At 40.9% G+C, this 69303-nt stretch overlaps 6 protein-coding genes across 9 annotated transcripts; 3 read left to right on the forward strand and 3 right to left on the reverse strand.

Annotated features, from left to right (window-relative positions):
- Positions 1 to 1485: 1485 nt before the first annotated feature.
- Positions 1486 to 7210, reverse strand: dcun1d2a (DCN1, defective in cullin neddylation 1, domain containing 2a). Of its 2 annotated transcripts, XM_017410152.3 has the most exons (7): positions 7112 to 7210; positions 5016 to 5232; positions 4692 to 4860; positions 4289 to 4419; positions 4113 to 4195; positions 1821 to 1917; positions 1486 to 1704 (listed from the first exon to the last, which is right to left on the reverse strand). In XM_017410152.3, the coding sequence occupies exons 1-7, from the start codon at positions 7112 to 7114 to the stop codon at positions 1625 to 1627; spliced, it is 780 nt and encodes a 259-aa protein (XP_017265641.1). In that variant the 5' UTR covers positions 7115 to 7210; the 3' UTR covers positions 1486 to 1624. The 2 variants fall into 2 exon arrangements, with proteins under 2 accessions (XP_017265641.1, XP_017265640.1); XM_017410151.3 differs by lacking the exon at positions 7112 to 7210 and having other exon boundaries at positions 5016 to 5402.
- Positions 7211 to 12771: 5561 nt separating this feature from the next.
- Positions 12772 to 21386, forward strand: tfdp1a (transcription factor Dp-1, a). 2 transcript variants are annotated; one of them, XM_017410089.3, is made up of 12 exons: positions 12772 to 12925; positions 15138 to 15221; positions 15800 to 15866; positions 16051 to 16172; positions 17127 to 17248; positions 17391 to 17556; positions 17675 to 17821; positions 17929 to 17997; positions 18111 to 18262; positions 19436 to 19602; positions 20910 to 20988; positions 21078 to 21386. In XM_017410089.3, exons 2-12 carry the CDS (start codon positions 15210 to 15212, stop codon positions 21211 to 21213), a joined length of 1239 nt encoding a protein of 412 aa, XP_017265578.1. In that variant the 5' UTR covers positions 12772 to 12925; positions 15138 to 15209; the 3' UTR covers positions 21214 to 21386. The 2 variants fall into 2 exon arrangements, with proteins under 2 accessions (XP_017265578.1, XP_017265577.1); XM_017410088.3 differs by lacking the exon at positions 12772 to 12925 and adding an exon at positions 14258 to 14362.
- Positions 21387 to 24076: 2690 nt separating this feature from the next.
- LOC108232331 (rhodopsin kinase GRK1-like) lies at positions 24077 to 29406 on the forward strand. 2 transcript variants are annotated; one of them, XM_025004679.2, is made up of 9 exons: positions 24085 to 24139; positions 25165 to 25282; positions 25404 to 26170; positions 26760 to 26887; positions 27523 to 27680; positions 27760 to 27843; positions 27937 to 28061; positions 28143 to 28344; positions 28434 to 29406. In XM_025004679.2, the coding sequence occupies exons 3-9, from the start codon at positions 25472 to 25474 to the stop codon at positions 28721 to 28723; spliced, it is 1686 nt and encodes a 561-aa protein (XP_024860447.1). In that variant the 5' UTR covers positions 24085 to 24139; positions 25165 to 25282; positions 25404 to 25471; the 3' UTR covers positions 28724 to 29406. The 2 variants fall into 2 exon arrangements, with proteins under 2 accessions (XP_017265556.1, XP_024860447.1); XM_017410067.3 differs by lacking the exon at positions 25165 to 25282 and having other exon boundaries at positions 24077 to 24139.
- zgc:172067 (S-adenosylmethionine-dependent methyltransferase domain-containing protein) lies at positions 29295 to 33981 on the reverse strand. Its single transcript, XM_017410068.3, has 5 exons — positions 33922 to 33981; positions 33171 to 33296; positions 32900 to 33063; positions 32699 to 32816; positions 29295 to 31161 (listed from the first exon to the last, which is right to left on the reverse strand). Exons 2-5 carry the CDS (start codon positions 33289 to 33291, stop codon positions 30764 to 30766), a joined length of 801 nt encoding a protein of 266 aa, XP_017265557.1. The 5' UTR covers positions 33292 to 33296; positions 33922 to 33981; the 3' UTR covers positions 29295 to 30763.
- A 2538-nt stretch (positions 33982 to 36519) lies between these two features.
- On the reverse strand, positions 36520 to 42349 carry si:ch211-160b11.4 (FK506-binding protein 5). The gene is made up of 7 exons (XM_017410150.3): positions 42257 to 42349; positions 39801 to 40145; positions 38033 to 39004; positions 37596 to 37678; positions 37371 to 37511; positions 37145 to 37256; positions 36520 to 37014 (listed from the first exon to the last, which is right to left on the reverse strand). The coding sequence occupies exons 2-7, from the start codon at positions 39835 to 39837 to the stop codon at positions 36944 to 36946; spliced, it is 1416 nt and encodes a 471-aa protein (XP_017265639.1). The 5' UTR covers positions 39838 to 40145; positions 42257 to 42349; the 3' UTR covers positions 36520 to 36943.
- Positions 42350 to 43648: 1299 nt separating this feature from the next.
- jam2b (junctional adhesion molecule 2b) lies at positions 43649 to 52651 on the forward strand. Its single transcript, XM_017410175.3, has 10 exons — positions 43649 to 43825; positions 46541 to 46606; positions 47755 to 47865; positions 47970 to 48119; positions 49516 to 49697; positions 49799 to 49907; positions 50001 to 50108; positions 51720 to 51738; positions 51835 to 51892; positions 52028 to 52651. The coding sequence occupies exons 1-10, from the start codon at positions 43780 to 43782 to the stop codon at positions 52064 to 52066; spliced, it is 888 nt and encodes a 295-aa protein (XP_017265664.1). The 5' UTR covers positions 43649 to 43779; the 3' UTR covers positions 52067 to 52651.
- Positions 52652 to 69303: the final 16652 nt, after the last annotated feature.

Below are 69303 nucleotides of genomic sequence, written 5' to 3' on the forward strand. Positions count from 1 at the left end.
TGAGCAGTTTTTCCTGTAACATACAGAGCCTAATAAACATTTTATTAGAGAAGAAAATAAAGCATTCACCCAGTAACCTGACCGAAAACATAAAAGTTGTCTTTTCCATCATTTTGTTTCATTAAAACTCCACTTTCGTTTTAGCAGCGGGACTCTGGGACACCCGGCGTCGCCAACAAACAAGATAAATACATATGCGCTTATGGAAAAACTCATGCTTTATTCACCTTTCTTAGATGAGCAATATACTTATGCTACTTACATGATGTATGAACAGTAAAAGTCTGACGTTCACTTCCTTCAGTAACACTGAACAGACGGGGTGGAACAGGAGCGTGAATATCAAACAGACAGGTTTTTAATCTTAAGGCGTCCTCTGTCGTCCTGTTGTCCCCCTCCTCCCCTCACCCCAAACACCTTTAAGTGTCCCGACTGAGCTTCATCGACTCCTCGCCGCTGTAACATACACGTGTGCGCCATGCAATCCTAAAAGTTGGTCGTCTCTTAATTTCAAAGTGGACTTAAACGCTGTCACTTGTGCGTGAGGGTGTGAGGGGGAGCAAAGGGGGATAGGGGGGGAGAGTTACCTGATTTAAAAATAAAATTTTATTTTTTTTTCTCTGTGTGTGTGTATTTTTAAAGAAATGGTGGAAAAGACTCGACTATATTACACTTACAACCACTCCCAGCTGAGATTATTCCGACAAATGAATACGACAAATCAATATCGATTAGCTAAATCAAAGCACGGCCTGCACTTTAGTGAAAATTTATTTCTGAAATCAGTCCGAGGTGACGTAAAATGAGTTTTAACATGCTTTCGATGAGATGCTCACAATTCCACCAAACAATGAAACCAACAGCATATCATCCACAATATTGAGGCATCCCGTTAGAGAGCTTAGCATTTACTGTACATAAAACAATCATCTTTTGCATTTATAAACTGAACATATTTATATTATTCTTCTTATAGCTCTCTTTGTAAACTGTCCCCATTTAGATACAGTATGTACAGTTAAAAACTGCAACAGTTCTGTTGGTGCTGGTGTCGTGAGCACGCTGTCCCGAGGTTGGAGTAAGACATGGGATGTTTGCACAGTCACTCAGAGCTTCAAATGACCAAAGATGACTAGGAAGAATCTTAAAACACACAGCTTTCTCCTGTCCAGTCCATTCAGAGCGGACGCAGCAGGAGAACCTCCTCTCGAAGGCCGTGCCCGCACCCTCCTTTTTCGTTTGCCCCTCCTGGAGCGGAGCGCGAGAGGGAGAGGGGGCGAGGAGGGTGAGGGGTGGGCGTCCGGCAGGGGAGGGGGGGGTGTACCGAGAATCTGGCAATGTCCATACGATGCCTCAGACTTAGGAGGACAGAAAACGTGGCCAGCTGTTCTCGCAGTTTCCCCCCCACCACCAACACCCACCCCCCCTGCTCCCCAGCTCCCTGAACGACGGCCTCCTGACGGTTTCAAGTGCTTCCGTTTTCTCTTGTTTAAATTGTACAAGTCTTAAAAAAACAAAACAAAACAAAAAAAACAAAACAAACAACAACAAAAAGAAAAAGAAAAAAACTATGAAGTCGCTGTAAAAGAAACAATGTTCTGGTGTTCCAGAGGTGGGATTGGATTTAGAGAGTTTTGCGTTTTGATCCTGTAACAATCGGTCGAGCAAATTCCACAAAATCATCTATAAGGACGGGCCACGCACCTGAAGGGAGGGGTGGGGGGTGGGGTGGGGACACAAAACGTGCACCATTAGTGTCTCAGCGATGGACCACACACACGGTAAGAGGGGACACTTTATACGTCTTGTGACGGACTCACCTTCCTCATCATAGTTCGACATGTCGTCTGCAATCATGTTACCAAAGTCCAACAATAAGTTCCACGTATCCTTCGGGATGGATCGTTTATGATGTTCCTGCAAGGAAAGAGGACCGGTGAGCATACGGGGACTCATGTGGCTTCACAGCTCGGACGGATCGGCCCTCCCTGCTCCTAACACCCGAGTGTTCAAACAGAAGGCAGCTGGACTCCTCCTCGCGTTCAGCCGCCTTCTTTAACACCACTCTGTCGCGTCCCGGATGGCCGAGGGTCATCGCTCAGGTGAGTTTAAAGCAGCTGTACGGAGTCTGACGCATTGCTGCTCTCGAACTCCCCCTGCAGTCCTGGAACGTAACACCGCCAGTGCTAAATAAATCCTCCTCTGAGCCGGTGCAGACACTCGTCACGGTCAGGGTGTCATATCTAATATTTGGGCCTTTAATGATTGATTCGAACTGTTCTTCTTCCAGCGTGGAAGGATTACACAACATACAACATCGATGTGTTTTTTTTTAAAAACAAGAAGCAGGTTAACAAGTCTTCTCAGTTCATTTAATTTACCTAGAGAACCTTTAGCATTAGATGTCCACAAACCTGACCAAATAGTGTCAGAAAATGCTGATTTATTCGTTCACGTTTCATCTAAACCACAGCTGACACAGCTTGATGAACATTAGGGCTTCTGATTATGTTTCAGACACTCACAAATAACCTAAATAACTAATAACTAAAGTAGTTGTCTGTATTGTGCCAACATGTTCCGTTGAATTTGAATGCAAATGGTTTGCATAAACAAAAGTGCAGGAGTTTGGCTTTTGAAGCATTTCTTTCTTTTATTCAGAGGAAATTCCCACCGTTTCCAGCTCTTATGACAGAAAACCTGCTGCCAGGTTTGCTGACATGAATTGAAACAGCGTTCAACAAAGCTGTCAGCTTGATAGTAAACTTTTATTATTATTATTATTATTATTATTATAAACCCACACATGGATTACTTTATCGCCAGAATTAAGGAAAGCGAGCACGAGAAAACTCAAAACATGGGCTGAATCGTTAATATTTATTAGTTTAATAGCAACAAGATAAAATTTCATCTGTCTCTTTATTTCATTAACTTTCTCCAACGAAAGGTCAGACAGAGTTTTACGTATTTTCATCGTTTTGGAAGTTTATTTTACTTCCTTCTTTAGCATCGTTTTGGATCTATTCACCACATCCTCTATGATGTTTGTCCATTATGACAAAAGTGCCTTTCTCCCCTTCTTTGACGTTTATTTACACTTTTATCAGACGTATTAACAGCAATCAGCACACCTTGGAAGCATCGTGTTATCGACGTGTTTCTGTGTGATCTAGTACGGTAAAGCAAAAGTTATTTTGTCGACACGTTGCCATGCAAGAAACCAAAAAACTGGTCTAATCAATAACTGAGAACTGTGGTAGTGTTTATACCAATTTCAGCAACTCCACGCACACAAGCAGAGAGAAGAGTTTCTGTTTTATTTCTGTTTTTTTTTCTTGCTGCAGATGGCTTATTTCCCTGAAGTATGCAACAAGTCCCTTGCTTTGATAAAGGCAGTCCCATATAATAACAATTAAATCAATCAAATCCAAGATGCCATTTAATAAAAACCAAATATTTTGTCAAAGCTAGTTAGTAAAGGAGCTCTACGTAAAGTTTGTTGCTCGTCTTTCATTGAGGAAATCATCTTGGGTATTTGTAGTAATGGCAGCATTTATACCAATATTGATAGTTTTAACACCAATAACCCACTAGAGCTGCCATGAGGTGACGCTCGACACAAATTTGAGCTTGGAGGGGTCGATTCCCTCCTGAGAAACGATCTGAACCTCAACCGATCCAGCTGCCAGATGAGGAACCTTAACTTGATTTCTTTGGCTATAAGAACAACGCTGTCTGTTAGTTGGTCACCCTTCACATCTGTCTGAGGTTTTATGGATGAGCCTCCAACAAAAAGCATCAAAAAGAGCTTGTGACAGAAACTTTCCATGCCATTTGTATCAAGCGAGATGGTATAAAATGGCTGTATTCCTTCTTAAACTTGAGGCAGGTTTGAGTAAGTACAGCTTTTCTTTACACAAAAACATTTACATTTAGAAAAGATGATGGCCTTTACTGACAAATTCTGATCACAGAGTTTAACTCAAACAAAGCTGTTTTTTCTGTTTCATCTCCTGAGAAGTGATGTTTTCACAGATTGAAGGTTTCTGCCCGACAACAACAACGACAAAACTTCTTATTAAATTTAAAAATCAGCGTTTTTGACTCACCAAAAGAAATCTATTCCAAAGATCCAGGAATTTAAATCGTCCTGACAGAACCAGGTTCCAGTAGGCTACAGCCATCTCTAAATCTGCAACACAGAGAGGAACATTTCTGTTGACGTGCCCATAAATCAAACCCCCCCTAGTCACCAAATCAATGTTATTGATTTCTCTCCACCTACCAAGTCCCTTCTGTCCAGGATTTTTGGCAAAGTTAAAAGTGAATTGGTAGAAGTCTTTGAACTTCCCGCTGTCTTTAAGCTCCTGCTCTAATCTTGGCAAAATGGCTTTCAGTTTTTCCGGACTGTCGCACCTGAAACAAAACAAGCAGAGCAGACAAAACGAGTGAACACAATCGCAGCTGTAACACGCCCGGGACCGGCCGGCTGAAACTGACATGAACACATGAACCTCAAGAGCCAAAACACTGCAAACTTTTCATTGAGTCGTCGCACGAAGATACAGAATACCCTGGCTGTGGGGCAGTCTATATTTAGCCAGCCATCCCTTCCTGGAGCTACATTAAGAGAAGCGCTGTGTGGAAATACTTTGTGTTTGTCGCAGGTTGCCGATTTCAACACTCACCCCAGCTCCGTCATTCCATCCATAAACTCCTTCTTGGTGAACTCGCACTGAGTGGCGGCGTGAAACTTCCACGCAACGACCAGCACAGTGATGCTGGCCGGATCCAGCGAGAGGTCGTCACAAAACTGCTGGATCCCATCTATACCGATCTTATTCTCATCCTGGGGATCTGTCGAGAAAAAAATAAAAATAAAAAGGAATCAGTTACACGCCAGTGTGTGCAAACAAGGCGCTATCTGTAACTCCAGGTAAACATTTTGGGATCAGCTGGAAAGTATCGTAACATATATGGTTACGGTGCAGATTTAAGCCTCTTCTGCTTACCTTTATAGCGATTGTAAAGTTGTTCCAGCTTTTTCCGGTCCACCGACGTTTTCATGGATTCCTTACAGTAAAGCTCTGGATTCTGAAAGTAGTTATCCGTCGCAACTTCTAGTTTCCAGTCATTCTGTGTGAGGCAGTACACGGCCGTCTTCTCCCCAGCCTGTGTAAAGGACATGAACTGCCGTACCTTGTCCCTCTGCGAAGACTTCAGCTTATGCTGCGCAAAGACAGGACAGGGGCCGTCAGACACCGGCGCGATCAGACCGGAAAACACGGATAGCAGCACACAAACGCAAAGCGACACGCAGACACAGAGACACAGCGAAACATAAACATCTACAGGCATCCAGACAACGGACAGAAAAAGACCGGGAGACGCTCAGAAACCCGTACTTCAAAAGGGCAGGCAGACACACCGACACCGACACACACACGCATTACACAAGATGAGCCAAAGCGAGACGAGGGTAATTATATCCCGTCCAAAAGCAACACGGGCTTTTCTGAAGAGGGGTGTTGTGGACACTCAAAAAGCACATGCTGTACCTCCGAGGGCCCCTCAGATAACTACAGTCATGGAGGAAACATGAGCAGAGACATGAGATGCCATCGCGAGACCCCAGAGGTGCAAAAAGTCTGGAGCGTAATGCAAGCGCTCCACCAAAATACCTACAAACATAAAAACTAAAAATAAACTAAAACGACACAGAGGTACATTCTGAAGGTGGTGATGTGTGCACATGGGTTCATTGGCTGTGTATATAACACAACATACAATCATTAAATTGTAATCTACACATTTAAGAGCAGCGACCTGGCTTTAAAGATACAATGAAAGGTGGGCGGAAGGTGTTGTTGTGTTTCTGTCTGGAAGCAAGAGTTTCACAAACCTCTTGGAAAGCTATATTTTGATGTGACGGAACTGATCAGCTTCTGGAGTCAATTCAAGATGGCCGACACAGCTAATCTATCTTGGCAAACACAAAAATGGCAATAACACAGCCAGTAAAAAGCAAACATTGAGCTATAGCTTTGTGTGTGGGGGTAGCCGGGAGTCATACCTGACACACAATCCGAGTGCAAGGAAGCGGGCATTAAGCATCCCTTGAAGGAATGATAGTTTTATCATGACTTAAAGCTACAGATAGTATCTGGTTTCCAAACACAACACTGACAAACTCATCCGCAACAATGTCACAGCCTTATTTAGTCCTTTTTTAAAGAAAGCATGGAAAAGATCCCAACTTGGCAGCTCAGATGGTCTCATTTCCTTTCTTTCTATGTTATAAAAAGTGATATTTTTGAGTTTGGGACTGCAAAGGTGGACATACCCATTTACCTGTGGACGTCACCTCAAGCTGTGACAATATTTATGACTTTTCATTACGATTTAAACGATTTAGTTGAGCTTCTGCACAAAAGAACGGACTGGTTTGTGTATAAAGATGAATCTCGACACAGTGTCTTGCAGCAGTTCCAGCTTTTGGACACTTCTTTACACAGCAGCATTTCCTGAAACCGGAGAATAAATAAAAAAAACAACAAAAAACTCTGGAGTTCAACGAGCTGCTAGCTGCTTCACCGACATCTAAACCGATTCACACCATTAAAGACACACTAAGTCAAGTACCTGTGCTGTTTACTTTCCAAACAACCCAATCGACTGTGCTACCATAGGTAGGTTAGCTTTGTCTACTCCTGGCTGGCTAACGTTAGCAGAGTTAGCTTGAAGGTGCTGACATTCTTTTTTCTTTTCAAGTGAAACCTCGGGACCCGACTGTCAGCGGTGTTTGCACACAAGCCGGGCTTTCACTCGAACAACCCCGCGTGTGTCTGTCTCTGAGGTGCAGCGGTAGACCTGCTTCACAGCCGAAGTTACCAGACTGCCAAAAAAAGGGGACGAGCGGCTAATGCTAGCTGCTCTCAAAATATCAACTGACCTTCCCTGTAAAGCAGCGGCTACAAATAACTCATCTCTGTAAGCCTGACAAAGCGCGTCACATCATGCACTTCAATAAGTCGACAATAGTCCTGAAGATAAAGCCGTCACGGCACTAACACCAATGTCAGGGTTTGTGTTTATTTTGGTTACCTACCATTTTTACACTCGCTGTTTGACCAGTTTAGTAGCCCGTCTGCTGCCTGATATGCGCATGCGCGGAGGAAGTAGCTAACTTGATGCCAGAGGTTTGCAGCATCTGTTCTGGTGTCATTTGCTTTCAGGTTATTTATTAATATAGCCAGCTGCTTTACACGGAGTTCTCCTATATTTTACATTTTAAAGCCCTAAATTTGCTCCTAACACCATTTAAAAAGAAATAAAGTGTGAACAAAAGATGGGTAAAAAGGGATGACACTTATGGTTAAAAAAAACGTGAAAAGGTGATATATCACATATCACATATGTGAGTTTTCACTCAAAACTAAAATGGAGTAGATGAACCAAAAGGTGACATCATTGTAATTATATGTAAAACCCTATTATCAGAGTGAGAAGCAGTAGCTTCATGCCAACTTGTACAGGATTAACAGGGTGTAGAAACTAGAAGGAAGGTCATACTTTCATTTATATTTTAAATACTCTATATCTGGAAACACAGATGTTTTCCATGCTTGATTTATTATTTTTATTTCCCCTTACTAATTCAGACCTAGAAAGTACTTTCCAATACTTTTCACGACCACAAAGGTACCCAGTTTATATAAATAGCTTGACATTAAATTCATAAAAGTAATCTAATCTTGAAACTTTCAGATTATTTGTAACAGACACGGGGTGCCTTTTAAAGTAAAGGTTCAATTTGTTCTGATTTTGAGATTTTGTTTGTAAAAATGTGCTTTTAAAACATAATTTTCTGTCAACGCGATGAATACTGAAACATCTGAAACTTTATGGGAACACGAGGACCTGTTCTGAAGTGGGTCTCCATATCCTTTCATTAGACCTGATGTCTTTATGTTAGCATATTGTGCACATTCCTAAAATATGAAACCGAATCCATGCTACACAAAACCCATGAAAGACAAGAGCTCATGAGCCCTGGAGACATGTCTTTGTTGTTCTCTGGCTAGTGTCAAAAATGCATTCAGTATAAAGGTGTAAAATATGTTTAAAGGGTGCCCCAGTTTAGATATGATACATTCTAGTGACAAATAAATGAGTATTTTTAGTGTTTAAATTAATCTAAATTGCACACACACATTATTAACCCATAAAAGATTCCTGGTTCACATGAATCATGTCAGCAAAGGGGAACTTAAATGTGTGGAAGATGCTTTGAAGTTTGGACAACAACAGTGAATGCAGAATACCATTTAACGTGAAAAACAAAACACTACGGACACAAGGGCTCATTTTACGAGAAAACTCAGAGGTCAGAGTAAACTGAGCTGGCAGAAGGCGCAGCTGAGTTTTATCTTCTGAAAAAATGAATCCACCCTTCGTGTTAATAACACAGCATGCAGCAGAGTCACTGATACAGTATCTGTGGTCATCAGCTTCCTCTTGTTGTCATCTGGCACGAAAAGACTCACTCCCGAATGCAGCATGCGAGTTATTGGCACAGTGCTACTCATACAAGCTATAAAACTTGTTTGGCATTTGCATTTTGCATTTGTTCTGAAATGCATGCACCTATACATAAGGTATTTATGAATTAAAGGCCTAGCATTCATCGGTGGAAAACAAATCAATGGCATATTTCATGCCCAAGCTTTAAACTTAAATCATCTTATGTTGAGAGAGGACAGAGGTGGAGCCGTTTCAGTCACACCTGGAAAATAATGTTCTGCGCAATCTTGTGATATTTGAAGGTGTCACGCTCAGAGTCTGTATTGCAAATGACTCTCAGCTATAATCACACCACATTTTAGCAGAATATCTGTAAAACCGATTGAGTTATAACCATTTTTGTGTTTGCATAGAACAGTTGGCTCTGGTGACCATCTTGAATTGGGTTGGCTCCAAACGTTATTCAGATGTAGACGTACAGCCAAGGATTGTTTCCTGAAAGAGTGGCTAAAATCTGTCCAGTGATAAATTAGATATTTTGCTAACAGTTATTCACTAACGTTGATAATCTGTCAGCGTTCAGAACAAGGGTTGGGGATCAGTCTCAGCTACTACCACACCAAACCTTAGGTCAATATCTCTAAAACTGATAAAGTTATAGAAATATTTGCTTTTCCTAACAACAAGCTGTGGCAGCCATCTTGAAACATGTTGACTCTAAATGTTAATCAGTTGTAGACGTACATCCAGTGGTTACTTTCTGAGAGTTTCATTAAAACCCATCCAATAGTTTGAGATATTTAGCTAACACTACGGGCAAAGAAACACATAGACATGGGCAAAAACATTATCGTCTTCGCCTTCAGTGGTGGGCGATAATAAGGATGTATATGTGTTTGATTCCTGGTGCTGAGGCTACACCTGGATAACTAATTAATAAGGGACACACTGTAGCGTAATTATATGAGATTACAGTGGAAAATGTTCTTCTTTTACCCTTTAAATTTAAATCTTCAGTTTATGAAACCTGAATTTGGTGGCAGAAATTATAAACAACATCTCCCCAGGGTCCTCGCACAAACCTCCACAGACGTGGTTCATTAAACATAAACTGAATTTGTGAGAAACAGATGAGCAAAACAAGACACCGAACACATGAGCTGGAACGTTGCTGTTCATCAGGACCAGAGTCACATCTTCCGTTGGCTTTTTAATCAACCACGTATTGATTCAGCTGCAGTTTTCATGTTTGGAGAACTGGCCGATTTCCTGTTTCTCAAAACAGAAAGAGGTGCTGGTAAATGTGATCTATCCAACTGTGATGGCAGACAACGATTTAAAAAAAAAAATCCATTTAGGTATTGTCCACTAAAAGGCAAAGCAAGGGTCATAAAAAGGACTGAACCACATCAGGAACCTTAACCCCGAATGAAAGTTGCAGTCCTTAAAGGAATGCATATCACCCACAGCCTTGCATGGAAACATTTAAACAAAAATCTTACAGAATCTGTTGCACTCAGAGTATCTGATGGGGATGACTCTCAGGATCCAGAAAACTGACTGAGTTACAGCTTTGATCAATAGTTGTCCAGGCAAGGTGAAGGTCTTTTTAATGTTTTCTTTCTGTTTTGGCTGCTTTTTCGCTCATTTTCTGTTCAGTCCCGATCAAAAGAACGAAAGTGTCAGATGCAAAAAATATTCTCAGCAAGTGAACACTATATGTGAAAGTCACTCCAGCAGCAACCTGACACAGGACCTGTGAGGTGGATCGTTCTTTAGGAATCACCTTGTTGGTGCTAAAAGTACCTCCTCTTCCTCTGTTGGTTTCATGTGTCAAACTTTGTTATCTTGATATTTTCATTGGGAAAGGCAGCTGGTAACAAAAGGGGTCTTTCCTCTTCAAGAACCCGTTTCATGAACTGGGGGTAGTTTTGTATTATTTTATTTTTTACCTCCATCTGTTTCCGCTGCAGGAACCGGGGCCAAAACAGATTACCATGGAAGAAAATTTACCCTGGAAAATGTCCCTGGTTGAGAGATTACCTGGGATGGTGGGGGAGCACTAAACATTTCTGGGGTTTTTTGGGGGGAAGGGTTAAATAACTCCAGGATTCCCAGCAACAATTCATTAGAAATGTGCATATGAAAGGACCGAGGCTGTAGCTGCTGTCTGGCCAGGTGCAGCACTTCACTTCAGTTAATTTGCCTAATCTACCCTGTAGCCGATGGAAACACACAAAAAAACAGGGCTGAAAGAAATGTTGACGCTCAGGGTAAATAATTACCAACATAAAAAGGTTCTATGGTGGACTTAAGATTCAGTATAAATTGGTTCTTTGCTAGGCTGAATGTGGAAACAACATCCTCCCTTGAGTTTGGGGGAGCTTTCATTTCTGTATGTTTCATGAGTCAGAGTTAAGTGGCTTAATGGTCGTCTGGAAATGGTCAGTGACTGGACAGGAAAGGAGTGAAAATGCAGTCTAAGGCCCTGTTTACATGTGAACAATCCCCTGGAAACATTACAGATTCTTTGGATGCTGATGGTGAAAAAGTTACATGTTGATGCAAAACTCTGCTGTAGTTTCCACGCTAGGTCACCAGCTTGTTCCCTGGATGTCTGGTTTGGTTGCTGCTACACGTAGAAAAGGGTGAGCAGCACAAACTGCGCTCTGCTATCCCCCTTTGTTACTGCTGTTGATCTGCTCGTGCAAGTGCAGAAAAACTAAAAAACTATTGACTTCAGCCGTCCACACTGTTCATGTGTCATTTCACACCGATGCCGGGCGTTTCTAAAAACTTCCACTCTGAGGCCCTGTTTACACAATGCTGTTGTTAAATTTGACTGAAACATTTCGGTTGTGATCGGCTTTTCGGACACCAACACTTTTTAGAATCCAGGTCTCGGATCGGAAGTTTTTGGAAACGTCCAGGATTGATGTGAAATGTGCTCGCGCACGCAGATCAACAGCAGCGGTAATGGCGGACAGCAGAGTTCTGTTTGCTCTGCTCACCCTGTTTTTATGTGTAGCAGCAACCCAACTTCACTGTCGGTCCAAACAAACGTCCATACATTCGTATTCGTATTAACGTAAATTTTAACATGCTCCAGACTCCATGCGCTCCTTGTTGAAAACCTGGCATCAGTGTTGCAAGATATATGATTATTACAATTTTTTTAACAAGATAGTTTTATGGTCAAGTCCCCCTTTTTTCCTGTGCATGTTTGCCAATCACAACAACTAGTCTTACAACAACACTGACTTTTCCAGAAATCGTTCTTGTGTAAACAGGGCCAAAAGTGTCTGCACGTCTTTGAAATACAAAAATCACGACGCCAGCTACTGACCTGGCATGGAAACTACAGCGGACTCAAGGAGAACAGCATTACAGTGTCAACGTGTAACTATTTCACAATCATCCGTCCATACATTTTCTTTACCCGCTTTTTCATTCCGGGTCGCGGGGAGCTGGTGCCCAGCAGTCACCGTGCGAGAGGCAGGGGACACCCTGGACAGATCGCAAGTCCATCGCAGGGCCACATGGAGACAAACGAGACAAACAACCATTCACACTCTTAATCACACCTAGGGACAATTTAAGAGTTACCAATTAACCTAACATGCATGTTTTTGGTCAGTGGGAGGAAAACCAGAGTTATTGCACAATTAGCATTGGAAAATCTTCAATGATTTGAGGAGCTCGTTCTTGTGTAAACACGTCATTTTGGTGCCAGAGGAGCCGACTGTTGTTGTTGTTCACACGATTGGGTGAAATGCAACAGAAATGATCTGGTTTTATTTAAAAACAGCGTAGTGTAAGCAGGGTCTAAGTCCAAAGAAAAAGACTTTAAAATGCCTAATCATTGATCAAAACCACTTTAGGAGTTTATAGGTAGGTCTGGTTATAACAATAGAGTCCAATCCTGGTCCTGGAGAGTCGCCATCCTGCATAGTTTAGCTGTTTCTCTGCTTGTCAGCTGATCTTCAAGTTCTGCAGAAGCTTGTTATTCATGCCATGATCCAAGTCAGGTGTGTCAAAGCAGAGAAACATCTAAAACATGCAGGACAGTGGCCCCTCAGGAACCAGGTTTACAGGGAGGCTTGTGTTCTCCATTGCAGGAAACAGCCCAAAAAGGCACAACTCACACTCCTGTGCGACAGATGGCGCTATATGCGTCCGCAGCTGGCCCGCTTCCCTCCAATCCCACGAGAAGCAGGTTTGTGGGCACGACCTACTTTGCAGCTCTGCTTTCGTCTCCTCCGCGCCAACCAATCAGGAGCCTCCGCTGCGAGACACCGCCAAGATCAGATTGTGAGAGGCGCTGCTGAGAGCAACAAGGCTAACAGGGACTGAGCTGGGGACGCTAGCTGACGGGCTGCTAACTTGTGAAGCGCTGCTGGTAAGACGCCGACTCGTCGCCGGCTTGCCTGGCTGTCGCAGATGTTGGCTCATATTAATGTGTTTTAAGGGGTTTTGCGCTTCGAGTCGCAGGTGGAGCGGGGGAACAGGCTTGCTGTCCGGCGCGATGCTAACAGTGCTAAACTTTCTCGGTGACAGCTGCTGGTTAGCTCGTCAGCTAGCCACCGGGCTAACAAAGCAGGCTAACAGTTTCTCGATCGCGTCTAGTTAGCTCGTAGCTTTTGGTTACCAGCTGCTAACTAGCGAAGTGCTGCTCGTTAATATGTTTATGTTATTGTTTCGACTAGCAGGTCGCTAACTCATTGAGCAGCAGGGCTTGTTTACGATCTGGGGGCGAAAAAGACTGGATTTTGGTATATTTACACTCCCATCTTTACGTGTTTAGAGCTTTTAACCTTTTAGTACGAAAGTCATAAAACAGTTTGAGTTTATTTGGTTAGTTGGTTAGTTCTCTAAATCAATTTTAACTACTTTAAGCTTAAATATATGTTGTAGTTGAGTACGTACTGTTAATAAATCAAACTAGGGTCTTCATATCGCAGCACATTTTGCACTAAAAGCTCAATATAATCGATTACTCGTGTTTGTTTTTGTCTGCCTGAGAGGTGATTGCTCCTCAAAAGCAAAAATGAAACTCTTCAAAAAGTAAAAATAGTGACTTTTACACCTTCAATTACTTCTCCAGTTTGTATCAAACCTGCTGAATTATGTTTGCATTTTGAAATAAGCACTATATTTAATCCGGACTCAAGCCTCTGGCGAAATGAATCCTCTGTATGTACTTTTATTTTTCACTGTAGACTACTATGACTTAATTATTAATTTATAACCTTTTTATTAGAAGCAATGGGGCTCAAATTTGTGGCTTTTATCATACTTTAAAAGTTGCATTTTGATAAATGTGTTGAATCTTCTCGCAGGTCTCCCTGTATTTACTGTGTTTTACAGGAGGCTGGTCTGATTTCCTGCATTTCTAATGCAATATTCAGAATTTATTCTCATTTTTACTACTTTATGTGCAGCTTGTAATATATGTTTTGACTCTGCCTTTCTTGTATGGGTAACTATTGTATGCTGCTGCGACAAAACAACTTCCCTTGAGGCTTGAGAAGAGCGTTTAATCTCCATTATTTAATTTTTTTGTGGTTTGCTCTCAGTTTGAAACCAGACTCGACCAAGAGTTAAAACCTGGCACCAGTTTCTACTCAGCTATAAAAAAGAGTGGCTTTAGAGTGTGTGTGGGGTGGAAATAACCCCTCTAGTCAAGTGAAAATAACTCGGATTAAAGTGTAAAACAGTTTAAAAGTGGTTCGACTTTGGTTAGTTAGTTTCCTGTTTAGATGGGATTCAGACCTCCTCTTCCTCCGAGCTCTAATGCCAACAACAACAGCCGTCGAGGAGACAAGAGAGTGCACTCGTAAGTGCACATAATCCCCCATTTTAACCCCTTTAAGTGTGCAAAACTTGCATTTTATCCCCCCTCTTTCCAGCGTTAGACCACGCTTTAGGAAAGGGGGGCCTCGATCTGCAGCTCGGACCCGGGAATCGCTCACATTTTCAGGCGATCGTCTCAAAGCGTGCACGGGGTAACGACTAGCGGGCTAAGGACTCGCAGCTAGCCGCGGCGCTAGCCAGCTGCAGGCAACAAAAGAGCGTCTATTTCCCCGTCAGCACATGATGTGGAGGCTGCTGCCCGGTTGTCCGCGACCCCATCGAGCCGTCCGGGTGGGGGAAACTCGGTAGCTTTCGGGTGGTGGTGGTGGGGAAGTGTGCGTGTTTTTGGGAGAGCTGTAGCAGAAGTTGGACGCTGCCTCTCGGTACCCGGACTAGGCCCTGTGCGCACTTAGCCGAGGAAAAGTTGTGAGCATCCACTGATGCTGCGATGTGCTTTTCTTGTTTACATCTCGCACCCAGTCCCCCCGAGGACTCAATCGGGCTGAAAGTCGCCCATTTATCCACGTTTTGCGTCTTGGTTTTTGTTGTGTTGAAGGAGACAAGAGGAGCTAACGCTGGGGATGTGGTTAGCTCCCCACAGTGTGCTCTTAGCCACCATTTGAAATGGGCCTTACTTAAGAAATAAGTCCAGAAACAGACTAAAATTAATACTAAGGGTATAAATGGGGGAAATGCTCTAACTGTGCGAAACTGAAAACTTCCTAGTCAGTTCTCATAGTTTTCCTTTTCTTTTGCAGGGGTGTGACTATTGACTGGAAGAAGAAAATCATTTTATCCTGAAACTAAACTCCTTCAGGTCCTTTGGGATCATGGCTAAAGATGTAAGTAAACCCCACAAGTAGGAAATATTTTTGACATTTATGTGCTACTTTTCAGATAAAGTACCATCATTTCCTACCCATCATATCATGTGCCTTAAAAAGCTGTATTCATCCTGTTTAAGGAAAAACAAGTCCAAACATTGAGATGTTATTGCGTTTACGTAAGCTCACAAGCATTTATGTTTGATTTGAACAATATGTGGCTCATGAGACTAAAAGTATAAATTGAAAACATGTTAATCATATGTCATATGTCTTGTTAGGGCAATACACGCAGACTAAAATCTATTATTCTCTTCAAAATGTGTGTGCCTTACCATCTTATTAGGCCTTTACTGGGTGACAACTTCTAAATCGTAGATATTGTAGCAAAATACAAGATAAGCACTTTTGGTAACACCTGTCTAAAGCATAGGATTGCCTTGGTTAAACCTTATCTAATGGTATCCATATATTTACTGTTGCTTTAATCTGTTTAAAGACCTCTGCTTTTGCTTTGTGTTTCTTCTGAGGTTTTGCTTCAGTAAATTTGCAAACTCTTTAATATGTGCAGTTTAATGGTGTGATTTCTGACACAGGCTGGTCTGATTGAAACAAATGGAGAGCTGAAGGTTTTCATCGATCAGAATCTGAGCCCCAGCAAAGGTATACATTACCACTTTTTTTGTCTTTCCAGTCATACATAAAGCTCAATTTATTCCTTTTATTCACAAGATCTAATTGAACTGACTGGCAATCCCTTCAGGGAAAGCCTTTTTGTTTGAAAGTGAACGACAGGGGGCAATCCTGTTTCAGTCCTCGTCACTGTTCTTCTCGTGTCTTCTATTAGGTGTCCTCTCCTTGGTTACTGTCCAGCCTACAGCTGCCCCCGTGGCCAAACAGCTACTACCCAAAACCCTCGGGCCGTCCAACGTGAACATTACCACACACATGCAGCATGTGCCACACATGGTGAGCGGACGGCTTTTATACCGGAGCTACAGAACATCTCTCTGGCTTAAACAAAAACTATAATTTCTTACGTTTGTGACTGTTTTTGTCTACGCTGTTTTGCTGTTGTGTAAGCCCCTCCATTATCATTGTGAGGTGACCGGGCAGAGGGTAGGTGGAGGCAGTTGATCCTAAGCTTATCAACTCTCCAGTCAGCAGGATTACACCCATCATCTCATTATGTACAAGCAATGTATATACAACGGAAATCAGCTTACATATCACCTTAGTGAAGGAATAGATCACCTGTCTTCTGCGTGCCTCATTTTATTATAAGGAACTCATTATTTAGGCAAATTCAAGCTTTGCTCAGGCTAGTCATTTCTTGCCAATAAAAATGTCTAAAAGTACTAAAAAGTCAATGAAATTTAATGTAAAAGTAGTTAGACAGTTTTTCTGCTTTGGTTTTAATTAGTTAGGATTCAAATGTTTATGCAAACACACAAAAAACATTAATTTATGTGTTTGATACAGCTCAAACTATGATTAGGCTGAATTTGTGGCTACCACAACCTCAGCAAACACATAAATGGCTACACATCAATCAGTTTTACAGATACTGTAATTTGGTGTGGTGTTGGCAAAATAATAACATCAGTATCCATCTCTCCCAATGGCTTCACCGTGGGCTCTGTGTTGATCTGACGCCAAACTATACGGGGCTACCTGGAACGTCTTGTAATGACAGCAGAGCTCAGAAGATGTACTCAGGACTGCAAAATTCCATTTTTAGTCTTATCAATCCCTCTTCTGAAATATAAGGCATTCGTTTTTGTCATTGTAGAGAAAGATATGGAGCTCATTGGATAGTAAAAGTTAAAAATAAAATTCATTTGGAAAGGAGCTCATTTTATGGTGATTATCTCCTAATTATTGTCGATTATCGATGTCTTCAGCTTCTCTGCTCTCTTGTAGGTGATTGGAACGCCCCAGAGGCCAACAGTATCGAATACAATTTTATTAAACAGTCCGCACACACCGAGCTCGCAGTTCCTCACTCAGAGTCAGCCAGCTGACGCCTCTCCTTGGTCATCAGGGTAAGAACTCAAAATCTTGGCTTCATGACCTGTGTTTTAGTTTGTGTTGAGCCTCTAATGTAGGGGTTTTTATTCAGAGTGAGAGCTTTTGCCCACAGTGTGTTTGAAAATGTAGTGATCTGTGCAGTGTTTCTGTCCACAGAAAGCGGGGTAAGAAAGGGGAGAAGAATGGAAAAGGGTTGAGGCATTTCTCCATGAAAGTGTGCGAGAAGGTGCAGAAGAAAGGAGTGACCACCTACAACGAAGTGGCAGATGAACTGGTTGCAGAATTCAGCTCCTCAGACAACCACATGTCACCTAATGACTCAGTGAGTGCTGGGACGTTTTCTCTTTTAACAAAAACAAAAATGTGTAGTTATGTTTTGCACATCGTTTCTCATTTAAGATGGTCCTTTTAATGATTTGACCCATGTGTTGTTGTCACAGCATGTGTATGACCAGAAGAACATTCGGCGGCGTGTTTACGATGCGCTGAACGTGCTCATGGCCATGAACATCATCTCAAAAGAGAAAAAAGAAATCAAATGGATTGGCTTGCCCACCAACTCAGCGCAGGAGTGCCAAAATTTAGAGGTAGAGATGCACACCGAAGGCCATTTTCACAAGCATTTGTCATAATTCAGCTAAGATATGACCCATTTTGTACCCTTTTATTTCTAACTCTTTAATTTCTTCTTCAGGTGGAGAGACAAAGGAGGCTGGAGAGGATCAAGCAGAAACAATCACAGCTTCAGGAGCTCATACTGCAGGTGGGACTGAGTTTAGTTCCTGTACATCTCCTCTGGTATCAAAAACAAACCCTAAAGAATGAATTATCTGCACAGTTGTTTTACAGTTTATATTTCCTAATGTTGTCCTACAGCAAATAGCCTTTAAGAACCTTGTTCAGAGGAACAGACAGACAGAGCAGCAAGCAAACAGGCCTCCACCTTCCAACTCCATCATCCACCTTCCCTTCATAATCGTCAACACCAGCAAGAAGACTGTGATCGACTGCAGCATCTCCAATGACAAGTACGTGATCATTTAAGCCGTCTTGTTAACCTCTAATAACAGGGAAAACATTGCATTTAGTTGAGAAACTACAACAGTTTAAACTGAATTGGTTTTGGAAGACTGTCCATAATTTCCCTCTTTCTTGCTTGGTAACATAACATAACATTAAGGCAGAGGAGAAGTGAGTCAATCCATGATAAACTTAGCTGATAAAGAGCACCGTTATATCAATAAAGAGCATCGAGAAGTTCAGCAGTAAACATCCAATCCTGCTTTCAGTAAAGGCAGTCACTTGAACACATTACAGCGTTCCAGTTGGGGGAAAAAGCTGAGCAGTACATTAAAACACCAGGGCTCCCATCATCCCACTGTCAGGATTTAAATTTATGATACAGGCTGTTTGAGACAAAGTTTTTTGCTCATCTTGCCTCCCTTTTTACCTTTAACGAGGATACATCAGTTTAAAAAGACAAGCCTAACCTAACTAACTTGATTATTTGTGTTAGGATCAGTTAATGTAACGTTGTCAAATATAATAACTCCAAAGAATAATTCAACTTCTTGGTTTCAAACCTCTTTTTCTGTTCAAGCGGACAATAGATCTGAGTGTATTCTGAATTTAGAATGAGTTTTTAAGTCAAATTGTGTGTCAAAAGACACTTTTGAAGCCTTCACTAAAAGTTGAGACAAACGGGAGGAGAGTGACGAGGCTAGATGTGAATCAAACTAAAAGTGACATCCACCCATATGACCTACTTGCTAATGATCATCAGCCTGCTGTTGTTATCAGGTTTTGGTCTCAGGGTGAGTATGACAAAGACTCAAAGCTGCATTTTCTTGTTTTTAGAAACTTTCTTTGAAGACTCGTTCTAAATTAAATAAATGAATGTTCTGTACTGTCATCCTGGTTGACATAAAATTAAATTAAAGATTGCAAATTGATGGAAAGGGAAATTCTCAAAGCTTTTCTTAAAGAAAATGTAAATTTTTATAGTTTTTGCAACTTTTCCACTTCCTGTTTTTCTTAAAAAGTAGTTTGAAGTAAAGAAGACGTGCTAATTAGGTTAGATCATATTTAAGGTGGATCTTGGTTTTTTCAGTCTTTCTGCAGTCTGTAAGTCGCCTTAGAGTTAGAATAAGAACAAGTATTTGATGTTCTGCTGTGTCTCCTGTCCCGCTCTTTGTCTGCAGGTTCGAGTATTTGTTCAACTTTGACAGCATGTTTGAGATTCACGACGACATCGAGGTGCTGAAACGAATGGGCATGGCCTGTGGTTTGGAGGTGGGGAAATGCTCTGCAGAGGACCTGAAAGTTGCACGCAGCCTGGTGCCCAAAGCTTTGGAGCCTTACGTTATAGGTAGGTGCCCCGTGTTCTTGGCTGTGGTGTCGGCCATGACCAGAGGCATGTGCGTTAAAGTTCCGTTAGCTCATCCCAGCTATACGAGAGGAAATATTTACTGCAGGTCTTGAGGAGGTGATGTCACTAATGTTTATTTAAAATCTGGCATCAGGTAACTTGTAGGTTTACAATAAAAACAGTCTAGAACTCTAAATTGTATCTTAATTATGATTAAAATCTTGATCATTTATTGTAGTAAGATGAGAACTGACCTGCCGCCTCATGTCTGAAGTGTTTAACTTTGTTGAAATAAAGGTTGACGTTTACAAGCCTGTTCTGCAGTAATATGCTGTCATGAGGGAGCTGGGAAATAATTTTTGCCATATTTTGATCAGAGCGGTTTTATCCAGTGACCAAGAACCCATCAAAGATCCTAATCTAACTTACGTTGGTGTAGGTTCTCAGTCATTCACAACATGGTTAAATAAAGAATAAAGGGCAACTGGAGCTCTTCTCTCGTCTAACTTGGGCATTAAGGGAGATGATGAACAGGTTCCTACATGACAGATTATATTGAGAAGTGAATTGGTTGTTTCTGGAGAACCAACATGATCGAAACTCAGAAATGACAAAGAATTGTCTAAAAAGTTTTGTCTCTGGGTAATCAGAAAACGTTCACTTTGAGGATTATGGTAGCATTTCACTGGTCTGTTGGAAACTAGTTTACAACTCAGAATTGTGAGAAAATGGGCAGATTTTTGCTTGAAATCTCACTGAATCCTGAGTGTTTGCAGCCAAGTGACCAGCGAGCCGCGTGGCTATTTGTGTGCATGTCTTTCAAAACAATGGGCTAGCCCTTGTTTGTTATTTTGTTGCCCATCTCAGCCCACTTTGCCCCCACTGTGGCAGCTGCTCGTTTGTTTATGATTTAATCTTTTGGAGTACACTTTTAAAATGAAGATGAGCAGATTTAATCTTGCTTTTCTATAATTTATCATCAGCGGTTTTTAGACCTTTTTGGAGGAGAGCCCCCATGCTGGTGTCAAAATGGCGCTCTCGTCCTCTTGAGACGGGTTGAGACACTCCTTTAGTCTTTTACCAGCAGCAGAAATGGAGAAGAAGATCGTTGAAGTTTCATGGATGCCTCTCTTGCCCCCACATGATCCTTTGTTTGTAGTTGGAGATATTCAAAACACACCTAATTACCTGTTTCTACCATGCAAGTTTCAACATGTGATGGTCTTAGCTTGTTCTCAGTCAGTCCTGCTGAGGAGTGATGACTTTTAGGAATTGTGTTTTATAATAAATATGTTCCCATTTTCCAGAGATGGCAAAAGGCCCGATCAGTAATGTGTACATCACGGGAGGATCCTCAGCCAATGGAGCCCGTTACACTGCCAGCAGGTGAGAAACTTAAACTGTGGTGTAAACAGGAAGCCGATCTTTTTGCATCATTTTGTTTGTAACTTTGCTTCCCTGTTCCCGTGTTGCAGTGATGGCTGCACCGACGGCACCATGGCGTCGAGCTCAAACGACTCTCACTACAGCGGGTCTCGTGTGGAGACTCCAGTGTCTTACATGGGGGACGACGACGAGGACGAATACGAGGAGAACGACGATGAAGACTAACCCCGCTCCACCTCGCCACTTCAACAAGCACAGTCCTTCAAACAACAGTCACAGTGGGAAATTAGTCCCCGTTTTGTGTGTGCTTCTTGAGCCTTTTCCCTGGTTTCCTCATGCCTGTATCTCTGTCTGGCTTTCTCAGGGGTGTAGATGAATATTGAACGAACAGAGGTGGGTTATTTTTTTGTTTTGTTTTTTTGTCTTTACACCCATCTTTGTTCTGCTCCTGAATCACGTGCACCTGCACCACAACTCTGGGGGACGTTTGATCCAAGGGAACTGTAGTTTGTGGCCCTGCCAACCGAAATCTTTGTACGTCTAATCCTCTTTTGAATAAGCCATCCCACTCTTTAACACTCAGTAAAACATATTGCTGTTGGAGAATGTAAAATATATGTGTTTGAATAGTGGTTCTTTTATAGTTTGGCAGACAGACATTATGATCAAAATGTTCCAAAAATGTCTGCGTTGACGCGTTTAGCACAGCTCCGTGGATCCTGAATGGCTGAATACAGTTTCCGTGGTCTCCCAGGTTGGGACTCCAGCAGACTTGTCAGTACAGTTTTGTTTTGTGTTCTGGGCAATGATTTCAAATAGTTTCTTATTCCCATTGTGTTGGGTTGGCTTCCTTATGTTTTGTAGGCAGCTGCTTTCTGATCTTGTTAGTTATTTTTTTTGTTTTGTTTTCTTGTATTCTGGAGTTGAGGAATTGTCCATCACCACCCTGTTGATGCCTTGGTAGTGTTTACAAGATAATGGCAGCAGCAAGGTAAAGACTCATAACCCAGGCTCCTTATAGGTAATTAAGCTTTGTTTGTTAATTACGTATCTAAATCCTACCACGATTGTAGCTTATAGTATCCTTTAGAGGCCAGTGGAGAAGATAGACCTTCAAAAATTATTGATGTAACAAAATGTGTGCTTGTATAGGTCTTTGTGTACTCCCTTCAAAGATCACCCTTTTAAAACCAAGACACATGTACTGACTCTTCCAAATACCTTTTCTGTAATCTAATATAAGTTTGCAAATTAAAATATAGATTGTTTTAATAAGTTTGTATGTACTTTTTCTTTGAGTTTCTTTTTCCTTTGGCTGTTCCTTTTTCAGGGGTTGCCACAGCGAGTCCTCCTTCTAACTCTGTTTTCTCTTCTCAATGTCCTCTTTAACTGCATCCATATATCTCCTCTGTCTTTTTCCTGGCAGCTGCATCTCTAACATCCTTCTACCAATATCCCCACTGTCCCTCCTCTGCACATGTCCAAACCGTCTGTCTGGCCTCTCTAACTTTATCTCCCAGTCCTTCAACCTGTGCTGTATCTCTGATGACCTCATTCCTAATCCTGTCCATCCTTGTCCCTCCCAAGGAGAACCTCAACATCTTCAGCTCTGACACCTTCTGTTCTGTCTCCTGTCTTTTTGTCTGTCCCACTGTCTCCAAACCGTACAACATAGCTGCTCTCACCACTGTCTGTAAACCTTTCCTTTGACCCTTTTGTCCCAAATCACTGCTGAAACTTATCTCCATCCACTCCATCCTGCCTGGACTCTCTCTTTCACCTTTTTACCACACTCTCTGTTTTCCTGGACAGTCGACCCTCAGTACTTGAAGTCCTGCACCTCTGTGACCTCTGCTCCTTGTAGCCTCACTCTTCCACCTGCCTGCCAAAAAATGGAAGAACATTGGAGGTTCTTGTATTTATAAAAAGTACTGGTTTGAGGAGGTGTCTTTTTGCTGGAGGGCAACTGAGGAAACGGCTATAGAAAATCAATATGTGTGAGCACTATTGATTTACATTTTTACCTTTTTGTTTGTTTATTTTCCCATTTCACTTGTCAGGAGATAATTTGAAAATAGACATTGATTCGTATAGGGTGACTTTAAGAAAACAATCCCTGTCACATCCATAAAATATGACTCCAGTTGCAAGTCTGTCATTAAGAACCTGTCTGGTCCCAGGTGAAGTACAAACTGTGAAGGCTGTGTTGGAAATTTCCTCTTTTTCTATGGCAGCAAAACATGTTCAGGCCTGTCGTTTAAACATCTTAAAGACTGCTTCATGTACAGTTGGAGAACCTTCACACACTCATCTCAGGTTTTTTTTTTTTTAGGCTTTAGTAGGGGAATAAAATCATGTTTAAATCCTTCATAAGCAAGGCAGTGGGAGATATGCATTCGTGAAGGTTTCACATTATCTGAAAACATCTTTAACCATGAATGAGGCTGTTCTTGGTTGTTGCCAAACTAAAATCTTCCTGTTTTTGTAGAAATTGTGGTTATCAGGCCAACCTGCGGTTTAAACAGAAGCTTAGACCGTTCTAAAACAATCAAGGAAATCTACTGTGTTTTATTTATTTAGACTGTTTGACCAGGGACGTCTGAGGTAAATCTCTTTTTCCAGAGGGTTCTGGTCAAGATGGTGACTTAAATTAAAAATGCAGGCAAAAGTGCATTTGTAAATGTTAATCCAAAATGAAACAAATGTTAAGACCAGAAAGGATATATAAAGCCTTACCAGCTAACAGCACATTTCACTACCAGTAAACAACTATAACGGGTTCATGTTTCTCCTTAAAAGATCATTAAAAGAATATAAATGAAGGGAAGTGTTTGGATTCTGATGGCACCTTTAAATTTATTCCAAAGATATGTAAAATAAAAGAAAAGCTCTGAACACATCCAAAGGATATTTAACAGATGTTTTGCAGTAGATCTTGTATTATAACTGCATGTGATCCAACAAAAAAGTAGACATGCACTATATTGCTATGTTAAGTATTGCCTCACCCATCCAAATCATTGAATTCAGGTGTTCCAGTCACTTCCATGGCCACAGGTGTATAAAATCAAGCACCTAGGCATGCAGACTGCTTCTACAAACATTTGTGAAAGAATGGCTCGCTGTCAGGCGCTCAGGGAATTCCAGCATGGTACTGTGATAGGATGCAATCTGTGCAATAAGTCCAGTCATGAAATTTCCTCTCTACTAAATATTCCACAGTCAGCTGTTAGTGGTGTTATATGGAAGTGACTGGGAATGACAGCATGTAAAACCACAGAGCAGGCTCAGGGATGCTGAGGCTCATAGAGCACAGAGGTCAGCAACGTTCTGCAGAGTCAACAGCTACAGACCTCCAAACTTCATGTGGCCTTCAGATCAGCTCAGGAACAGAGAGCTTCATGGAGTGGGTTTCCACGACCGAGCAGCTGCATCCAAGCCTTCCATCACCAAGAGCAAAGCCTCAGATGCAGTGGAGTAAAGCACGCCGCCACTGGACTCTAGAGGAGTGGAGATGTTCTCTGGAGTGATGAATCACGCTTCTCTGTTTGGCAGTCAGATGAACGAATCCGGGTTTGGTGGTTCCCAGGAGAACAGTTCTTGTCTGACTGCATTGTGCCGAGTGTAAAGTTTGGTGGAGGGAGGATCATGGTGTGGGGTTGTTTTTCAGGATTTGGGCTCAGCTGCTTTGTTCCAGTGAAATGAACTCTTGATGCTTCAGCAGACCAAAACATTTTGGACAATTTCCTGCTTCCAGCTCTGTAGGAATAGTTTGGGGACGACCCCTTCCTGTTCCATCATGACTGAGCACCAGGGGGTTGTGCTTATTGACTGGTGTCTAGATTTTTGAGGTGACACTGAGATTTATTAGATAGTTTCTAAACCAGTTATGAACCATTTTACCAAATCTTATACGTATACTACATCTTTTCAATTTACGATCCACAGTTTTACAGTATATGCTCGAGACAAATCAACAAATAGAAGCTTTTAAAGGATTTGATACTAATTAAGTCCTCCCAACAGTCAAGTTTAAAATCAGTAGACAATCATACAAAACTTATCTCAGTGTTTTCTTTGAACTGTGGTGTTTATTATTTTAGTTTGTAGATTAGGAGCTTTTTCATGATATATATATATATATATATATATAAAAATTTGTACACTTTTGTTTAGTTAAACTGCTGGATGACTTGGTCGTAACCCTCCAGGATATGAAACTGGAGCTGCACTGCTCGCACACTTTGTCTGGGGCATCTGGGTGTTAATGGATTACTGAAAGGTGTTGACTCAGGTGTGTGTGAGGGTGTTACGATCCTCATAGTGTGCTGCAGTCTGGTTCCGACACCAGTTTTAAGTTCCAGTTTGTCCTCCATGCTCTCCTGATCTTTTTCACCCTGCCTGTCATTTCGCAGCATTCATCGTCCTCGGCTGTTCTTCCTTTGCGATGTCTTCCCTCTCCTAACACCAACCCGCCCTCAGCATGGACATCGGAGGACTGACCACCGTGGTAGCGAACTCTGCGTACATCAACGCCCGCGGAAGCATCGATGGCTCCAACGCGGCAGCAGCTCGGGATAAGAAGTACCACTCTCGCCTCAAGCTGCCCCACATCACCGTGTGTGAGGGCCTGAGGGACACTCTGGATTTGGCCTTCGACTCGGTTTGCGTGCAACAGCCAATTGGCAAACGACTATTTAGGGAATTTTTGGAAGCGAATCAAGATTATCATGGCGCTTGTCGTTTGTGGAAAGACATCGAGGACTACGACCTGGCAGAGGACTCTGAAAGGGCGAAGAAAGCCTCCAAGATTGTTCAGCGGTACATGGACCCATCTGCCAAACACTTCTGCCCGTACCTGCCTGAGGACATCATAGCCAAGGTGAAGGAAAGCCTGGAGTCTGTGGGGGACAGTTTGTTTGCTGCGGCATTAGATAAAACGCTGGAATACCTTCAAGAGGCCCCGTACGTTTTCTTCCTGGAGAGCATGTACCTGAAGAGGTTCCTGCAGTGGAAGTGGCTCGAGATGCAACCCATGGATGACGACTGGTTCCTGGACTTCCGTGTGCTGGGTAAAGGTGGGTTCGGGGAGGTGTCTGCCTGTCAGATGAGGGCCACTGGGAAACTTTACGCCTGTAAGAAACTCAACAAGAAGAGGCTGAAGAAGAGGAAAGGCTATGAGGTGAATGTCACTTTGTATAGGATGCTTTTTCAAGCTTCATGGCGGTTCTTGTAGAAGTGCTCTTAGTGCAACGGGATTAAAAACATCCAGATATCATCAAAATTGTGCTTTAAATACCACTTTAAACTTTGGATAATTTAGCTTCAGTAAGTGTATTGACCTACAACATTGGAGGATAATTAGTTTCAGTTCATTACAGGCTCCTTTTTATGTTTTTATTCCAAGATGAAGTGAATACTGAAGGTATTTTGTGGGTTTTAGGCATTAGAGAAAGTGTTCTGAGCTGTGCAAGCTGGACTGCTGCTAATCATCTTTGTCCCTGCCTTTGTCTTGTTTGGCTTTAGCCTGCAGACTTAAACACAGAGACAGGGATAGAGTGATTACTGGGAGCTTTGCTGAAAAGCTCCTCTGAAGGGAACTCCTTGGCACAGTTGTGTCTTGTCCTTGACTCGTCCGCAGTCACTCTTTCACCTCCTCTAAAATGGCACTGGACGTGACCCCTAACCCTTGTGGACAAGAATCCCTTTTAGCTTCTTTTTCAATTTGAAATGGGTCTTTCCTAAATAATTTTTTATTTTTTTCCTTGCAGGGAGCGATGGTGGAGAAGAGGATTCTTGAGAAGGTCCACAGTCGCTTCATTGTCTCATTGGCGTATGCCTTCCAGACAAAGGAAGAGCTTTGTCTGGTCATGACTATCATGAATGGAGGAGATCTGAAGTAATTTTACATTCAGAAAACACAAACATAAACCTTTTTTATTCTAGAATATGTTGTAACTTTATATGCATTCATTAAATCTTAGTAAACAGAACTTGTTCTAATGTAGTTGCTCTTTAATACCTTTATTTAAAAAAATAGCATTAACATAGAAATTTAATTTTGAGTGAATTGTGACTCCTGCTGTGAGTAAATTTACATATACTAAAAAGTCCTACATTCTTTAATAACGTTACGGTGTGTATTATTTGTTGTAAACAGGTAGTTCTTGCATACATGTGATGGGGAAAGCTTGTCCAGTTTATTCAGAAACATTCATGGGAGAAGGGTAAAGTTCAAAGTCAATTTATGCAAATTTGACTGCAAAGGAATTTGGGGCATTCTTTCATTTTCACTTAATGTCTGAGAGAACATTATAGTCAGGGGAAAAAAGTTTAAACTACACTTCAGCATTAAAAATTAAATGTAAATATATATTTTAAAATCAGAATGCACTGATAGCTTCTGTCGGGTTTTTAATATCCACGACTCCTGTAACATGTTAGGATATATAGCAGAGGATATGTGCAGACATTTAATCATCTCGACACATGATGGCGCCAGAAGCTCACCTGTTCTCCGTTCGTTTCTGCCAGGTATCACATCTACCTGGTGGATGAAAACAACCCGGGGTTCGACGAGCCCAGGGCCTGTTTTTACATCGCTCAGATCATCCAAGGCTTAGAGCATCTTCACCAGAAGAAAATCATCTATCGGGATCTCAAGCCGGAAAATGTGCTGCTTGACAACGATGGTAATTTGTTTTACCCGAACCTAATCGCCTATGAAGCTGCACGTGATGACCGACAGGATGTTTGTATTCCCTGAAACAGGCAACGTGCGGATATCTGACTTGGGTCTAGCTGTGGAGCTAAAAGAAGGCAAAACAATGACCAAAGGCTACGCTGGGACACCGGGTATGTCTTTTCTGAAAACAGATCAGTGAGAAGCTTGAAGGTTTGTTTCTCTGGTTAAGGTTTTTGGCAACTGATGGATTTGGTTTCTTGCAGGGTACATGGCTCCAGAGATGCTGAAAGGAGACAAATACAACACTTCAGTGGACTACTTCACCTTGGGGGTGACTTTGTACGAGTTTATCGCTGCCAAGAATCCCTTCAGAAACAGGGGGGAGAAGGTTAGTTCTGCAACAACTTACGCAGGAAAAAGGGCAGAGTTGGTTGAAATGAAAGCACTGACGGGAGGTTACTCTGCCCAGGTCGAACGTGAAGACATGAAGGAGCGCATGCTGACTCGCGTGGTGACCTACCCAGACAACTTCAGCGAGCACACCAAGTCACTGTGTGACGGTCTGCTGGCCAAAGACGTGGAGCAGAGGATGGGTTTTAAGAATGAATGCTGCGATGAAATCAGAGCACATCCGTTTTTCAAAAGTATTAACTGGAGGAAACTGAATGCAGGTACCATCTATTTTCTTGTTGTTCAGCATCACTGCCTAAATAGAGCAGAATATGAGTCTATTTTCACCTGACATTTCTCCCCTCTTCAGGTATTCTCCCCCCTCCTTTTGTCCCTGACCCTAAAGTGGTTTACGCTAAAAGTCTGGACGACGTCGGGGCTTTCTCCTCGGTGCGGGGCGTAGGCCTGGAGGATTCGGATAAAAGCTTTTTCGATGAGTTTGCCACTGGCAACATCTCGATCCCTTGGCAGGAGGAGATGATTGAAATGGGCATTTATGGCGAGCTCAACCTTTGGGGCCCTGAAGGCACCATCCCAAATGACCTTCGCAGGGAGTCCATCTTAGAGCAGCCCAAGTCTTCAACCTGCTGCGTATCGTAACGCCACAGAAATGCACCGAAAACACGTGAACCATAGACTTGTAATTCTTTAGAATATGCATTTAAGAAACTCAAGTCCTCAGGAAGGACATGAGTCTCCTCTGAACTGTCTGATTGCAGACTGAAACAATTTGAGATGTTTTTTAAAGAAGAAAAAAAAGTGTGGATTTCAGCACAATCTTAGATGGGAAAAATTGTCATTTTTACCACTTTTTTTGTTTTTTTCCCATTTTCTTCACTGTCAGTTTGCTCACCCACCTTTTCTTTGTTTGTGTGTATGTGCTAGATTAATGCAATTGTTTTGTTTTTTGATCTGTCTTTAAAAAAAAATCCCATTAATGAACAGAGCTTTCTGGTGCGGTCACTGCTGCTTACTGTATTTGTCTCTGCTGCATTATGCTGCTTTTAATGGATAGTTTTGTTTTGTTTTGTCAACAAGATAAAAAGTTATATTTCCCAACAAATCCAATGTTTCAAGCTTGTAGAGAAACATTTCTAAAGGGTTCATTTGATTGATGATTACTGACTCTTCTTTACTCTGTATGTATGAGGTAAGGCAAATTAAAACAGACTGGTTTTACAGCAATTTATTTCTGGAAAAAAAAAAGTTGAACAACAGGTGAATGTATAAAAGTAGCAAATATTTGGAAATGCCATGTCAAATAAAATAGCTTATTCTTATGACAGTTTGTGTCAGGAAGTTTTTCTGTGAAACAATGTTCAAAGTACCGTTGAGGAATGTCATGCAAACACTCATCACAGCTCAAAGTAAATTCTCTTTAAATGCCAGTAACCTACTTTACAAGATGGAAATGAAAAGTGTAATTTGTTCTTATACTGTCGCTTTATCAAGTTAAATTTTGTTTAACGTAAACTTACCGACAAAAGCAAAAAGAAACAGCAAATATACATTCATCGGAAAAAGAAAGACCACCTTCTTTCAGTTTTATGGTTTTACACTTCAGGACAATCTAAAAAGATCTTTACCAGGTTCTAAAATTATATAAATCCATCCTCAAATGTACAAAAATACAGATTCCACCATGTCACTATTTATGAAACACAAATTAAACCAAAATGGAAAAGAAGCTGTGTGAGACAAGATGAAATGCTCCCCGTGATTTAACAACACCTTTAGCTGCAGAGCTGACATGGTTGTGGAGGAATTTTGGCCCACTCTTCTTTACATCACTTCAGTTCATTGATGTTTGCAGACTTAAGGTCCCACCTCCACCGTTCAGTCGCTGTGAGGTCTGTACTTTGACTGGACCTTGTTTATTTTCTGTTGTAGATCAGCTGCTGTGTTCGGGATCGTTGTTCTGGTGCTTCATGACCCAATTTTGTCCAAGCTTCAGCTGTTGGACAGATGGTCTCAGATTGAACGTTAGAATACTTTGGTCTACAGAAGACTTCATGTTCGACTCAGTGACTGCGAGGTGCCCGGGTCCTGTGGCTGCAAAACCAACCCAAATCATCACCCCTCCACCACTGTGCTTCACAGCTGCTGTCAGGTGTTAAATATGCTTTCGTTAAATATGGAACTGTGCGTTATGGGTAAACATCTCCTCTCTGGTCTCATCTGTCAGAAGTCTTGTGGTTCATTCAGACAACTTTGCAAACCTTAGTGGTACTGTCATGTTCAGCTTTCTCTTACAACTCTTCCAAACAAGCCGTATTTAATTTCTCCTTGTACTGTCATAAACTTTAACCTTTAACCTGCTAACTGAAGGGTGAACTTAGTTTTTTTTACACACAATGCTTCTACTTTAGTTTTGCTTTTGTTTAATAAATATTATCATGGTGGAGCCTGCTGTGTGTTGCTGTTCGCTTAAGATTAGAAAAATTTAGAGCCTGGTAAAGATAATTTTTTATTTTATCCTGATACATAAAACCCTAGAATTAAAAGAAGGTGGACTTTCTTTTTCATATGACTGTACAAACACTGATTCAAATCAATAAAAAGAAACTAAAGTTTCTGTTCCACTCACAAGTTATTTACAAAACCTATTCTTAGGAATTTCACGGCCCTGGACGTACTTTGTCATTCCTTCGCTGTGGCCTTGTATATCCTCACCTCCTGCTGCGGCAGCTCAGTGAGCAGCATGGTGTTAAATTTGCTCCTAAAGCTCTCTATGAACCTCAGGTCCGACTGGAATCGGATTTTGTTGGCCAACAGTAAGGTGGTCCCACTTCCCGGTCTGCAGAAGTGAAGCATCGTTTTCAGCAGCTCCTCGAGGAAGTCGTGATGGTAGATCACGTCTGCTGCGAGCACGTAGTCGTAGTGGCAGGACGGGTAGGGGAAGTGACGCTCGAGGTCCTGACCCCAGGAGAGGGCTGCCACCTGGGGGGTGTAGCGGGAGCGGCCCTTAGTGTTCCTCCGAAGGTTGAAGGTCAGATTAGACAAAATCTCTGACTGATCAGTAGCTGTCACCCAAGCACCTGAATCAAACAATAGATAGGAGAGATAAAAACAAGATGGTGGCTGATTTTTACATTAGTTGATGAAATGAGAAGTTGAAAATGGCACTGAAATCACTGAGGCTGATCCAGCACAGTCCATGAAACAACAGTAACCAAACATCAAATATGGTGCATAAGCATATTTTTAATTAGTAATTCCTAAATATGACCTTTGTATATTAGTTAATTACTACTAATGCACTACTTGCTGCACACTAAGATGGTAGCTGAAGGACTTGTAGGAGTCTGTAGCTGCTTTTAATCTCTTGACCTTTTCACAAAACGGTTCTGCTTTCAAAATGAGTCCCTCTTTAAGCTGCTTCTGGCTGTTAAATGCACCAATCTGACAGCCCGAGCTTACACAAAGGAAGCTGGAATCATGAAACCATAGGAGGAGTTTAGAGAAACTCAGCAGTGTTGATGTGTGGCATTTGGCATAAAATGTGTGCAGGATATCTCTCAATCTAAATCCCTCAGACGGTTGGTCATACAGGTCATCACTACATCCCACCTTTGAGCCACAATGCCAGTTTACCTGTACACAAACCAACCAGCTCTGCCACTTCCTTTCTTGGCGGCTCAGAAGTGTGAAGGCAGTGGGTTGACTTCAACCTCCCATACAGCCTTACAGTGGTCACATTTAAATAAAACGGAATATCAGGCCCGACTTGAATGTGTTTTGTGAAAGGGGCCACTGCTATTACATTTATATTTGTTTTCTGGCCTGTAAAAGCACAAAAACCTCCTAAGGGGCCTTTCAGGCAGAGCTGAGGCACAGCAGAGAGGGACTGGGAGGGCTTGATTAAGTTTAGCTGTAAAACTAAGTCTTTTCCCAAAAATCTGCTTTAATGCTTGTCAGATTTGTTTGTGTTTCGTGAGGATTTGGGCTAACTTTGGTCGAGAATAGGGCAGTAGCTTGATTTGCTTAAGATACAAAACTGCCTCTAGTTTTCAACTGAGCTCAAGCTTTTGTACATAAAATAGGCTAAATCTGGAGCATAATTCACACTTTAACCTGGGCTGAATTATTTCTCTTGACCTATCGAATCTCGGTCTTTACTGGGGCAAACCATTTTGACAATAATCCCCTCTTCATGCTCAGAATGAAGCACAAAATACAGGTGAGGATTGAATAAAATCTGCTGGTGGAGTTGAGTCCCCAGTGTCCCAAATGCATGCAAGTAACAATGTAGCTTCATTGCAGCTTTTCCTGTATATAATGTGACATTTTTCACCTCAATGAGCCACAACCTTGTTGTACACAAGTGTGATAATTAACACAACACAATTTAATTAAGTTACTTATGAATACATCATTCTGTTTTTATAGTGAACCGTTTAAGAAGAGAGTGCCTCCAGTTTTTTAATTAAATTCTGTAATTAGTAGTTCCTGAGCTGAGGTTTTCAGGCATGAACGGCTATTAGATGTATAAAACATATTACTACTGTCAGTATTTGAATGTAATAGCAATAAGGTGTCATACAAACAGTACAAAAAAAATATAATGAAACTTACCAAGCAAACTTGCCACTATAGAGACGAGGCCAGTCCCAGCTCCCAGCTCCAGCACTGCTTTATCCATCAGATTCATTTGTTCCTGGTTGTTCTCTAAGAATTGGCTCAAAGCTATGGCCTTTACAAAGATGACATTCTCACTTTCACATTAAAAAAAACACTGAGTGTGCATTAGATCAGAGCAGTCATGGCAGGACATACCCCAGGCCAGATCAGAGCACCGTACGTGTCCATCGACTCCCGGATGCTGATGTCCTGACCCGCAAAATGAAAAGACTCCTTTCCCAGGGCGTAGTAAACGCTCGGCTCCCAGATGTTCCTCCTGCCCAGAGCCTCCTTTGTCATTAGATGTTGGTCCGTTAAAGCTGAGGAGTCACATACAGTTTATGAAGAAGTTCTGGAGATATGCTCATTCTGCCAAGACTTAAAAAAATTGTGTTTAAACAGTATTGTAGGCTGAAGTTGAGTTTACCCTCATCTGTGGTTCCTCCCTCGACCTGTGGTTTCTCATCAGGCTTCATGTCACCTTCCTCCTTTCTGTTTCCAAAATACTTTTGTTGGAAAGGTTGGCTGGCTGAGAACAATCCCTCCATGATCACTAAGTAGTGCAGAAACATACTACATTATTTTCACAGCAGGAACAGAAACACATAAAGTCTGACCACCTTATGAAGTGGTCGGGTTGTAATTTGTAAAAAGTACAATTTGTGCACCCTCAGAAAACAACAATTTTCTTTATCATTTTGATCATTTTGTTCACAGTAGTGATAAATTTATGACAAACCTGCCTTTATGAGGACAGATTTTCTATACAATTTACAATATGAGTGCAAAAATTCAATTAGTAAGATTATTATTGTTCTCCATTTAATTCTAGTTCACACACATTAGTACCAGGTATTTACTCAGTACCAGATGCTTACCAGGTGAGTACCACAAATAGGAAAAATCTGAATGTTTTGTATCAATTGATTAATATAATCTCAGTGCGTTTGTTTCAAATGAACCCCAATTCAAGATGCGTACATTTAGTCCTCTACTGGTTTAGGCTGTCCCTGGAGTCCACGGAGAAGGTAATTCATACATGAAAATCACATTAATCTGAAGCTCATTGCAAAAAATGCAAAGTACAGGGGAATACTTCTTGAAAATTGTTGTTGAATCCTTTCCCCCCAGTGCTCCAAGTCATAATGTCAAAAACATATAAAAATAAATAAACTTACCTGTAGGAATCTATATCTTCCTGTTGGTTTTGTCCTGTGTGCACAGCTGCTGTGTTTTTATGTTTATAGAGAAAGAACCTTCTGTGACACGCCCCCCATTAATGCAGAGCCCTGTCCAGACCCCTCCCAGCACTTTAACATCAGCTCATTTTTATGTTACAACTCCCACATTTTACATCTCATAAAATTTGTAATCAGGGTCCATAATTGGCTTCAAGTTATGCTTCATGAATGGTAAATGCAAACACATAAAAACCAAGGCCAAGATGGCCGATCTCTAATATCTTCATGAAACACTCTGTGCTTCATGCTTCATCCTGATGCTCCTTCCTTATTGATTCTGCCCCTTACTTTATGTTTATTGTAAGAAATTAGTCAATTTCATATCTTCTATCAAATGAACAAAGATGAAGAGGAATGCAGGAAAAAATATGAACATGTTAAATGTGAAATTCACTGTATTCTTTTTCTGTGACTGCAGGGAAGGTGGTTTGAAAAGTCCTAAAATCTGGGTTTAATAAGTGTCATTTTAACCCCCCTGAGGCCCATAAAGGAGAGAAAGAGACAGAGAGAGGTAAAGACGCCCTTGTAACTTTGGATCAATTTGACCTGAAGGCCACGGGAGGGTTAAGCAGAACAGTTGCAGCAATATTCTGCACGGCAAAGGATGCAGTACTCCCATAAAACCAACGGGTTAAATATAGTTTGAACCAGCAGCAGAGTTTATCCTGTCAGACAAAGACTCAGGGGTCCCATCAGGCTGGTCAGGTTTAGGTGGGACAATTCACAGCTATGGTGAATAAACAAACACACACAGACATACACACACAAAGGAGCCAGCAAACAGCTGGTTGTGCTGCATGATGTTGGAAAATGTCTTGAACTGACAGATGGAAACCATAAACAGTGAGTCACTCCCATCTAAAAGGCAACACTAATAATCAGTCAAGGTATTAGGGGGATTTCCATCCCAACAAAGCAGCATGATCCCGACAGGAGGAATCCACTCCCCTTGATTTTCTACATTAATCTCTGCTTATAAAATTCAGTGAGCATCCCTGCCTCATGATGATGAAAACCCATAACTATGACACTGATATGAAGCCACAAAAAGCGCAACAAAGCTATAAAAGACTCCGGATCTCTGTAGAAGTATTTTTTTTCTGGCAAGAAAACAGTGGGAAACCTGCATGACATTTTGAAGAATAGCTTATAAAAATGACTATCACCTGAAAATAATAACAGTGGAAGATCATGTTGGTTATGGATGTATCCATAGGCGGAGCAGTCAGCAAATATAACAGCAGGATAAAGAACTTAGTGATGGTAATCCTCATGCCTGTGTGCAAAGGTCAGGGAAAGATTGTGTGGAGGCCAGTGGAAAATGAGTCACACACATATACAGTATACACACACAGCAACACGTGAGTCGCTTATAGCTGCACCTTGTGCTGCAGAAGTGTGTGAATTTATCACTAATTGGGTGTTAAGCTTCTGTCATTTTAAAGTGCGGCTGTGGATTGGCATTCAGTGCCTTAATGAAAGAATCTCACGTGTAATTAGCCCGTGAGGTTGCAGATGGTTTAGTCATGAAAGCTGAGTTTCAACAGCTGTGCCAAAGATTTTGAGCCTTAAAGCGGACACACACCGCTCCCCCGAGTTAAACGGCTGTTTTCTGATTCTCTAAAATGACCCAGAATTCCTGGACTTTCAGGGTTTAGTGAGCAGCAGATACCAGGCTGTATATGGGTTGGGGATGAGCAAGGGGCTTATACCTGCTGTATCCTCACAGAGGGACGGCCGTGTTCCTATTTCCTGGTAAACAGTTCATCCAAAGCCCACCACCAGTGTCCCAGCCCAGAGTGAAACTACTAAAGTATATGTTCTGTTCGAAGGTTCTGCTATAAAACTGTAATTTATGAAGGTTTTTATTAATTGGTTTTCATTTGAAGAATCATAGAAGTATGTTAGATAAACTTTGTGATCACTGAATGTAGTTTGACTTGGTGCTGAGCTGTATTACAGTACATTAAACATGAATTACATTACTTTAAAGTGGGGAAATTGATACAAAGTACACTGAGGAGCAACATTACATTAGAAGAATTATATAAAACCCCAACTTTGGGTGTTGGGAACCTCACTGTGGGTTGCAAAACGCCCAGACGGGAGAAGATCTACAAAAATCACATTAACTTTAAAAATGACTGAATGTTTGTTTACCTCAAACAGCAAAACATAGAGTAAGGAGTCTTTGCAACTTTTATTTTGTGGGTCCAAAGCTGAAAGGTTTGGGAACCACTGATATACAAGATTATGAAAACAAAAAAAAACACAAATATGAACAATAATTTCAATGCGTAACTTTGCATTTTCTCAGTTCCTTCCTCCTTTTTTATTTCCTCAAGTTCCAGTTTAAAATGTTTTAAATAAAATTAGTGTCTGTTGAGTCTAGCCTAACAAAAATTCACTTTTAAAGATTTAATCTTACTTGTCTGACACCATGATTTCATTGCTTCAGCTGTGTTGTAATAATGTGCCTTTAAAAAGAGCAGTTAATTGTGTTGTACAGATTTAAAAAAATTAAAGAAAAATTAGTTTGTTTTATTTTGTTTATTTTACAGTTTTTACATAAGAAAAAAACCCCTTCAAACTACCGTTTAATAAAAATAGACAGATGACTGCTGCGGTGAAAAATAAATCAGATTATGCTGAGATCTTATTGGAGCATGGCAGCACTTTAAAATAACAAAACTCGACCCATTTAAACAGCAGAGAAAGAAGATGAACAATCAGCTCTAATCCGAAATCCCAACACTTGTTCTAATGAGTACAAATAAATAGTAATAAATGACATGGTTTTATTATTCACAGACTTTGACATTAAACAGTCTCAGTGCTTTGATTGCCTGTTTTTATTACTGTTCTGACAAATGATTCAAATAAGTAAAAAAGTACAAAACAACAAGCTCTAAACCTGAGATTAAATCAGACGTAGATGGTAAAATATGTCCCTGGGCGTTTACTGATAAGGGTAGGAGCAGATGAAAGGTTGAGGTGTCCAGCATGTGTAGTCATTAAACAACCCGTTTCCTGGATTTAAAAAAAGGTCAAAAATCAGGTTAAACGTTCAGGAAGTCATGGTGGGATAAACACATGTGAAAAAGCTCAAAGTTTTAAAAATGTGAAAGAAGGAAGGAAGGAAGTAAACCAACAGTTGTACCTAAAGCCAGCACCTCCACACAGTCCTCCACTCCTGCTGTGTCATTGGGCTCCCCTGGCAGCCAGTCATCATAAGTCCATTTGGATCCGTCCAACCAGAAAAAACGATTGCTCTGACAGGTAAGACATCCATGAGATAAATCCACATGTATCACTCCTCAGACACAGCAAATATGAGAGCCGGTTGAATGGGAAAAAGTAACTTTCCCCAGACTGAAACCACTCACATTCACATCACGTCGTCCGCCCACCCAGGTGCGCGTGTAGCCTCCGTTCTGCATCAGCATCAGGTTCATCACGTCTCTGTGGATGGAGCGGCTGGCGATGGAGGCCAAGTGACCCCCGGGAGATTGATTCTGACAAAAGAGCTTCAGGGAAACAAGGAAGAAGAACAAAATGAAACATGGGGGTCTTTTTACATCTCGCTGGTGAACACAAGAATACAACAGTACCTCAGCATCATCATACGTCTTTGATGCTTTGAAGAACTGGTAACACTTTCCTTCAATGAGCTTGCCAGAACAATAGCGCTCCCCTGTGGCAAAAAGACAAAGTTGCAGCCTCCTTTTAAACAATGTTGCTGCATTTTGAACAGGTTTACACTCGGTTGTTATGACAGATATAGGAAAGAGTACAATAAAATGCCACTCCAACATGACTTTATATAAGAAAACATCAGATTTTAAATCCTTACTCATCTAAAATTGCTCGCTGAGTGTTTAAAAAAGCATCAGGAGACTCTTTGTAAAATAATAAATGTTTAAAATCAGTGCAGGCTTTCAACATTGTTCATATTTCTTTGTGTTGAACTATTTTTTTCTCCCTCAACCTCGTTCTGAATTGTAACGTAAGTGGTCAAAATGTGTATCTCATTGCACAGATCACACACCTTGGCCGTTTGCTTCTCCCATCAGAGCTTGTTGTCTCGCATCCAGCTGAAGACCTTCATCTTCCTCTGCTGGCTCCTCGCCAAGCGGGTCTGGGAACTGTTCCTCCCCGACAAACATCTCCATCTGGGCCTCTTCGTCCAGGGGATTGTTTTCTGACAGTGGCATCATCTGCTGCTCCAGAGACGGCTCCTCGTCCAGCTCAGCTCCACCTGACATGACAGCCTGATTTGGGGCTGCTTCGTCTGTCATCTCAGGCTCCAGTTCCATGAATGGTTGCTCATCTAAAACACTGTTCCTCTTCCTCAGGACCTCCTCTTCCTCCTCGACCTTATCCTCCTCTTCTTCCTCGTCTTCCTCTGGCAACAGTTCAGCAACATAATCTTCTCTCCTCAAAGACATGTCTTCGTCTGACAGCTCCTTGTGGGTTTCCTCCTCTTCGTCGTCCTCCTCCAGTGGCTCTAACTCCATCACCGGCTCATTCATGGGTTCATGTCCTTCCTCGGCCTCAAGAAGCCTTTCTTCTGTCATCATATCTGCGGGAACATCAGGTAACTCTTCAGGTTCTTCTTCCGGCTCCACCTTCACCTCTGACTCCACCTTAAAGTCTGGCTCCAGTTCTTCAGCTTCAGCCTTCACCTCTTCTTCCACCATATTGGATTCCTCCTCCTTAACCTCTGATGCCACCTTAAATTCAGGCTGGGCTTGGAGTTCTTCCTCCACCTCTGGCTCCGTTTTCTCCACCTTAACCTCTGGCTCTAGTTTGGCCCCTGGTTCTGCTTTGACCTCGGGCTTCTCTTCATCCACGCTCTCCTTCAGCTTCATCTCCACAGGAGTCCCTTTTCTCCCCAGACCGATCTGTGGGGCAGGATTCTCCACCACCACATGACCCTGCACAGGCACCAAGTCTCCCAGCAGGGGGCTCTGGTTTTCAGCTCTCACACCGGGGGGCAACACAGGCACTCCCAGAGCCACTGCAACGAGAAAAGGTTTCATTACAGTACAGTATAAGTTTCGAGTTAGCCCTCATTTTCTTTATATTTTGCTCCTAGGAGCCAGACTTTCTTGTAATCTTTTAATAATGTTTTATTCTTCAGGTGTTCTGAAGATAGTTTAAAGATTTGTCTTCCATTTTTAGACTTTAGCTGCTTTTTCACTTACTTTCAGTCCAGTACCTACACATTTTCTGATTGCTTTGTTTGTTGAGCCTCTTAATGTTGACCTATAAGAGTCTATGAAAATTACCAAAGGTAACCCAGTTTGACATAAAATAGTGTTTTAGCACCAACAGGATGATTCCCAAAGAGGAATTAGATGAAAACTTGTCTTATGATTAGCTTAAGGAAGATGGATCTCTCAGGCTCTGTTTCAGGACTTTGATGGATTTTTGCCCCCCCTGTTTCTCAAATGCACGACTTTCAGATCCTCTTCGTCTGCTGCAGAAAACCTTTTAGGTCTGACAGTTTTTCTTTCCAAAATGCAGCCAAAGTTCAAAGAAAAGCTTTGAAAGATGAATGAAGATTACAACAAAGACTGGCTCCTTGGAAGCAAAATATAAAGAAATTAGAGGTGGTTAAAACCTTTACACAATAAAATAAAATCACTTTAAACAGTAATTTAAAGTGCTTTAGAATCATTTTATTTAGTTTTGATCGTTTGATCTTCATTCCTCTGAGAGGATATTTGGTGAGTAATCTATTCAACTGTGTGCCTTTTTATTTTTTTGCAATTTTGCATCAGTTATTCAGGAAACAGAATGAAATCTCTTACCTGTGAGGCTGAGTGAGAGCAGCACCACCGTCTTCATCTCAATCCCTAAAACTTTATCCAGGATGGCAGAAGGTTTTCAGTCCACTCCTTGTTTGTTGTCGTCTCTCTTGGTTCTGTTTACGTCTGACTGTTTCCTTCTGTTTTTATCGGGTTCGGCCCTTTTTTTATTCCCTGGTTCTCGATAAGTCGTAAAGCGTGACCGTGTAGCCCCTCGCCTTATCTTGTCTACATTTTCTTTAGTGTCCTCTTGGCACTAGTCCAGTCGGGATTATTGGGTGGAAAGTTCACACTGGGCCATCTGAAAAAATTAAAACCTCCTTCCTGATGCGCACGTGCTCCCTGAATCTGAATAACAAGTGCAGATTCACCTTTAACAAATGCACACACAAGCACGTTTATGTGGTGTTTGAATTTCACGTCAGTCAAAGTAAATCAGACGTCTCGCAGAAAAGAAACAGGGGATTTTGTTGAAAATCAAGGAACAGTTTCTTTGGAACAACAAAACAAAAGGGACAATAATTTTGATATGAACATGCCAGGCAATAGATGACTTCCTGATAATCTGGAGCCGGACTCTGAGCTCCAGACTGAAAATAATAATTAACCACCTCTCATTGGCAGTGTCGCCTCAGGTCCAAACACTTTTATTATGTTCTGAATCTTAGCTGCAACAAACACTAAAGTCCCATGTTAGGTGGTTTATTAATCAGCCAAAGAAAAAATGAAAAAGTCTGTCACTGAATCATGGATGCTAAAGGGTTTATATCCTTGAAAGTTTGCTTCAAGCAGGATCATGAGGCTCATATGAGCTCGAACATTTCATTTCAGCTCTGACACAAATTCATAAAAACAACCTTAAATAAACCTCCTGATATTTCATCAGGAATTTAATGTTTGGTCTTAATTACATTTCTGATTTGTTTGTTGGGCAGTTTTCAGTGTTTGTTGTATTATTGATATTAATGTGGGAATATGTTTTACTGTTAAAGGTTACTTATAAAAATAAAATTGAACTTTTCTTTTCTCTCATTGCTATCTATGTTTTCCTGTTGCTTCCTATGTTCTGTCTTCTAATGTACTGTGTCAGGTCCATTGGGTTTATTTGTAAATAAACAGGTTATGGGTGAAACTTCTGTTTTCTGTGAGGGCGCTCCACGGTAAACAGCAGTGATTTACAATGTTTGATTAGAGTTCAAGGTGAGCCGGTTTACTGCAGCTGTGGGGGCGGAAACACAGTTTTATCGCTTTATTAATCTTGCTTCAAGGAACAAAATGAATTATTTCATAAGAAACCATTTAAAAGTTTGAATTTGATTGAAAGAGATGAGTGTTCGATCTGTGGCTTTAGATCAGGGGTCTCCAAATCTGGTCCTCGATGGTCACTATCCTGCATGTTTTCCTTGTTTCTCTGCTCCAACACACCTGATTCAGTGGTTAAATTACCTCTTCATGTTATGCAGAAGTCTCTTAATCACCCATTGATTCAAATCAGGTGTGTTGGAGCAGAGAAACAAGGAAAACATGCAGGATGGTGGCCCTCGAGGACCAGGGTTGGAGACCACTGTTATCCAACTATTAGAGCTTTAAATCTCATTTCCTGCTTAGCTGGAAGTCATGTTTGAAGTTTAAAGTAGATATTCTGTGTGCTTTTTGAGACAATGACCCTAGTTTGGTGCTTTTTGTTGCAGCTCAGGGTGACGAGTGCAGCTGTTTGAATGATGACCGAAGAGCCCCAGTTGTCATCAGAGTTCAGAAAGCTTTTAAAATCACCTCTTCTTAGATATTTCACATGAGGAGCTTCATGTCAGAGAGTTTGTTTACGTAAAACATGTCAAGCGGGCTCTGAGCTGCAGTCCAATGCATGTGTGTGTGTGTGTGTTACATGACATCAGCGTGTCCCGCTCGGAGCGAAGCAGCTGGGACTGCTGATTGTGAACAGCTGCCGCAGCTGAGATTTGGGGGAGTTAGTGTTTCACTGTCCCTCTCTTTATGTGCGCCCTCGCACACGCGTCTGTGCGGACGGCTTATCTGTGTGTCCTTGTGTGCGCATGTGGCCACAAGTGCAAGCATGTGTGCACGCGAACAAGAGCGAGCAACAATGCGGTGTTGTGCGGGCGCTGCTGGTTAGAAACCCAATAGCCAAGGACACAGGAGCTCAGCTGCAGCTGTCCCAGCTCTGCACCTCCGCTGACACACGGACTGACACTGGCACACAGAAGACTACTTTCTGCATGCTAGGGAATAAATATGAAACACAGATAAAACTAAGATAGGCCTGGCAACACACAAAAACTGCGACATGTCCACAAATGTACAGCGTTTAAAGCTAATTTAATAAGACATGAATGTGCCAATAAATTGAACTTTTTGCACTTTTTAAAATTATTTAAGCAAAGACTATGAAAAAGTGGGGTTTTGAAGCTGGGATCGGAAGTAATGAATAATTAATATCTTACCTGTTGTAGATGGAGCTCCTCAGTTTGGAGAAATAGAGCTGAATTCAAAGTGGATTTTCTGTCATCTTAAACTGACTTGATTCTAAATGAATTTACAGTGGTTCGTGCAGAAGCTGGTTTATAACAGTCAGTTTTGCATCATGCGGTCATTTCTGCATGTTTCAGTTTTCCTCAGCTGCATCTCATTCCAGCAATCACCCTGAATTTTGTGTTCAAACAGCCTTTTAGTTCAGCTTATTATTTGCTGCCTTGTCAGCGTTTGCGTGTTTGTAGTTTTCTGTTTTCACTGAGTCACCTGCTGCCTCCTGAGGCTGCAGTTTTGGGTCCTTCATGGCACCACCCAACCAGATCAAACTGTTTTTGTTTTTGTTTTTTTTGACGTGCAGAAACCGGAGTGAAAGGCTTTGCAGCGAATCCGTCCCCTTGCATCGTGATCGAGTGTTTTTTGGTTTCTGGGCTGTTTTGACCAATGTTTCAGCTAAACTGAACCAAAGCGAACTTAACACTGACAGCTGAGGAGAACAAGCGTGTTAATCCCTCTCCTTCACCACAGACCAAGCAACAGAGACGTGCACGCTTTCTTTTTAGGTACATCGCAGACATCCCCTTCCATTTTCCTTTACAATTAAGCCTGATGATTATTGTTTCATACACAGCTTTACCATCTCAGCTGTTGAAGGCAAAAGGGCGATTATGGTTTTACCCATGTGTGAGTGTGTTTCTGTCAAGTTAGCAAAATATCTCATCAACCACTGAACACATTTTAAGGTGACGCTCAGAAGGTAATCAATGGATGTGCGTCTACAACTGATTAACTTTTGGAGCACACGGAAATGGGTAAAATTCAGCCAGTTTTTTTCAAATATTGAGCTAAAACCTGGTGTGGGTTGTAGCTGAGAGTCGTTCACCACACTCTGAGAGTGCATGGTATTTTTAAAGCTTTGAGCAAAATGGCTAAAAATCTGCCATTTCTCAGTATAAGATTATCATAAGCATTTTTAAAGGAATGCTAGGCCTTTAGTTGCTTATACTCAGGAGTTGCTTCTTTGAGTCTGAGTAAACTAAACCCAGACAAAAGGACTGAAATGGACAGAATATCTGCATCATGCATCACTCCACCACTGAGGATGCTTCTTTGTGTTCTTCAGTCTTCATTAATCAGCAGGTTAAACTTTAATTAACTTTATTAAGACAACTAGAACACATTTTAAATAAGTTTATCTTGTTGTACTCTATAGTCTAACATCCGACCCAGGTTAGGGCACACACACCCCTGTGTAGTGCCTCCTCTGTGTGTGTGTGTGTTTCTGTCGCGTGCGCGCTTGTCTCCCTCTCGCGCCAGTTGTCAAAGCGCGAGGGAGCGCGCGCGCACTGCGCACGCTGCAGATGAAACTTTTGCAGAAGAAGGAAAAGGGGAAGCTGCGAGGGGAGGTCTGGAGTTGAAACTTCTCCCCAGAGCCGACACTTCTCCCCCCGGAGCTCAGGGCGGAACCGAACTCACCAGAACCGAACCGGGACGGAACATGATGAAGATGCTGGAGCTGCTTCTCCTCATCACCGTTTTACACAGTAAGAGATTTTTTTCTTCTCAATTTCCTTAATAGAATTTAAAAAGCAAACAAACTATCTTTCTACAAGATATAACAGGAAAAAACTGTCCAGTGTTTGGGTTTTTAACCATATGGGACATTTTCACGGTTTTGATGGATTTAAACTCTGCTAATCTTTTATTTATTTAAACTTTTATGTTGAGAGGACTTTTTTTAGCTGAATTACAAACAGATAAACTTAGAACAAAAATGCTCCAAAGTTATTAATATGAAGGGAAAGTTCATTTCATATGTGGGAAACCTTTAATGTAATATTTTTTTTGTAGTTTTCGGCTTTAATTTTTGAATTATTATTGTGCAAATGGAAGTTTTGTTTAAATGCAGTCAAATGACTCACACTGACAACTATATGCTTTCATTTTGGGCATGTTAATTGAACTGATTAATAGTGTGTGGTTGAGTTTGTGCAGACCCTTCCATGGAGGAGGGGGGTGTTTAGTGTTTAGGGGTGGGACAGGAGGGTCAGAGATTACGAAGGGAGTGTCTGGGCCTGGTGTTTACACTGAACTGGCTCTGATGCTGTTTGAACCACAGATCCTGAGGCTGATGAGGCGGATCACACCGGGCTGCGAGAGCGGCCGTTTCAGTTTGAGAGATGGCCTCTGACTGACCCCCGCTGGTATTAAATAAAAATGACCCGTCCCTATCAGCATTCGGAGTTGCTGTGGGAATTGCAAAGGCCAGAAGCTGCTCTGCAAACAAAACGTTGCGTGTTAGGGACTGCGGCTTTGACGTGTCTTTCCTGTGTTTACTTGTTTCAATCAAATGCCCTTCCAGAGATGAAAAGGGTAGAAAAATGCTTTGTGGATCAAGCTGCTAAAACATTTGCTTTGAATCTTATGGATGAAATACATTTTCGGTCACTGCACCGATGCATTCATCATAGATCTAAACAACAGAAACATCTAAATTAGGAACATTTTACATTTCAAAAGCATTTTGTGAACAAAAATATAACTTTTCTCAAACATCGATGACATGCAGGATACATTTATTTGTTTATTTGGATAGAACTAGTCATGATTTATGTGGGCTATAAAGATTCAGAAGAAGGGCTAAAGTTAGAGCTGGGGTTTAGGTTAAGGTGACGGTAAAGCAAACAGCACAGGTTAGGGTTAGGGTTCAATCAGAGCCTCGCAGATGTACACGTCTGTGTGTGTGGTGTGTCAGCTGAAGAGGGTAAGGTTACTGTCGTACAGGGTGTCTTTGTGTGTGTAAGAAAAGCACATACATGTGTGCAACAAACACACACACACACACCAAGCCTTGACATTTGCACACTACAGAACATGATACATTCATCTGTAGTTGCATGACAATTTTAAGTTATTTTCCAGTCACTGTCGGACACTTCATCACCATGTTCTCACCTCCGCTGGATGTTTCTGAAGGTGTCTCTGCTCAGTGTTTGTGTATATTGTGTACTTGTGTGCGTTGAAGTTGGAGTTTAAAGTTTCTGGAGGAACAAATCACCGAGGAAGGTTATCAGGTCGGGATACAGCAGCCTGTCAGAGGGTGATTCATTACATACATTCTTGCACACGACTGCTCCTGGCACCACCATGTAACCACACGCTTCTATACGGTTCTGTCCGTTTATAGGCTCGATTTACCATTTCTGTGAGTACATGGTGGATCACATGATTTATCTTGGCTATAAGCTGCAGTTTGGCACAGTTAAAGTCACTGTTATAAAAATAGTAATGAAAGCAGATCTATGCATAAACATTAAAGTTTTTGTACTTTTAGTCTTTGGGGTGTGAAACCCCTAAAAGCCAAAATGGAAGTTTCCTCTGGTAATTTATTTCCTGGGCTTCAAAAATGACTTTATTTTATTTTATTTTTTTGTATATTTTTGGACATAGTCCTTCCTAGTTTCAATTCTTTAGTGAATTTTAGGAAGATTTTTTTTGTGTGTGTGTGTGTGTGTGTGTGTGTGGGGGGGGGGGGGGGNGGGGGGTTCAGTATTTATTTATTTTTTGTAATGTGTTTGTTGTTGCATTATTCTCCACTGCCAAAAGAAGAGATGAAATGAACCACTTCCTTTAACTGACATAACGGAATAAAATCCACATAACAGAACAGCATCATGTTCTAAATAAAATCCTAAATTTATACATTTATTTACTCTAAGCACAAGCTGCTTTATATGTCTTTGATAAGTCCAGCAACATTACTCTGTCATGCTGTAGTTTAGCTTTAAAACAACAAGTAGAGATGTTTTCTGGTCATTTCATTTAGTTTGAATAATTAGTTTAGTGGTGCTGCAGAAGTTACTGGAGTTTAGTTTTGTAGGTAGGTAGGTAGGTAGGTACATTTATTTATATAGCACTTTTTAGCACAAGGCAACTCAAAGTGCTTGTATGAACTTGGATCTTTATAGATGAGCCACTTGATGTAGTTTTCAACATTCATTTGGCAAACTTTAACAAAAAAACAAAACTGTCTAAAATCCTTTGTGACTGAGATCCTTCTGAAGTGAAGTATGGTTTGACAGGTGATCAGACCTCCAACACGGCGCTTCAGGGGCTCCATCTGGTTTCTTCCTGCTCTGAAGTCCTAAAAGCTCTGGCAGACCCTCTGTGTGAAACTATAAATATACGAAAGGCTTGATTAATATTGAGAGGCATGGAGATAAGATTGTGGACTGATTTTTATCTTTTAATTCTTCCAGGTCCCATTTGTCTGTCAGTGACAGTGAGCACCACTAAACCCAAAGTGGAGGTCCATGAACACACAGGTAGGACTGTGCAACACTCAAGTTTTCTTATTTTCTTTCTCTTTTGTTTTTGTTTAAATATTTTAAAGACAAAAGACATTTAGGAACCAAACCTTTCATTATATATGATCTACTTAGGGTTATTTTATTGATTCACTATAATTAGATTTAGCTTCTAGAGTATTTTATCAAACCAGAACTAAACAGGTCTCTGCAGGTTTGATAATCCTGACTCGGGACGTTCAGCAGATCTAGTTGTTCTTCCGAACTGGAAGAGAAACGTTCAGTTCCTGCTTCCATCGCTGGGTTGGATATAAAGCTATAAATGAACACTACATGCAGTTTTTTTTGGTGTGAACCCTCTTTGCATTGCTGATGATACAAGAGGCACTTTTTCATTTACCTAAATTTACTTTCATCCCTCTTTAATATGAGTACAAGATATTAGAATTAAAAACACATTTTTTTCTGAAAAAGGTATAAAAGAATAAAGAAAAACAAGAGATGTAACATGTCCAGTGTCACTTAAAGTGATAGTTCAGGTTTTCTGAAGTGGGGTTGTGTGGAGAAGTTGTATTTTACCTGCAGTAGACAGCAGTCACAACGATATCAGTTCGTAGAATAAGAGAGAAACTGTTTTTAGTTCTTTACAGACCAGCAGTCAAGCTAATCACCACTCAGATGAGGGCTTCTTCAAGCATTGATTCAACTCTAAAACAATTCAACTCTTCCAAATGTTACAGCCGTTCAGGCGATTTCTGCACCACATCACGTTTGAATCAGATAATTACTCGTCTGAGCTCCCCCTGTTGGACACAGAAAGTGTCGCAACAGACCGCAGATTGTGTTCGAACCCAAACAGTTTTCTGTGAAGATGAGCGTCTGATGCAAAAAATTATGTGGTCTAAAAATAAATGAAGAAATATTCACTTGAACTGCAGTGAGGTTTTTTAGGTTTGAGTTGTTTTAGATGTAGAAAATTTGTTCTTGATGGATCCTGCTCTGAGTAGACATGAGCTTGACTCCACGTGAAATTCTTCCCTGCTTCTCTAAACCGAGATCGCTCTGACTGCTGTCTATTGCAGGTAAGGTACTAACTCCAAAATCCACGCATTTAGCTAGAAATACATGAAAACACTTTGTTGTTTCATCGTTTTGTTTCCTCTCAGATGCTGAGCTGTCCTGTGAGTTCAGGACAGAAAAAGATCAGAACCCTCGAATTGAGTGGAAGAAGAAAGGGAAGGGGGTGACCTTTGTTTACTTTAATAAGAAGTTCATTGGTGAGTGAAAGACCTTGACAGCGCTCCTTCCTGCACTGAGCTTTTTAAGAGAAGCATGTCTTTCTTCATTTGTTCTCCATCCGTTCCCTTCCCTCCTGCTTTAGGATCGTACGCCGGACGCGCCAAGATGGAGGGAGCGACTCTGACGATCCACTCCGTCACTCAGAAAGACTCAGGAGAATACCGCTGCGAGGTGACGGCCAGCGAGGACCACGTCAACCTCGGAGAGGCTACTGTAACACTCAGCGTGCTCGGTAGGAGGAAACTCGATCCCTCCAGGATCTTTAATTGAGAAGAATCTGTCAAACACAAAGTTCTTTTATTAAGCAATAACACTAACATAAACAAACAATATTGTAAGAGCAGTAACGTTCAGAATTCTGAATACTTAGCCTGGGAGTTAGATACAAAACACTAAATCATATTAATTAAGAAATTCCAGCATCACAGTTTCGGCTAGCATAACTATATTTTATCTTGACGGATTACAGCTGAACTTAGGTATTTCTGCAGAACAAATGAGCTTGTGGAAAAAAACTCCTTCCAACACCTTTCCTTTTGAAGCCTTGGGCAAACATTAGGTTTAACACTTTAATACCCTGAAACTACGTAAATATTAAGCAAACCTAATAACTTTTAAATCATGAAACACTTATCAAACAACATAATGTGATTATATATAAATAAAAATAAGCTATAAAAGATCAAACCCCTGAGTGATTTGACAATACATGAACCCACAAAATAACAGAGCCAACAGAGTTTGTCCTGAAACTTGCTGTATTAAAAAGCATTTAAAACAAATGTATGACGTTTGATTAAAAAGCAGAAATGGCAAACTTTTTCTATAAAGCTCAACATGATTCTATAATTTTTTACCTGTTGTCTGATCCTCAAATAAAACTATTCATTAAATGCATAATCCTTAAAATCCTCAGCATCAAATTCTCTTACAAAAATAACAATTTCCAGCAATAACAAATGGATATTTTAATTAAAAATTATGTCTTAGATCTTTTTTTAGCTTAAAACAAAAAAATACTGAGATGCTAAACAATGGAAAACTTCAACATTTTCCTTTTATTTGTCCTAATTTTAGAGACATGGTGATTTTTGGAATCCATATCATTTTATGACTTTATACACTTTAATGTGAGTGTGTTGCTTAGTTGAAAGGCAGCAGATTAAAAAAAAAAAGATTGTCAAAATGCCAGTCAGTGTTTTGAAAAGTTTATCAACATAGTTCTGGATTAAAGCAGAAGCAGAAATGGTACGAGCAGCCTCAGATGTACTGTAGGTTTAGTGCGTTTTCACGTATTCACCCTACGGCAAAAACATCCAGCATTTACAGTTTGTAGGACCGAGTGTGATTGTTTCAGCAGTCTTGTAACATTCCTGGTGTTTCCTCCTTCCCACCCAATGTTTCCTGGGATAAACCCCAACCCTAAGTGACCCCTGCACAGAGTATGGTACAGATGTGTTCATAAATATATCTTATGGGTTTTGAAGTCAGAAAAATGTGTAGCAATAATCATTTTACCTTTGAGGAAAGAATAAAAAAGATAAGTCTGACATAAACTGCTAAAAATGACTATTAATGAATCATTTCTTTTGGTAAAATTGTGTTTCTGTCTCTTCGTTGTCCTTCAGTGCCTCCTCACGTCCCGTCCTGCGAGGTGCCAAGCTCCGTGTTCGTCGGGTCAGGCCTCGAGCTCCAGTGTAAGGACAAACTGAGCGTTCCTCCCGCCACCTACCAGTGGTACAAAGACAACAAGGCTCTGACGGCCTCCGCAGAATCTCCCTACAGCGTGGACGCGAGCAAGGGCACGCTGGTGAGCACAGACACGCCATCATACGGACACCGTACAGTTTAAAAGCGCATGATCTGATGCCAACCCTACATCTCATTTTACCCTGCTTCTGTTTGGAGCAGAAGTTTAAAAGTGTGTCCAAAACGGATGCAGGAATGTACCGCTGTGAGTCGTCCAACAGCGTGGGGTCGCCCAAAAGCTGCGTGGCCCAGCAGCTGAAAGTCATAGAATGTAAGTAATTTTATCCAAAAAAAACCCCCAAACCCTCCATTTATTTGTATCTGATTAAAAAAGTGACCAGAATAAAACACCTTTATTTTCTAGATCCTTGGAATATGACCATTTTAATAGCAGCTTCTTCAGGATTTGTGGCCCTTATCCTTTTCTGCTGCATCTGCGTCTGTATCTGCCGCCGCCGAGGCTGCTGCAAGAGTGAGTACTGACACACAAATACCACAAATGTTGGGGTTAAACAGAGTTTAGTGTTTAAACTTTTCACACTGCCTGTAAGCAGAATGTCCAGCTTGATGTAGTGTTGATGTCAGCTCTAAAATCAACGTGACTCGTCTGCCATCATCAATATGTTGTAAACAGTTTGACAGCAGGTGTAGCCCACTGAGGTCAGCATTTATTGGTTTGATTTGTCTCCTTTTCTACATCCCCTTCCCTTTCTGTTGACTGTACCTGCCTAATACAAGACCAGATGCCCCTAGTCCAAGAGTAATTCTAGGAATACTAAAAACTGAAGACTATAATACATCATCTTGGTGCTCGTTCATGAAAATGAATCATTCTGAAAAACTTTACAGCATAAACGTGCTTTCAGTCATTTGGTTGCATTTATGAGACTTTAAATATTTTGTATTTAAATTGTACAAAAGTTATGTACAAGTAAGGGTGCGGGTGCATTGTGACGAGTGCTACATCTTGAGATCTTGTCTCACAACTAAATTTGAGAGGAACAGTTTAAATCTTTTAAAGTGGGGTTCATTGGAAGGGTTATGACTAAACGATATCTTACCTGTTGTGGATAGCTCTTTGAATGACCTCAGTTTGGAGAAACTGCCTTTGAGGAGATAAAACAATTATCTACAAACTATTTGGTTGCATCATTCTGGTCATGTTTTTTTTAGCGTCTCGCTGAGAGACATTTGAACATGAAGTTGTGATTTTAAGGTAATTTATTTAGTAGGATTTAAAAATGTATTAGACATATGCAGAGCTCAACTCAAATTTTTAATTTAGCTCCATATAATGTGATTTTCAAACATGCTATTGTTCTACAAGCCTTAGATATTGTATTAATAAACAAGAGGTTTATAATTTCACAAAGTTTGACAGGTTTCCCGTTCAGCAGTGACGTTTTTACAGTCTTTAAAATGACATGTCTATGGACTTCTAGTAGAAATACTTTAGTAAAACATATTTTTTCAGAACGAGCTAGAGCTGCCCCTGACTTTAAAGAGCTGTTTAATTACACCTCCAGGACAGGATTAGTGTTGAGGATTAGAAACGTGCTTAATTTGGTGATAATTATCTTAAGCAACAGATTTTTAATTCCCNTTGAGAAAACACAAGCTTGTGTGTTACCTACAACCACTCAGACACAAGTTTCACTTCTAAAATGTTAAATGAGAGACAGAAAAACACTGACCATCAAACAGCTTTTACATTATATAACTGTTTCCTCATTCAGGGGATTTTTTTATGCATCTTTCAACTAATTGTTTAAAAGATATGACCTCCAGCTTTACAGTATTACTGCTTCTCTTATCTCTGTTCCCAGTAGGCAGTTGTTTTTAGTGATAACGCTCCGTTTAATCCACTTAACACCGTCAGAACAATTAACAGGAAGATAAAACTGGCCACCAGTTGGTGAACATAGTCAATTTTTTACATCTAAAGAGCCAAAATGTTTCCCCTTAGAAGAAAACAAGAGAAAAGGGAGTAACCTGTTAAAGTCCACAGCAGATAATGAGGTAAAAATGTGACGAAGATTACTTCTGAATCTGTTTAAACCTTTTCTGTTGTTCCTTTGAACAGAGAGCCGGAAGACAAAAAGGTAAGTGTGACACCTTTTTTTAATCTTTCACTGTTGTTTGTGACTTTGTGCTAAACAATCTTATTCCGAGTTCACAACAAAGTGTCACCCTTCCAGCTCCAAGTCCTACAACCCTCCTCCTCCTCCTCCTCCTCCTCCTCCTCCCACCCGCAACGTGAGTGATCAAAAGAGCCGTTAAGTGTGTCAGGACGTGTTTTGCTCGCGTTGATTTCGGGTTAGACATAATTAATAATTTGCAGACAAACGCTGGCTGATTAAAGGACGTGGCTCGGTGTGTTTCTCTCTGCAGCTCAAGCACTACAAGCAGACGCAGTCCTTCATGATCTGAGGGCGAGCGCGAAAAAAAACAAATCTGGAGCGTTCAGTTCACGTTTGCTTTTTGCACCAAGCTCACAGACGGAGAGGAGCCTAAAGTGCAGGAAAAAGCAGAGCCCCAGAGGACTCGACGAAGACTCCTCAACCTTGTTCCATTGATACAAATGTACATATTCATCACAGTTTGAAGCGCTGTAAGATATTTGTTATAATCCCCTTTGCCTTTTCTGTGCCAGGATGGATTCTGTGTGTAAAAGTGGCTTGAAAATCTCTCAAACATCATCTTATATCTTCAGGTCTGATGCTGCCCATAGGTCAGTGTTTTTATCTGCTATTATTTTGCCAAAATTGTATATAAACTGTGTCACATATGACTGTATGCTTTATATTAGCTTTAATGAATATTTACATGTAGTTTTTTTTGTTTTATATGAAGTTATTTGTATATTTTATAAACTTATTTGGATGTGATCTTGTGCTGTTTTTTTGTATGAACTTATTTCTTGGTGGAACAGGTGTCTGCACACACTGAATGGTCTTTTAAGCCTGTTTTTTTACTCATATTTTGATAAATTTACCACATAATAAACCAATAAAATACTGAGAAGTGTGTGTGTAAGCTTTATTCGCACTCAGAAATATGTGATGTCTGAACATCAACGTCAGCAGGCTCAGTGCGGTGCGGCGTCAGTGTTTAGTTTATTTTTAATCCTGGTAGTCACAGCGGTGTCATCAGGCCAAAATTTTGATTCATCTAGAAAATGTTTTATCATCAAACTTGGGTGAATTTCTACCATTCTCTGCTGTTTTTGTGTTGCAAACAGTTTTGAGCTCCTTCACCTGAGTGATCGGATTTTGGGCTGCTTTATATTTCTGCTGCGTTTCACGTGGAGGCTGAACATCAAGATGGAGGTTTTACGAAACAAGTAACATCAAACTAAATGCTGCTGGTAGCAGATGGCATCTCTACTTATTTAACTTATTATTACATTTCTTTAATAATAATAGTGAGCATACCGTGAACTCAGGGAGATGAATTAAAGAGAAAAAATCTTCCAAAAGGTCTCATCCTTTACGTTACCATCATGTAATCTTGCTTCTCTAAATATGTGAACGATTAAACCATTTTAAAGCTGGCTGCTTTCGTACAGCAGTGAGGAGCTGGGAAACAAGAATCAGAGCAACAGTTCATATTATTGGAAGTGTTCTGCGAAAGGCTTTACTATCTTACTTGCTGTAGATAGCGCTTTGATTAGTCTTGAAATAGAGTTAATTTCTTACTGGACTGACAAGCTAATGGCTAGTCTGTGCAGGACCAACACCAAAGTGGACTTCTACCGTGTTTAAACAAGTCCAATATGCTGGTGTAGATTCTCAGTCATCCAGGCCATGGTAAATTCAAAAAAAGTTAAAAAACAAAAGAAGTCCAGTTGTTTTTGTTTTTTAACTTTTTTTAAACATGTCCAATCTTAAATATGTCAGAGCCTGTTGTAGACAAGCTGCAGTAGGTTAGTGCTGTGTCTTTATTTCCTTCACTATGCAAGAAAAATGTGTCCTTTCTGACATAACCTTTATACCAGATGGCTAAGATGATGAAAAATGACCACAGCTTATTTATTTTTTTGTCATCTAGTCGGAATAAAAGACTCTTCTTTCTGTCAGGAACACTAGAGGGCACCAAAAGATTTATTGTATCTGCGCCTACATGTAGATGCCAAAAGCCTGCATGATGCCAGCCATTATTCAGGATTTCTCTATGAACAATACCACAATTGTTCTCCTCCTTTTGTACTCACTGTTCTCCTTATTGTGGTGGCTATAAATTTAAAGTCCTGGCGTGTTCTTGCTTGCTGCACAATCCTCATAATGTTTTTCTCTAAAATAGACACTCAGTGCATGTGCCTAAAGCTCTGACACGTTTGTTTCAACAACCTAACTATCTCTAGCAAAACTGTACACAATAACGACAGTCTATTGACATAAATAATAGCTTTCTGCAATGATCACGCTGGATCCTATTGATCCGCAAACACGCCTGTGTGGCACAATGGCTGACATTTTTTATTTATTTTTTTTCCGATCAGCCGCTGTGGCTGCAAACAAAAGCCATCGAGTGTGCTCGGAAATGCAAATGTGAATTCTCTGGCAGTCTGTCAAAGTGTGTGTGTGTGTGTGTGTGTGTGTGTGTGTGTGTGGGGAGGAAATGGTACCCTCAGTAGGAGCAGCTTTTGCATTTAGCATAATGGCAACACATTATGAGCATGCTGAATGTTTTTGTTCTGTAATTCAGTCACTTTTTTAATGTACGATGGAATAAAGTGACGTTTTCACACAGTGAGTGGCTGCTGCATGTGTAAGTGTTGTCCTGTCAGGCTGTGATTGAGCTCTTAGTTGGCGGCTGGTAGGTAAAAACGAAGAGGCGCGACGCATTAAGGGCGTTTTTGAGACTCCAAACAAGTCAGTGTGAGTGCTCTGACACAAAAGGAGCTGCCACTCCAGCAACACCAATGAAAGGAACTAATCTGTTTTTAACATTTAAGGACAATGACTCAAATTTCTCGAATAAAACTGACTTTATGGTTTGCTTTTGTCTGATGCCAAAGGTGAAAGGGTGATAATGATTTTACGGGTGTTTCTGTGTTAGGAAAGTGTCTTGTGAAGCACTGGACACATTTTAACAAAACTCTCAGAAAGCAATCACTGGATTAACCTTTGGAGTCAATCCAACTCAAGATGTCATCATTGCCAACACAAAGAATTGCTATAACTCAATTTGTTTCACAGGTATTGTATATTTGTTTAAATTCCTATATCCTGAACATGCTTTTGTGTGCTGGCTGTCTGAAGCAGGTTTTACTTCTGCTATCAGGCTTAAAAGCATTTTGAACCAATTCTACAAAATAAAACACTGTAGAACTGCCACATTTGCAAATCTATGTAAATAAATAGGCTTTACAGGCAAACTTTAAATATCAAAAGGAAGCACATTGAATAGGCAGAGTGACACCTTTTAAAGTAATGAATGTTTTTATGCTAAAACGCTGCATTTCCTCATCTTTCTATCCGCCACCTCCAACCTGAGCACAATCACCGAGGAGAATAGTTAAACTATAATCTAGCATCATATTGGTGTGTTGATAATGTAAAATCTGATTAAATTTCGTTGCCAGATTACCTCTTTTATCCGGTAATACCTGAGTAAACTGCAGCAGCTTCAAACTGCCTTTTGAGTAAACAGAATTAATTTCCACCGGGCGTTTTTCTGAGGCTCCGCAGCGAGCAATGTAAAGACTGTAATGTACTCTGACAGCTCTGCAAACATTGGGCCTTCCTGGACATAATGTGTGGAGTTTCCTCTCAACCAATAATGTCAATACATCAGCAGAAAGAAAATGTCATCTGCAAATAAGTCAGTTCCTGGTTGAACTTTGCAACAAGCCCAGCTTGTTTTACTGTTTTTGTTAGCTTCATAATCTGCAGCTGAACGACAAGCACACAGTATATCACAGTTATAACGTCAGTGATGCACTTATTCTTGTTTTAAAATCTTCCCACCTCAAGGTTTTGATTCTATGAGTAACTTTTCTGATAAAACATCAGCTCTATGTAAAACAAAACACTTAATTTAAATCCAGTTTGAAACCTCAGACAGATACGTTCTTCCTTTTTTAAGCCTCCGTTTGATTTGAAATATCTATTTATTTAAATCCAGCTATGATCTGACTTCTCATTCTGTCCAAATGGATGAAACTTGACTATATGAGAAGGGCAAACCGTTCATAATGTCAAACCAGAAAAAAAACAAAACATTTTTAAGAGTAAAGAATGAATAAATTCACAGAGATGTTGCAATCTGGTGCATCAATAAAGTAACCCTAAAGAAATAGTTCAGCCATTGAGAAGTCAGGTTCTGAGGAAAAGCTAAACAAATAATTTTTTTCCTGTTGTACAGTAGAAAGCTTTTTAAATATTGCTTTATTTGACACATTATGATTTTTGTCCAGGAGAAATATTACATTATTCCTGCCTGTTGTGGTTTCAGGCTGTACTAGAAGTGCTACAGCTAGTTTATTGTAAATTATCACAAAATGTTGTGTAAAAAAACAACAACAACATGTAATGAAAATCTGATGGCAATTGAAGATAAATAAAATAGTGTTTGAATAAATTGAACATAAGGTTTGGAGATTGGAGCAGCAATCCAATCTTGTTTCCCCTCAGACTAGCCATGAGCTCATCAGTCTGGTCAGAATGAGACTTTATCTAAACTAAGACTGTTATAATGTCGGGAATTGTGTTTTTAGTTGTCTTTTTGTTTCAGTTGGTGTTTATTTTATTCCGTCATCTTGTTAGTTTGGTTTGGGTTCTCTCTGTCTCTGAATCTTGTGTCTGTGTTTGTTTCCTGTCACCACTCATGCCTCCTCAGTCACTCACTCATCTGTTTACCTGCCACGCCCATCTCCACCTGTCAGCAATTATTATCATTCACCTGTTTCCACTTACCTCATTATCCTCTGTGTTTGTTAAAACCCGGTCATTTCCTCCACCACTCCGTCGGATCATTGTTGATTGTTCATTAGTTCTTGTCCTGTGTTTACGCTTGTGTTCCTGGCTGTAGTTTGTGTTTTTGTTTCGCTGCCCCGCCAGCTCTTTGTTTTCGTTTAAATAAATTAAGTTTTCTTTAGTTACAAATACGAGTCTGCTCTCTGGGTTCGCCTCCGTCTCCGCCGATCCTGACATATAAAAGCTGTCTAAGACAGGTAAGATATTAATTGTTTATAACCTTCCCTAAAAAACTACAGAAACCCTGAACCCTCCCCTTTAAAGTTTGAGGTATTTATATTTGTATGAAATGAAATCTGTAATACAAGATAATAATAATAAAGAAAATTACATAACATTATGATGACACAATGCACCACAGCATTTCCAGTTGATTACTTTCTTTAAAGCTTTACACATTATTTTTACACTAAAGGTGTAAATATATTATCATAAAATTTGCATATGAGTCGTAACCTCATTAACAGGTGCGAATGTAACAAGCAGTTCTAAAAAAAACCAACTGAACACAACGTAGTTTTCACGTGTTTTCCTTCCACCAGTCTTAAACACACCTTGTGGGATCCAAACCACCTAAAATCTTAAAGCTGAACACTGCAGGCACAAGCTATAGCGTCTCAGCTTACAAGTTTTATGTTATATTTGCTGCACCACGCAGCAGTGGACACAAACATGTGGAGTCAGGGCGGCAGGTCACCAGCTGTAACCTGTTCTTACATCAGCACGCTCTGCCCTGCCGGAACATGTTCGGGCTATAAGTCATGTTTCAGCCATTTTAACCAATTTGTCTTTTGCTTTTCTGTCAGCTGCTCTGTCAGATTATCCTGCTTTCTGTAGCCCTGGAAGACACCGTTCCTCCTCCCTTTTTTGTCCTGCTGGTACAGTCTGCTCACCAGTTCAGCTACAGCCTGAATTATTTGACCCGGTTTGCCAGTTTCTCTGTCACTTTGTCAGTTTCGGATCTTTAAGGCTGATACCACAGGACACCTTCAGAGATCCTGAGTTGATGTCTTGGCCAAGAGATGTTTTTGCGATACAGCGCCTAAAGGGTGTCTGATGATTGTTGAAGGGATGCTTTGTCAAATAGTTATCAATAATTAGTTTATCAGTTACATGAAAGAATGCTACATTTGCTAAAAATTAACTTCCTCTCTTTTGTATGACACCGTTTGTTTAATTTGTTGCTGGCTTCTCAACTGAGCGTCAGTGTTACCTTCGGGTTTACTGAACTGGACTGGATGCACTGAACAGACTGACAAGCTAGTCACATTGTTCGTGTTCGCCATAACTGCTTTCAGTTCCAAAAACTAAGGCTTAGGCCTTTGTGACGGCCTATCTCAATGTTTTTGGTCTTTATATCACTTTACATGAACATGTGGTTGGTTAATTTGCCTGTTAGTGGCTAAACAAACTCACTTCCCTCTGAATCTGTCACCCAGGTATGACATTTTTGAGAAAGGGTTGCTTTAAAAGCCTAAAAAACGATATATGTTTCTGATAGCCACTCGTTCTCCATACTTCTTACTCTATGACTGATGTCACAGCCGATAAGGTACATTTGACTGAACATCACTTCACAAATGACCAATCTCTTTACTGTTGAATGTCTGTCCAACATAAATAAATCCACGCAGCATACAACATCCAGATCTGCTGGCAGATAAATGACACAAGTCGACCGCCTGCCTGCCAGCCCCATCGTTCTCCGGGCTTTCCTTGGAACATCTCAACAAGCCTTTCTTCATGGCTGCTCACTCTGGATCGCAGCTCGAGGGGTTGTCGCATCACATTTGTAAATGTGAGGATATGAGAACGATGGCGACAGTTGAGAGAGAGAGTGTGAAAATATGTGCGAGGGAGCAGCTGAGTGCGAGTGGGCGGTGGCTGATGGATAATTCCTGTGTCAGGACCACTTTCTTTTTTTTTTTTGCCCTTAAATTAAACCTTTAAGCCAGGCCTCTGAGCAGATATTTCCTTTCTTTGCCACAGAAAGCAGCCTCGCTGGAGCCTGTGTGTGTGTGTGTGTGTGTGTGAGTCGATCTCCCCTAAAACACCCTGAGGAGCAGCAGCACGTCTCATTTACGAACAGGTGGCACAATGCACACAACACATGGCACATCACCCTCACAGACTCAGCGATTTATTTGAACAAGACCAATTGTGCTAAAATAATCTGTTTTGTTTCTTCCCTCCTGTTGTTGCATTGCCTTCTTTCCCCCCACACTTTTACAGCCCCAGCCCCCCACATTAACAGCTCTCGGGTTCTGCAAAGCTTGCACCACATACGCTGCATTTAGGCCTCAGGAAGATTGTTGTGGCACAAGGTGGGGAGGCGGGAAGACATCCACTGGCACAGAGATTAGCACAGTTACCACAAGAAACCGTCTCTCTTCCTGCTGCAGCAGTAAAAAATAGCAACATTTAAACATTTAAACTTCGCCAGACGACATCCCCTGCAGCTTCATTAAATCTTTATACCGTGGGTCTCTTTTAACGCAAAGAGTCCTGCTGCGCATGTGAAGCTGAAAGGAGGAGCAGCAGAAAGTTCGGTGTGTGCGAATCTGAATCGTGCTGTTATTTAGCAGCACTCCGTTGACAGGACGGTTACGTGTAATTACAGCAGAAATGGAGGATGGAAACAAAACGGTTTTGCCTCAACTCACAGCACAAACACAAACACAGTGTCGGTGCACAAGCAATTTATCAGGACACTGACTCCCACAGAAACACTGTGCTTCTTATTTGAGCTCAAACAGGAGCAGTGTGGGGGTAGAGCGTTGGACAGATGAAATGTTTTGTTTCTGTGTGTTTGTGTGATCACAATGTGTGACTTGAATACCTAATTATGTTAGTGACCTGTTGCCGGTCTCACCAAGTGTTAATTTTGTAACATTTCACAGTTGTCTCAGCTTTTAATGCACTTTATTGCTATCATGAAAGGCGGGTTATTGCCAGTGTTTAACATGCGTCTATGTGTCTGTTAGCAAAATATCTCAAGTTTTAATGAAACTTTGAGGAAATAATTGCTATATGTTTAGCCAGAACTGATTTACTTTTGGAACTCACTTAAAGATGGCTGCCACAGCTAGTGAAACATAGCAAACACAAAACTGTCTCTAACTCCGTTGGTTCTATAAACATTGAGCTAAAATTTGGTGCAGTAGTAGCTGAGAGTAATTAATTTCCAACATATAACCTGAGCTCTTTACACAACTTAAACTTTGGAATTAACTGTTGGAGAAACAACATGTGCGTGTCTGTTAGCAAATTATCTCATGGACCAGAGGGTTTTAGTGAAAGTCTCAGAGAGGAGTCTTTGGAGCTACACCTATTCAAGATAGCACTCACAGCTAATCGACCTTAGCAGACACAAAAAGGGCTATAGCTCTGTGAGTTTTACAAATATTGAGCTAAAATTTGGTGCGGTAGTAGCTGAGGTAAGCTGAACACTGAGCCTGCAGGGTCTTTGTTTACAATTTAGTCATGCAAGGCAGCAGGTAACAAGCATTTCTTTAAGGAATGCTAGTTTTTTTTCAAATCATTTGAAAGAAATGACACTGCTAAATACATGTTGTTGTGGACATCTTTATTTAACAAGGACAGAAATACTTGATAAGAGACAAGGCACTCAGCAGAATGGTTGTCAGGTACTGTTTATTGCAATATTTCAAGGCACAACGGTGGAACACAGAACAGTGCTTGTTCTCAGGCACAAACTTTGTGCACTGAAGTTGTGTCTTGGACCCCATTATGTACAGCTGGGCTTTGCATAACCTTATGTTTATCTAACAGACATTAACATTTTACGTTTGATAAACCTGCCGCCAGCAGATCTTGTGCTGATCTTAAAGAACACTTTGCCCTAAGAGCAACCAAAGATAAACAGAGGTGAGAGGCATTTAGGTCATAACAAAGGGAGATACCAAACGGTGCCATGCAACCCTGGTGACGTCTGTGTCAACACAGAAAAGAGGTCACTAGCTTTTGGCCTCCAAAGGGACAGAGATGTATAAATTGTTTTTTTCCATCACACATGTAGGGCCAGATACAGCCTACAGAAGATCTACAGCTGATATAAAACATTTAGAATCTTAAATTAAATTTATGGAGGCTTAAATATAATATATTTAAAAGCATTTTAGAGTTCAAATCTGCCTGCAGTGATGATGACAGGACTCTTCGTATGTTCATGAAATTCTGAAATCAGGGCAGTAAGTCACCACCGAGCCTTCGAAAGGTTGTTTGCCTTTCTTGTTTTATTTATCCTGTGAGGTTTACAGAATTGTCAGATCCCCGTTCAGACTCTCACTGCCCGTAATTACCTAAAACTGTGCTGCAGTGTGCTACTTTATAAGGCTGATTAACATTCAAGAGGAATCCTCAGCACTCAAGTACTCCCAGGATTGTGCTTTTAACTCATTCCCCACAGAGAAGCAGAGGGATGGGGAGCAAGGAGAGGAGAGGAAAGGCAGGTAGAAACGGAGGGCTGCTTATGGGAAGAGGGAAATTTCTCAGGACAAAAGCCTGTTATTGAATTCCTGTCATGATTCTTTGGATAATAACCTCCACTATCCGGCCCCCAACAGGCTTTTAAAAGCTTGCACTGTCCCACTCCCATCGGCCTTCAGCGGCTGGAAGTGTGTTTCTGCATACAAGCTTTGGCATTGTCCCACAACTGGCTGGATCCCACCTATTGGATTAGACTTTCTGTCTCTTTGGCACAGCTTAGAAAACATCCCATTACATCCCCTCAGTGTGCAGAATGACAAGTGATCATTTTGCGCATGGCCTCCATCCTGATGGCTGGGGAACGCCGTTCGTTCAGAGAGGAGCCAAGCTGCACCTGAGTGTCGAGGCGGCACTGATCCCTCGGTCACAGGGGCCATGATTAGGCCTGATTGCTGTGTGATTTGAGCATCCTCCGACTCACAGCTCATCAATATCCCTCACAGCACATCTCTGTAATGCGCTGCACTGCAGCAGCACTCAGGAATCAGCAGGAGGAAGGTTTATCAGAGCCGTAAAAAGGGCAGGTGACAATCAATCTGCCAAGGAGAACAGGAAAAATGCTGCAAACCCCTGTTTTCAAAAGGTTTGATAGGAAATTCTAATTGTTCAAGCTGTTTTATATGGAATTAGATTTGTGCCAATAAAACCAAACAAAAAATTGTCTGACAGTATAAATTATTGATGTTTTATTTGACTGATACTATTCTAACACTAAAAATTCTGTCTCACAGTCTCAATGTCCATAAAATCAAAGGGGAAACGCTGCGTCTGAGGCAATTAGCTGTCAATCAAAAACCCACTGACCAATGAGAACAAAAAAAAGGAACCTGAAAGGAACCTCCCTCCTGAGACATTTGTGTCCGAATCAGAAGCAGAAAGTCAGGCAGGGCAGAAGCACAAAGCTATCAGCAGAACCATAGACGTGACTGTCAGAATAAAAGCCTCACCATAAGAACCAAAACATGACTGTCAGAATAAAAGCCTCACCATAAGAACCAAAACATGACTGTCAGAATAAAAGCCTCACCATAAGAACCAAAACATGGCTGTCAGAATAAAAGTCTTATTGTCAAAACCAAAACATGACTGTCAGAATAAAAGCCTCACCATAAGAACCAAAACATGGCTGTCAGAATAAAAGCCTCATCCGTCAGAAAGAAGCAGAATGAACCCAGAACAAAAAAATGGTGTAAATAATAAATAAATAAATAAATAAATAAATAGAAGATCAATAATTTACAGAAATATTTTGTTTTCAAATGAAAGTTTTACTTCAGAACTGATTTTTTTGGTTTGCTTTATTGTAGTTTATCATCTGTCTGACTTGAATTTCTTTGATTTTCTCGTGGCACAGACCTAATTCCGTATTTCCATCCACTTCCTGCCACATGCGCCGCAGCTGGTTGGAGGACACAGTTTGGTCGTGTGAGTTCTGCTCATCTGTTGGGATTGATTAAAGTGATCAGGCAGGACAGGATCAAAACGCAGAACAAAAGCAGAGCAGCAGAATGTGACCAAACATGATGTAGACAGATCGGATCCCCCCTGTGTGAGTCCATCCTTGTCCTATCTTCAGGCGAAACGCTCCTCCTCGCCATTTTCCTGCTCTTAAACCCACTGAACCAGCTAAAGACAAGATGGGCGCCCCATCTTATTAAACCCTCCAGTCTACAAGGAGAATTTTTCATGCGTATAGAAGATTTGCGTATCGAGAAGAGTTCGCTCCTCTTCCCGTATGCTACACACAGCAAAGCCTCCTTTTTTATGCAGTCAGAGTTGCCACTATCTCGTTCTGGCATTACTAACCTTTTTTTTTCTCCTCCTCTGTGTATCTTCGTTCTGATTAACTGAGAGGGCGTTTTCGCAGCAGGCCACATTTGATGTGTTGGCTCTGATTAGAACGTGTTAAAAATACCACCAACTTGCACCCCTCCATCTCCTCCATCCCGCCTTCTGTCTCCGCTGTCTGTTCACCTCTCCCACTCCTCTTTCTTCTCCTAATTTAAACTCCATATAGCTTTCCCTTTGTCTCCCTCTCCCTGTGTGATTAAAGGCTTCTCTTTAGATGTATTTTTATCAAATTCCTTGCCTCGTGGCTGTGATTATGTGTTTTTCTTTTCTTCTCTTTTGTCATGCTTTGCCTGTTTTTCTGGCAGACTTGTGTTTGATTACAGCTTCTCTCCCTCTGATTACAAACCTCTTGTCTTGGTGAGAGCGCAGCCTTCCCGGTGATCTCCTTCTCCATCAGCGAGAGTGACCTTGGACGAAATAACAAAGTCGAAATCGCTGATGAGATTTCAAGAAAATGCACAAAAACCAGCTGAGAATTTATAAATATTTCAGCACGCGTATTTAGGAAAACCTGAAGCACCTCCCTAAAGGTAATGCAAAAGGGATATAAAGGGATAGTGCCGATCTTTTGAAATAGGGTTCTGTGAAAAGGATAAGAATAAATAATATCTAACCTGCTGGAGAAAGCTGACAAGAATAGGCTTGTTTTCATTCTGTTAGAGATTTCTCTATTTTGGAGCTTGATAAACACGATAACAGGTTTTTAAAGACCTCAGTTTGTCAAATTTGTATTTTATTGCGTCTGTTCATGTGCTTGGTATATTCACTACATTTGATGTTTTTTCATCTATACCTTATAGACCTGTAAGCCTTAACCAAACTTAACCAAGTCATATATAAATATACTAATAGAGAATGCATTTCAAGACCTTGAGAAAGATATTTGCCACTGTCTCTGGGAATAAGAGACAAGATATGGTGCCACTCTTCTGCCATACCTCCAGCTGATTGCACCTCCAGACTTGTGATTGCTTTGCGGTGCAGGCAGAAATCCATCGAACCAAGGACAATATCAGAAATGTGTGTTATGTCTATGAACCTGCCATACAGGAGGAAAGGAGAGCGAGAAAATTAATGTTTGCCGAGAGGAATTGCATTCTCCCACTCTTACTGTATCCACAGAAGAAGAAAAAGTAATAAAAACAGGGCACTGATTTATTTCATATAGGTGAAACTATCAGCTCTACCATCTGCAAGCTGCTGATAGTCTTTGACTGACTTGGCATTTTATTTAAATAAAAAACAAAACTGATTTGTGATATGGAACCATAGCACGATACGGTACTTGGAGTTTCTCTAAACATGATAAAGCCTCTGTGTTTCAAGGAGTTGGAATGACAAAAAGTTAAAAAAAACGGATAACTAAAATGATTAGAGCTGGTTGACAAAAAGAGCAGATGGTGGGGTTATCAAATGATGCTGATAAAGTGTAAAATCCTGCAGCCGTGTTGTGTAATCTACTAATCTCCAGCAGTCATTGTTGGAGAGGAGGGGTGCATCCTGGACAGGTCACCAGTCCATCACAGGCACACATAGAGACAACCACTGTGCTGATGTGCCACCCGTACAGGTAAAACTCATCATTAATGTTCAGGTTTGGTACGCTGTAACGCTGACATTTAGTTCATCAGCTGATATTCATTGTTCTGTTCTGGTAAAATATTTCATTTTGGACCAAACTGGGTTATCCACAGGCTAACATAATCAGCGCTACAGTGCACTAGCCACATTGCTAACATAAAATAAAGAGTGTAAGTAAAGAAAATATTATTATATGTTTACTGCGTCTTTAATTCTAAAGAAGAACTGGAAATATTTTTGAATGGGAAGGCATTGCATAAGCTTACACCGTACTTCCTCCTACTCCTTTACAGACACAGGAGTACTATTATTGAAATATTGTTCATTTTTTGTGTGCAGTTGATTGAATTACTATATATGAATTAATACAGTATATGTACATTTTTCCTTTTAGTTTTTATATTTCAAAAGTTTGAAATAAACATTAGTCAAGTAATGATAATTGAGCAACTGCCTTTTAAAGGCAAAGCTTTCGATTTCTATTACATTACAGTGTATTCATTCAGCAGCTGTTGTACACAAAAGTTCCTGGTAATGTATGTTTTATCTTTACAAAACAGAATCTTGGAGGGAGCGCCTTGCATGTGCAACAAAATCCTAGATGTATCATTTGTTAGCACTCTGGTTATGAGTTAGGAACGACTGTCAGCTACTATATCATCAAACTTTAGCTCAATATGTGTAAACCTGACTGAGTTACAGACATTTATGCTAAGTCTGATTAGCTGTGGCAGCCATCTTGAATCAAGTTGACTCCAAAAGTGAAACAGCTGCAGATGTCCATCCAGGGATTACTTCCATTAAAATCCGTTCAGCAGCTCATGAGGTATTTTGCTAACAGATGGTGGACTATGTCTTTATCAAAACAATCTTTAAAATAATAGGCCAAACACAAATTGAAAATAAAGTTTTTGATCTGTTTTGGTATCTTGTGTTTTCTACGTTATCGTAAATCTGAACATTGCATAATTTTGGGCGCATAACCTTCGCTGAATTACTGGTGACAAAACATTCAAGGTCAGTTTCTCTTGATGTGACCACCTATATGAACATTTCCTTTTTATTTTAAAGGTCTGAACTCTGTGATGTATTTTAAATGTTTGGATATTTTTAAAAATGTAGCAGTATAAGCCATTTTAGAGCAACAATGTGAAAGATTTTGAGTGACTAACCCTTATTTTTTTGTAGCTCAGCCACCTTATCTTGTTTGTTTTTTTCTGTAAAGTAATCTCTAGCCTAGGTATGTAAGAAATGTTGCATGCCCACTGTTTCCTGCATCACTGAGTTCACCTAGTCACCTCTGGCTTCTTGGTAAAACCGGCGAACTCGCAACAAAACTTCAAAACACTTTTGATCAAAAGCCTGATAAATATTGACTTTACCTTTTTGTTTTCGAAAGCTGAACCTGATTAGGTCTCGCGTGAAAAGACTCCCATGTGCTCACAATTTCATCACAGGCGGGCCCGTACAGGCGGTGAAATATTTAAGGTCTTCTCTGAAAAATGCTTCGGAGCAGCGCAAACCACAGAGCAACACGTCTGCTCTCATTATTTAATCATTTAAAACCAGCGGGTATTGTCCTTTTAACATATTAACAGAAGACGTCAGGCAGAATGAAAAGGAGGAGCAGAGAAAAGGGCAGAGCTCAGGAGAGACGGGAAGAGACAGCCACGGAGGTTTGGACCTGCAGGGAAGCCTGGCAGAAGGACATCTTCCTCCTGTTTTCAAATGGAAGCCATTTGTCATTCCTTCGCTGCAGATGGTTATGGGTTATCAAAAATTCTTCTTTTTCTCATCTCTCCATCTGTCACACTCGTCTCACTACATCTATTATTGTTGTCACTGCCTGCCTTTGACTTCACATATGGATGCTGTGCCTCTTCCTGACATTTTGTCCTCTCTGTGTACTTATTGGTGAAATGCTATTTTCTTGTCCATCACAAATACTCATACAGCTGGAATATTTTTTTAGGTGAATTTGTCCCCGTTGCAGCTGTAAACATGAATAAACAGCAAGCTTATTATCTCTGATCAAGAGAGCCATAATTTTATGTATACAAATAATCCAAAGTTAACCGTTTTAGCCACAATTTATAGGTAAATGTTTCCATCTTCAAACTGAGAAGCTCCAAACAAAAACACAGCCATGCTTTTGCTTAGCTGTAAAAGTTCGCTCAAATAAAAGATTCAAGTTAATGATTTAAATCGTGTGTGTGTGTTCAAGGGCCTTTAGCACAAAAGAGTCTTTGTGATGAGTGTGGGGATGTATGGTGCCAGCTCACAACAGTTATCCAATCAGAATAAAAACAAAAGCCTGGATTTTTTGAATAAAACGTGTCTGACACTGGAGTATTACTAGCTAATGAAGTGCTGACTTGTGACAACGTGGGAGGCAAATAGACCTAAAGGCTGACACAAGAAAACTGACACATGGGAGAAGTTCAAGAGTTTTATTTACAGTGGTTTACCGTCATAGTTGAAGATTATGATGGTCTCAAGGAGTAGGCACGCTGTATTTTACCAGGTGAGACTCCTTCAGTGGTCCAAGGAGGAGACAAAGAGGCTGTGATGGAGAGTGAGCCGGCAAGTGAGCACCAGGAGAGCATCTTCTAGCCCTAGGTCTAAGGTAGCAAGTAATAAGAACAGAGTTGCACGTCTGTCCAGGTGTTTTAACAGCGATGGAGGAACGAGGTGATGGTTCGGTTGGGTGCCGGATGATTTCTGAGCGGATCTTATAAAGCAGCTGCTGCTGATGTGATCAGAAACAGGCCGGATGGCTGGAACGGGAAACAGGAAGTGCAAAACAAAAGGAAAAGCCAGCTTCACTTTGGGGAAAATGAGGGGGAAGAAGAGGAAGGAGGAGGTGGAGAGCTTGGACAGGAAGGAATCCTAACATGAACAGGGAGCCAACAAAATACACTGTCCTGATTGGCTAATGTTCATGTTGGGCAGGCACAAATCAGATGAATCTAATGTTTATTTGATTCATTTAATTTATTGTTTAAAACAACAGAAAAAAACATACAGGGATTTTTTATTTTTTACATTTAATGTAACAAACTAAATGAATACTCTAAATAACATGACTATATCAAATTTATAACTACCAGTATATAATGGTGCATAAAATATAAAACAGTATATAAATATCTTCAGCATTTATCTGAAAACCAACACCGGGGCATGAATCAGGTAAATCATTTGTATGCGTCAGAATCAGTTAGTTTGTATCAATAATAAATGAGCAGAAATGTTGGTAATTTTCCTATTTTGTTACCTTTCAAATATGGATTTTTCATTTGATTAAACTTTAGCTCAGTGAAGTTAAGTGTGTGTTGAGGACGGAGGGTTTATTTTTGAATAATAGATTTAATCGTGTTCTGTCAGATGTTGAGGATTTGGGATAATTTTTTATACTCCAACTCTGATTTGTACCTCTCCACAACTACGTCTCTGACCCTGTGTGGAGATTTCCTTGGTCTTCATGCTGTCTCTTGCTTGCTGGTGGTCCTTGAGGCGTTGCTCTACTGTTGGTTCTGGGGAATATCAGCCCAGCATGTGGATCTTAATGAACTAATTATGTTGCTCGTCATGGCAAAGGGGGTGAATACATGTGCGTGCATATGTATTCACCCCCTTTGTGTCCACTGCTGACCTGTAAAGGTGGGTTTCACGGCCCACTGTAGTCCTTAAGTCAAATTTGACTTAATGACCTACCTAAATATGTGCAAAACAAATGAGTTTACAGCGTTATAGATGAGTAAACACTTCTGTCTTTCTGTGAACATAGTTGAATATTTGCTACAGACTTACTGGAACTATTAGAAGTTGACACTGAAATGATCTGAACTTCTGTTTTCAGGATGTTTTCTAGATGCCTCAAAGCTCTGTGATTCAAATTATGTTTGATTTGCATTCGATAAATCCTGAGACTCTATCAATCCTCTACAGATTGGTTTATGACACACTAAAGTTAAACTAGGTTGTGTTTCTGCCTCACATAGGAGCAACAATCCCCCCCCTCTCCACATTGCAAACACAAACAGACCTCCTTGCATCTCCTCAGCCCGATATTCCTCCCTCTGCTGTTTGTTCTGTTGTTTACGGCTCCTTCTGACTCCGCTCCTCCTCCTCTCTAAGTCACGACACTTCAGATCTTTGTCTGTCGACCTTTGGCACTCGGTTTGTTTTACTCCCCCATACATCTCAGCCCTGCCACCTCTGGCTGCTTCCCCATCTGCTCGACTTCTCCTTCCCCTTCCACCTTCCTCCCCCTCCCTGCGCGGCATCCGCTCGCTGGCCTTAGGACCACTGATTTGTAACTCCTCTCATTGTCCCCGGCCCTAGAGGCAGTCGAGAAGTCACACAGGAAGCAAATTTTGAAATGCTTCAGACAGGAAGTGAAAAAAGGGGGAAAGTGATGTTTAGCTGACATGCCACATATCAGTCTTCATGCAAAACCATAACGAGAGCAGCTGAAATGTCAGATGACTCGAGCTGCTGCATAAACTAACTCTAACTGTTCTTGCTTTAGGAAGATTAGTTACATTCAAAGACATTTTATATAAACCGCATGCAGCACTGTAAATATTAAATTATTTAGTGTGATTTAAAATGATCGGGCGTGTGGAGCTGCACAGCATTTTTACTTTCTCTAGTTCCTTCTTCTACAAAATAAATGTGTTCCACATTTTCATTGGTTCTCCTTTTTGAATGAAAACAATTTCTAAAGTCTGGCCTATATCA

This window comes from Kryptolebias marmoratus, linkage group LG6 (assembly GCF_001649575.2).
Source record: "Kryptolebias marmoratus isolate JLee-2015 linkage group LG6, ASM164957v2, whole genome shotgun sequence".
Taxonomy (NCBI): Eukaryota; Metazoa; Chordata; class Actinopteri; order Cyprinodontiformes; family Rivulidae; genus Kryptolebias; species Kryptolebias marmoratus.

Excerpts from the sequence above, each read along its gene's own strand:
- dcun1d2a (XM_017410151.3), bottom strand. The coding sequence starts at position 5,361 with ATGCCTGTAGATGTTTATGTTTCGCTGTGTCTCTGTGTCTGCGTGTCG. Across the intron at positions 4,861-5,015 it reads ACTTTACAATCGCTATAAAG|ATCCCCAGGATGAGAATAAG; the intron begins GTAAGCAGAAGA and ends TTTTCTCGACAG. Across the intron at positions 1,705-1,820 it reads GTCGAACTATGATGAGGAAG|GTGCGTGGCCCGTCCTTATA; the intron begins GTGAGTCCGTCA and ends CCCTCCCTTCAG.
- tfdp1a (XM_017410089.3), top strand. Across the intron at positions 15,867-16,050 it reads GAATCTGAGCCCCAGCAAAG|GTGTCCTCTCCTTGGTTACT; the intron begins GTATACATTACC and ends GTCTTCTATTAG. Across the intron at positions 17,998-18,110 it reads TTCAGGAGCTCATACTGCAG|CAAATAGCCTTTAAGAACCT; the intron begins GTGGGACTGAGT and ends GTTGTCCTACAG.
- LOC108232331 (XM_017410067.3), top strand. The coding sequence starts at position 25,472 with ATGGACATCGGAGGACTGACCACCGTGGTAGCGAACTCTGCGTACATC. Across the intron at positions 26,171-26,759 it reads AGAAGAGGAAAGGCTATGAG|GGAGCGATGGTGGAGAAGAG; the intron begins GTGAATGTCACT and ends TTTTCCTTGCAG. Across the intron at positions 28,345-28,433 it reads CTGGAGGAAACTGAATGCAG|GTATTCTCCCCCCTCCTTTT; the intron begins GTACCATCTATT and ends TCCCCTCTTCAG.
- zgc:172067 (XM_017410068.3), bottom strand. The coding sequence starts at position 33,291 with ATGGAGGGATTGTTCTCAGCCAGCCAACCTTTCCAACAAAAGTATTTT. Across the intron at positions 33,064-33,170 it reads GGGAGGAACCACAGATGAGG|CTTTAACGGACCAACATCTA; the intron begins GTAAACTCAACT and ends GTGACTCCTCAG. Across the intron at positions 31,162-32,698 it reads TATAGTGGCAAGTTTGCTTG|GTGCTTGGGTGACAGCTACT; the intron begins GTAAGTTTCATT and ends TGTTTGATTCAG.
- si:ch211-160b11.4 (XM_017410150.3), bottom strand. The coding sequence starts at position 39,837 with ATGAAGACGGTGGTGCTGCTCTCACTCAGCCTCACAG. Across the intron at positions 37,512-37,595 it reads AGACGTATGATGATGCTGAG|CTCTTTTGTCAGAATCAATC; the intron begins GTACTGTTGTAT and ends GTTTCCCTGAAG. Across the intron at positions 37,257-37,370 it reads GCGGACGACGTGATGTGAAT|AGCAATCGTTTTTTCTGGTT; the intron begins GTGAGTGGTTTC and ends CTTACCTGTCAG.
- jam2b (XM_017410175.3), top strand. The coding sequence starts at position 43,780 with ATGATGAAGATGCTGGAGCTGCTTCTCCTCATCACCGTTTTACACA. Across the intron at positions 43,826-46,540 it reads CCTCATCACCGTTTTACACA|GTCCCATTTGTCTGTCAGTG; the intron begins GTAAGAGATTTT and ends TAATTCTTCCAG. Across the intron at positions 51,893-52,027 it reads CTCCTCCTCCCACCCGCAAC|CTCAAGCACTACAAGCAGAC; the intron begins GTGAGTGATCAA and ends TTCTCTCTGCAG.